Below are 72089 nucleotides of genomic sequence, written 5' to 3' on the forward strand. Positions count from 1 at the left end.
TATATGTTCTATATTCTTTTTTAAATGATAAAAAAAAATATTTTCTTCCTCTATAAAATGATTTGGTTTTGGGGATAGAGTTAAGGAATCTAAAATGTATCAATATAATGGTAAAAGGTTAATTATACAAACATTGATATAAAAGATTTGTAAAAAAAAATATATATATATATATATATTTTGCTGTAAATGCGTAATAATGTTTACGTTTAAATGTTGTCAGTGCATCCATATTGTTCGTTTCAGCATCTATACAAAAACTGTTTCTACGTTTTGCACCTGAAAATGTTATGTATTGATACCTGCATATATTAACAAACATTATCATTTTCATTTTACGGACTAGGTGGAAAAACACTTACAAGATGGAAACCTTAAAAGGAACACAAGAAGTGGTTCCTGTCCCTATTGTTGTGTTGGACTAATGAAATTCCTCTTCCTGTCATTCCAATGCAAATTTGTGTTTCGAAAATGAACTAAAGACTTATATGTTTGAAACTATATGAGGGTGAGTAAATGATGAGAGAATTTTCATTTTGTGGCTGAACTAACCCTTTAGGAATTAGGAACCCTTTAGTGTCTGTGTGGCATTTTACCAGCATGACAACTGAGATATTAAACCACACTCCAACCTTTACTGAGTCAAGCTCAAACCCTTTTTCTGCATAATTTCCTGCTAAGCAGACTGTGGTCAAGTCAAGTACTTTTTTCTTACTTAATATAAACAGTTCCATAAAAAGTTGAGCAACTATTTGGCTGACTCCAACCGGTCATTACCAGATGAGCTGCTTTAACAGGGTCAAGGCCGTCACAACCATAGACATAGACAGACAGAGGCAGACAAATCCCCCCAATAATCAGATACTATATGGTTGATATTTGATATTCTTGAAGCTGCTTTGCTGCACTCCTATACTCATCCTTCTGTTAGTTGTTAGGATGACAAAAAAATAAAAAAAAGTACAAATTTTGGCCTGGTCTGCTTCAGTGGTCTACCAGCACTTGTCAATGTCAAAATTAATGAGATGGCCAATCAAATTGAGCTTCAGTTTTAACAATTAAGGAGTCTGATGTAGCTAAACACTAAGGGCCAGATTTACTAAGCAGGGCAAATTCAATTCCATTAAAAAGGCAGATGGGAGTGTGTTGTGCACGGGATCTACTGATGACGTCCAAATTAGAGAACAGAGACACAGCCGGATCATTTCCATAATGACCAACACAATCTACCAAGATCAGCACAAACTAGCATCTGGTTTAGGATGTGCTTTTTTGGGGCCAGTAAATAATGGTGCAAATACCAGTAAATTGACTAGCGCAAACCTTAGTAGCCTAAATCACCTTGCATGATTCATTTAAATACTCTCCTCTCATAAAGTTTGCATCTTAAAGGGAAACTCCTACAAATGCATGTGTAATATATCAGCTGCAAAAATAACGCTGTCCATGACTTTTCAGCGCTATTTTTTCACTGCGTATCTTTAGTAAATCCTGACAGAAGTTTTTTTAATGCCAAGAGGGTTTTCGCTGGAGCTGTTAGTAAAACTAATGATAGATTTTTTTATTTTTTTTATTTTTTACATTAAATAAGCCGCCATATTAGACAAAATTAATGATTAAGAGTGAATGTGTGCATGTTTAAAAAAAAATTATATATATATATATATATATATATATATATATATATATATATATTGCATTTGAACTATTTGAACTACTAATAATGCATTTGAACTATTTTCTAATAGTAATAATAATAATAATATATATATATATATATATATATATATATATATATATATTAGAAAATAGTTCAAATGCATTATTTATAAATTTTTCTTTTTTTTATGAGGTCTATGTATGTGCATCAATCAATGTTTTAATATGAATAAAAGCCTAAGTTAAATATGTTCAAAATGTGAAGTAATCATGAGTTTACAAATTCTTTTTTACAATGTCTTTTTGATGCATGAAAGTTGGTTGCATGGGCTTTTAATGCCAAGAATTATGAGAAAATAATAAAAATATCGTAATTTGTGGTTCAAACAAGAAAGGATTTAATGGTTTGGAATGACATGAGGGTGTGTAAAGGATGACAGAATTTTCATTTTTGGGTGAATTATCCCTTTAAAGCGCCTGCGACTCTCATCCTGGGAACTGCCAAGCCATAATTTATGGCACTAGAGACAGTAAATTACTGATTGTATTTCTGTACCATTTATTTACAGTAGTGGTTCTCAACTGGTAAGCTGCAACCCAAAATTGGATTGCAGGTCTGTTTGGACAGCAGGGAAAATGGTACAATGGTAAATGCAAATAATAAAACACAACAAAACTTAATCATGATTTCCGCATATGATAGGAAAATATGTAAAATAAATAAGGCTTATAAACTTTTGAGGAGAAATCACTTCTGATTCACTTGGTAGAAGCTTCCTAAATTAGACCGATGCCAGAATGGACAAGTTGTATAACTTCCCTTCATTCTCAAAAACCATGAACAACAATACACAAGGTAAAATAATATGCAACCCAGACTAGCATTTTATTTACTTTAGCACGATAAAGATTTTACCACTTTAATTTAAATACTGTATCAGTATCAATATCAAGTCCTGAAGCATAAGTTGAGATTCAGGCTATGCTGTACAGTGAGGAATAGTCTTCTGAATATGTTATCCAGTTGTGTCTATGCTGCTCTTTCTGATGTGCTGTTGTTTTGTCTTCTGTTTGCTGTATTGTAGTTAAATAAATCATATTTTGAGATAGTATCCATGGCCTGAATTGACTGATGAACTCACATTGTAACAGTATGTTCTATGTGTTCTACAATTGTGTGGTCTATTCTTATCAGGGAGAAGTTCTATGACGGTATATCATCAGGACCTTGCTAAACTCGTGCTAATGAAAGTTTCCATGTCTCATGGCTTTACATGAACATCAAATACTACAAGTCAGTTTTGATGTATACAGCACTCTATTGCTGCATCCCAATTCACAAACCATCTGTCCTAAATAGTAATCAAAATTAGAACTAGTGTTTCCCAAATTGTAGTATGTTAAAATGAGTATTCCAAAGAGACCTGCATGGTCTTCTATTTCCGCTTAGAATTCGAAGTGCAGATCCATCAGAGATGGTCTTATTATTGGGAGATACAAGAGTCCATGGGCCCTATTTCAACGATCTGAAACACAAGTATCAAACTCGAAACGCAAGTAACTTTGTGGGCGGATCTCGGGGGCTGTTGTTATTATACCGGTGGGATAAATGACTCTTGCGCCCGACGCAGATATATAATGGGTTGGTCTGAAGTAGCTACATTACTCATAGGTGTGGTTTGGGCGTAACGTGAAATAAACCAATCAGAGCGTCATCTCACATTCCCTTTAAGAGCAGGCGCTCTTGTTCCATGGCGGATTGCAATTATAAAGACGGATTTGCCAGGCGCACGCCAGGAGCGGTTCACAGCCGAGGAGACTGACGTTCTCGTCAGGGCCGTAAAACACAGAGAAGTGACATTGTATGGGGATGGAGAAACACACACAAATTAGCTTCGGTTAAACAGGCGTGTAATAATTTGGGTAAATGTGTAAGCTAGATTTATGCCTATTTTTTTCACTTCTTCATGGACACCACAATGATTTCCCTCATGTGGAATATTTTTCCTTGTAATTATGTATGGTTTGCAAAAATGGCAACTGCTGCGTCTGTGTGTAGATGAGAGAAACAAAGTGTATGCGTGTTGTGCACACGCTACATTATGGCCAAGCATGTGCCCTTAAAATAGCATCTGAACGCGCCACTGACTTTAGACTAGGTTTTTCCTGGTCTGTGGCGGAATTGTTTTCTGGAACTGCAAAATAGCACCAGGGAACGTTTGCGCCGGAACACGCCTCCTCTTTTCGCTGAACCGCCCCCGGGAGCGCGAGTTCATTCCCTAATTTACCGACGTGCGTCTGCCGAGGGAAAAGTCCGCTGTGCATTGGGTGCAAAACAGGAATGATACATGTGTCAGTGTACAAAGTCAATTGTGCTGGGTGCAAGATAGGGCCCCATGGCTCTACCATTGGAAAAAGTGTAACAGCTCATTTTAATCATGTGTGCCTTGATAACCAATCACATTACAGCTTTGACGTCATTGAATTTCTTTCAGAGTTGTGCGACAGCCAATCACTGTTTGCAGACGCCTTATAAATGAATGAGAAGTGTCATAAACTGAATCATACCTGTCACGCAATTGTCAGTGACACCATTTTTTCCGGTGTAAATTCTAAAAATTGATCAAACCAAAATAAATGTTTAAGAGCAAACATGTTGAAGATGGGCTGTTGATTCATTAAATGATAAGCCGTTTTCCCACAAAAGCAGTTTATTCAGCGTAGTGAAGCCTGTCCTCCATTGACATCCATTCATGGCCTCTGGTCTCCTTCCCTGCGTACCGCAGTGTTAGCAGGCGTCACACTTTTTTTTGTTTGCTATCTTTGCAGGCTTGCCTTCAAGTGGCTTTGGATCCATGGCTGATATTGCCCACAATCCATTGTGCATTGGACAAAGATTTGATTATTACTACAAACACTACTAAAAAAGTGTTTATAAAAATAAAAACTACAAACATGGCAGATGTGCTAGACCGATGATTAAGTATATGGTTAAGTAAGTTTACCTAGTTCATCAATCAATATTGGGATCAGTATCTGACCTGACGAAAAAATATTTATTCAATGTTATCCACATTATATTTCATCTACAACAGCATTGTAAACTTTTATAAAGATACGTTTGGTCATTAACTTTTAAATGCATCATTATGCAAACACAATGAGACATTTTTATTTATTTTTTTTACACACGAGAGTCTCAGCATTAAGGCCCATAACTGGCAGATCAATGTGCTGCTTCATTTCTCGCCGATAAGGTAGGAAATTAAATGAAATTGAATGTGGATCATTTTAATTGTGACAAGATTATTGACAGGGGATTTTAAACTGTGACAGAATGCACATAACAAAATGAAAGAGCTGTCCGTTAAAGACGCAATTATGACGAAGTACATGTATGTCTCAAACTCTTCTGCTACACTCTCAAAAGTATGTACTTTTCTTCACAAAAACAGTGCAGGTTTAGGGCATAGTATAAGTAGGCGAATTGGGACACAGCATATGTGCAAAAATAATATTAATCATCAGTTTTTAATAAAAATAAATAAATTAAAAAAACTCAAATTAAGCCTAACACACTAAAAATGAAAGATCAGCACTTGATATGAAGATGCCAGGTCAGATTTCCTTCATTCACAAAAATGTGCTACCTTCTAGACTCAATTTTTGCGAAGAAATAAATCAGTAGGGCATGTCTGAGTACCATTGTGCACTTGGTATACTGTGAAACCATCTGTGGTCTTGGCTCAGAGTGCTGGGAACTTGGCCTGATCTGGCTTACAATATTGAATTTATGATGGTTATTAGACCTTAGAGGGGGGGTCAACAGGACTTTTTAGTTTTATGAAACAAATTCCTGTGGATTCTATGCCATATGTTTGCTATGAACCTAAGTATATGAATCTGACAGCATGTTAGCTCTTTCTAAGCTTAATCAAACCGGCATTTATTAAACATCTATACTCTGAGAGCAATCTTGCAATATATGTATCTTTTATTTTCATAATTGTCTTTAATCTGCAGTCACCGTTAAACGTTTCAGGCCAAATGAAGAGTGAACATTTGCTCTCAAATATTCTGTGCTGTTTTATGTGGCCATTAAGGAAACATACTGCAGAACTGTACACCAGGGAACATGTGATATGTGAATGTAACACTAATAAGTAACACACATAAGTAATAGTGCAGCTGTTAGGTGTCTTCATTACATTTGGTGTGTTTAGATCTCCACTTTATAGTATATACAGACACAGTGTTTGTATACATATAACTTGGTATTAGTTTAAAGTCTTAGAGGGCGCATGGTGAACTCAGATGACGGTAAATTCAACATTTTAAATGGAGTCCAAATGACGGTTTGGGAGGTGCATGATTATAATTCCCCAAATTACAATGGAAAGATATATTACCTCACTCTTTTAAAATTACCTCACTCCTTCACCACCAATTTAGCATTTATTTTGTTTCAATATAATTCCAACATCGCCTCTTTGCCCTCCACTAAATAAGTCTCTTTTCAGTTTGTCTCCTCAACAACTGCCAGACGGTTTGACTGCTTCTCTCTTTCACTCCGAATATTGAATGATTCCTCTTATTGTTGTACCATCAAACTTCATTATTTATGGACCAAATCTACATGTTTATCCAAGACAAAGTAATTTAATTTTCCATTGGCACCAGCCTCAACTAAATCTCCACTTTGTAAAACAAGTAAGTTAATTTGAACAATCTTACTTCTGAATGTGTCTATTTGAATTTGTTGACATCAGTCAATTAGTTTGTTAGACAAATCACACTTACAAAGATGTTTACTGTACTGTTAAAATTGGTAATCTGCAATTGTTACCTTCAAGAGCAATTTCTACCAGATTTAACCTATAAAAATGAGTTTTGTTGTTATAAATTAATGTATTTGGGCTGATTTAGCAAATCACATTTTTAACATAACCAGTCAAAAATAAAAGCAGACAATTAAAATCTTACCATTTTAGGCTACCATTTGTGTGTGTGTGTGTGTGTGTGTGTGTGTGTGTGTGTGTGTGTGTGTGTGTGTGTGTGTGTGTGTGTGTGTGTGTGTGTGTGTGTGTGTGTGTGTGTGTGTGTGTGTGTGTGTGTGTGTGTGTGTGTGTGTGTGTGTGTGTGTGTGTACTTGCAGCAGAATCTGAAATAATAACAATCCCATCATTTTGCTAATCCAGACCTGATTTTATTACTGTCCATTACTTGCCTCACTTCTAACTCGGCCATTTTCCAAAGCTGCTCAACTTGAGCTATGAAGTGCTCTTTACAGCATGAACTTGCGTCAAACCCTTACCACTCTACAAATCTCTCAGCTGGCCACAGTATCCAAGAATCAAATATTTGTTTTATAGCATTTCTAAGCAGTTTTCTCAAATCCTACACCTAAACAATTCACACACTAGCAAATAATAACTGACTTTATAAAACTGACTACCTGCTAAATGCAGCTTCAGTTATCTCACAAAAAAACAAAAGCTCTCTGCAACTTGCTCTCCCTCAGTACACTGGCATTGTTTCCAGAACTTTCTATCTCACTTATTTTCACATTTGCAATTCAGCACTTGTTGCATTTCCTTCGCGTGTGGCAGTTAGGCAAAAGGACATTGATGGCCATAGGAAAATGACTGACATCAGCCAAATACACCTCAGTGTTAAAACTGTAGCTTGTCAAGCTACAAGCTACTCAAGTCATGGTAACGAGCAGCAGAATTTAATAAAATATTACACTAAGTGCTAATAGCCCATCTTGTTGGCAAAGACCATTTACACTAACTCTACCTATTGTTGTCTGGTTGAGCCAGACAAAATTACAGAAGCAAATTACACATTTTTTTTTTTTTTTTTTTTTTACAGAACCGAGACAGTTACTGGGACAGTGGTGTGAGTGTCCTAACCAGACCGACGTGAAGGTGGAACCCCATAACTATGCCAGAAGGTTTATGTTGGTTAGGTGTTTGAGATATTGAACATTATTTTTTTAGTTGTGTGACGTCACTCTCCACTCCATGTCGCTCAAATCACTCAAAACTGGTGCCATTCGTTTGTGCTCAGTTTGTAATAACATACAAATTATAACAATGATAGCCTCAGGTATACTGATTATGTGCTTTAAATACTGTTAAAATAATTTAATGTTTAAGTTTAAATTTTTATTTAAAGTTTGAATATCATTTTGTGTGACCTTTCTTTAGCCATACTGAAACCGACAATGGATTTGTCACCTCAGAATTCACCTCAGATTTAGAAAATAAATGAAATGAAACAAGAATGTTTAAGCTGTGAACTAAATGTGAACATACAAGTGTATTCTATGACAAAGATAATTTCAGTCACTCAGCAGGTGTAATATTCATAAATTTGGTTATGTATCCATTTTGTTGAAAGTTCAGAGAGACTCTGTCTACAAGCTTTTCTGACTGGTTGTGATTTTGATTGAATTTGTTGTTTCTCCTTGTCGTGTCACGTCTGGTTTGGACAGACAAATTGCTTGTCACTGAAATATTATCACATTACATCTGGTTAGGACACAGTGGATTTAACTTTTGACGCAAGCAACCAACCCGAGTTGGTTCTTCTTCCTTTTCCCATCGCACATCAGCTTGATGAGGAGTTTATTTTAAATAAAAAATGAACAAAATATTTGTAAACTGTAAATAAGGTGCCCAACCGTACACTGATGTGCATATAATATCTGCCACTATTTGCACACAAAGCACTTGGTGCAAATAGCCTTAAATGAAGCTATTTTAAGTGTCTGCAATTTAGCCATTCTTTCTCTCAAATCTTTCAGTCCAAAGAGTGTTGTTTTGGACCTATTGGCTTACATTGTATGGACATTCTTCCAGATATCTTAGAGAAGAAAGAGGATGAGTATTATGACATAACTGTTTTCATTTTTGAGTGAACTATAACTTTTACTATATTAGGGGCATGTTAGCTACTTTAGCTACAACAACTACGGTTTCTTGTTGTATGCTACATTTTTAGAGCTTGAATCAAGTATTTTTATGAAAACATCCACACAAAAAAAAAAAACTAGTTAATCTCTCTTACTGATTATACAAACATGTGAATGCATTAATCTTTTTTTATTATTATTTTGAACCATGAGCCCAGTTGAAGACAGAAAAAAGTCTGTGTGACATGATTATCATCGGTGAAAGAGTCAAGCTTGTGTATTTATGCAGCAGCTGCAGTTCAACAAACTACTCCAGCAGGCCTGTGTGTGTTTAGTGTGGGTGTTGATGCTGACAGGGCTCATTAAGTTTCTCTGCCATACGTTAACATGCTCCTGACATCAGCAAAACCTAGGGAGGCTTTTACGCTGCAGATGAACCTGCATGTTTTTCTTCAATTAAATCCCGGTAAGGAATGCCGTACCAGGAGTTCACCATGTCTCCCCGCTCACGTCATTTCAATGCTGAAGGAACTTCCCCAATTTAGCATCTCTTTCTTTCGCTCTCTTCAGTTCCTCGCTGACCCTGTCTTCCTCGGTGTAACTCTCTCCATTATTATGCAATGTGTTTGCAAGCTCTGTCTTGATCTGCAGCAGCTCATGTTATCGTTGTGACTCCCTTGGAAATGGGGCCCAGACAAAATATTTTCACAGAAACCATGTGAGACATCTTAAAGAACTGCAACTGGCTTTTAGGATTAAGGAGGAGAGTTTGTGAGAGTGGGTCAGTAGTTAAAACACTGGGTAGGGTCAGTCCTGCAAGATCAAGAGACAGCTATGTAGATGTATCCAGTCCCGAGCAAACAGGTTTGGATATCTGCCTTGATATGCTTTTTATTTGGAGTGCAGCTGTGAGCAGTACGCTTGCGGATACTCATAGTGAGAATTATCTAAGTGTGTCCTCCAATCTGTGTCAGAAACTATCAGGCCCAATGCAGAGACATAATACTCTCAGACTTAGACTATTGGACAAGGTGACAGATAAACCTGGGGGACAGACCTTGGCTGAAGTGAGGCTCTCAAAGATCACTTTTTTAAAAATAGAGCAGGAGACTCTGACACAGATACAGACACACATCCTTAGGGGTCTACAAAAAAAGATTTAATCAAAATATATTATAAAAATCACATCTATTCCAGAGTGTGTATCCGTATAGAAGAACAATACAAATTAATTTCTTGCATATTCTGGGGGCAGGGTTGGCTGATTTCAGAGGATCAACAAAATCATCTCAACAAAACGGTAAAGGGCTCTGGTTATGGTCAGATTCTGTTCTGTCAGATAGTTTTCTCAGACACATGAAAAAGCAGTCCCTTCACAGTTGACACATCAAAGTAGTTGACTCTTAAAGTTATTATAACTTGACTGTGACCAGCTGTGATGATTTGAAGAAGAAATGTTCAGAATAAAATTCTGAGTATTAAATTTTTTTGCCAGTAGATAATAAATAAACTACTTTTTAGAGAAACCATGCTTTCAAAACTACTTGTGGAAAGGCACAAATCAGGAGTATTAAATATCGAAACGGCATAAAATGAGATTGAACACACATTTACAGAACATATGGATTCACATTTCCCCAATGAAAGAAGGGAAATGATCAGAGAGATTTTAAAGGGATAGTTCACCCAAAAATGTCAATTCTGTCATAATTTACTCACCATCATGTCGTTCCAAACCCGTAAGACTTACGCTCATCTTCAGAACACAAATTAAGTTATTTTTGAGGAAATCTGAGAGATTTCTGTTTATCCATTGACAGTCTATGCAACAACCACTTTGACGCTTCAAAAAGTTCATAAAGAGATCGTAAAACTAATCTATATGAATTGAGCGTTTAAGTCCAAATTTTCTGAAGAGACTCGATCACTTTACATGATGATCAGATTTAATTTAGGCTTTTATTTAAACACTGATCAGAGAACAGAAACAGAAACTCATCCGAACCTGCTTGAAACAAACATCATTGGTTCTTGCAGAAGCTCAAACGTGCTGCGTAACACGAGAATGAACCTCATTGGTTGCGTAACACGAGAATGAACCTCATTGGTTCTTGCTCTAGCTCAAACGTGCTGCGTAACACGAGAATGAACCTCATTGGTTCTCGCACGTCAAGCGAACATGAGCTTCCATTTACCACAACTGATGTGTGAGTTGATGAATGTTTATATGTGAATAAAAGCCTACATTTAATCTGTTCATCACATAAAGTGATTGCATCAGTTCAGAAAATTGGGACTAAATTGCTCAATTCATACGGATTAGTTTTACAATCTCTTTATTAACTTTTTAAAGCATAAAGTGCGTAGACTGTAAATCGTGGGACAGAAATCTCTCAATTTCATCCAAAAGATATTTATTTGTGTTACGAATATGAACGAAAGTCTAACGGGTTACGACATGAGTTTAAGTAATCAATGACAGAATCTTCATTTTCATTCATCCTTTTAAATGCAACAGGACTTGTAGTGCAAAAATCTTGTCATATGTGACATCAATATGAAATGCATTCTAAAGATCCAGACGGTGACATTTCTGTAAAAAACAAAAAAAGAACATTCAAAGCAACTCAAATGTCAAGTCAAAAGGTGTTCAGCTGGAACAGAAAGAAAAAGGCTTTTTAAAAATCACACCACCAAAGTAAACTGTGGTTTAAGGACAGGAAGATTATTGTCCTTGAATTACCCAGTCAAAGACGCAACCTTAATCCAAACTTATCTGGTGTAACTTTAAAAGGATTCTGTACACTTTCGTTCTCATTCCGACTGAGTTTAAATAACGATTAACATATGTCTAGCCCTTACTGTGCAAATTAAATAAAGATGCAACCAAATGACTTTAATACAACCAAAAGATGCTACCATCTGCTTTGACTCTGCATGTTCTCCTATTCAACCCATTTGTATTACAAATAAAATAAATATCCAAACCAGTGTGTCTTTTGGGTTATATTTTTTGTACAGTGGGTTTTATATCATTCATCTGAATACATAATGATGTGATTTCAAATACATTATGTCACTGATGCTCTTGAATACATATTGATATTTGTGTCGATTGGGGCGTGTGATTTGCTGAATCGCATGGGTATGGATTCTATTGATGTTACTTACACAGATACACTATACAGAGCCATTAAGCATACTGTTACACTTTTTTTAAGATGTCTGCGTTAGTGTTATTATACATTTAAGTACTGAGTAATAATAATTAACTACATGTACTTACTAGGGTTAGGGTTTGGTTTAGGGTTAGTTGCATGCAATTATGCATAATTTATAGTAATTACTACAATAACTACATGTAACGTGTGTAACAAGGACACTCAAATAAAGTGTTACCAAACATAAGCAAAATAAATATTTAGACAGAACATTTCATAGTAACTTTTAATATGCTAACACTTTATTTCTTTAGATTATCAGCATGTTAAGCAGTGTCTACACAGTGCCCTCTATGGGTAAAACCAGAACAAGTACCTGTTCTGCTCAAATAAATGAATGAATTTAATTACTTTATATAAACACAAGCTCTTTTTATTCTCTACTAGAAAAATATCATTTTTCACTGGACTTCAACAAAAGACCTCACTGGAAGCATTCGGAAACATGATTTTGCCTCAAAGGCTGCGGCCAAAGGCTGCGGCTGTATTTGTCTGTTGGATCACTTTTTAGATACTCAGTTGAAGTCCCCAAACAAGCCTATTAAAGTTTTACTAAAAGCTAATTCATTAAATGAAATCTGTTTTTCTCCAGGATGACATTTATCAATGAATACCTACTGTTATTGTGCCAAAGCACGAGTGTTTACCATTTTAACAGACTTTGCAGCCCCAAAAAGTTACACAGCGAGAAACATTTTACCCGATTACACTTATCACTTGAGGGTCAAGTTAGCGAGGATAAGGGCAGAACATAAAGAGAAGGAGACTTTAAGTGGCTGGCAACCATAGTAACAGAGTAAAGTGCCTGACTTGGAGCGCCGTGGGAGAGAAGGCCGTGACCCATCTCTGTGTCGGGGAACATGGGGAATGAGTATTTTTTTTGTGTGAGAAAGAGGTCAGGGTGATTTCGAAGGGAAATGAAACTACGTCTAAATCTCCCATCTTTCTACTGGGGCGCCATCCTTGAGTCTTCCAGTTGTCTGAATTAGATTTTCTCAGCAGCTTGTACTCATGGGAACTTGGAAGCCCTAGTATTACCCCCTGCCACTTCCTACTGCCCGCCACAAGGGAGTAAACATCAGCTCAAATTTTCATTCATCCATGTACTCCAGGATAGTTTTTTTTTTTTTCTTCCTGCAGGTTTCGAAATATGACAGGACTGCCAAGGACAGGTATCTGTGACCGCTGAAGACATGAGTGACTGGCACACCTGTGAAAACAAAACATATTTTCATGTTTACACACGTATTTATAAGATCGAACATAAAGTAGACATCATTCACAATGCATGTGAACCTGTAATATTAGAAGACTGTAAATATTATTGTGGTATAGTTTAAATGTTTATCACAGAGATGCCAGTGTAATGCCTTAACAGTTAACTAACGGTTTGTGTAACCTCTGCAATTACATTCATAAACCAGTTGGATTCTACATAAGCAGAATATTCCTTTAAAAGAAGTTTTGAAACTAATTTTGAAACTAAAGTTCTTGGAACAATGTTCATTGTTAGTTAATGCATTAACTAACTTTAAAGGGACAGTTCAACCAAAAAAAAAAAAAAAAAAGAAAAAATATATTTTGAAGAACGTCGGTAACCAAACAGTTTATGGGCCCTGTTTCCATAGTTTCCATAGTACCTTGCAACCTTTAATGGTTGTAGTGGTTTGTTCAGTGGGGCCCATCAACTGTTTGGTTACCGACGTTCTTCAAAATATGATATTTTGTGTTTAACAGAAGAAATAAATTCATACAGGTTTGGAACAGCTTGAGGGTGAGTCATTGGTTTACAGAAGTTTTTTTTTGTCCTTTAACTAATGGGACCTTATTGTTACGTGTTATGACTTAATTTCCACAATGCCTGAAGTTGCTACCTAAAGAAAGACTAGCTATGGTTAACATGCATCAACATCATGAAGAGTCACAGCCTTCCTTTTAGTGATTCAACCCTGAACAAAACGAACTGGAAGACGTATGATGAAATATAGGAAATTCTGAGAATTTAATACAACTGAAATGCTTTCGTATTAAGTCAAACCTATTTTTGCACTATATGAAGATGAATAACCCACACAAGGGCATTATACATATATTTCCCATTACCACCTTCAAAAAAGTGAGTCAAGCCCTTCGTGGAGCATCATAATGTACGTAGCCTATGCTGGCCAATCAGCACTCCCTCTTCCCTGTGAGCCGACTCTCTCAAGATCTGCAGCAGAAGCGCTGAAAGACAGAGCGAGCGCAAAGTGAGTGACAAGACCTCTCCGTACTAACATTCACACCGATATGAAACAAGAAAAGCCAAAACAATTGCGGAAATAAGACGAGGAAAGACGGAAACGTGTGCTGCACTTGAACCAGGGATTGCCATTATTGGATCACTTTATACCGGCACATGTAATGTCTTGCTGTTGATGATAATCATACGCGCAGAAGCCGTTCTCTGGTCCTAGTCGCGCGTACAGAGTGGAGGTTGCGCTTGGAAGTATAAAAGTTTTTTTTTGCTTTGTTCTGCATCTGACGTTTTGGATTTAGATTCATTAAAAGTCGACTTCACGTGATACTGTGGATTTTAAAAGCGAAATACGCGGAGGACCAATATAGTGTGGATTTCGCCCAATTTCTTTTGTTATTCTCTTATTTTACTCTTATTATTTATATTATTATAATTTCTGAAGGAGCGGGGACGTTCAATAAATTAAGTTTAGCGGATTCGACGCAGGTGCTTCGGTCCTGAAGGACAGAATGGAATTGTTATTTTGACCCACAATATCACACGGTTCATTCATATTCCACAGCTTCGCTTTTAATATTTTTGAGAGCCAAAGACTGTTCTGTGACGCTCATCGCAACACACCACTGGAATTACAATCATGAACTTTGTTGTTTATTCGATACAATTATTTTTTGCAGCTCTCCTTCATCTGTCTGCTGTAAAGGTAAGGGCTATGCAATTTGGTGGGTTTGAAATGAGAGATAATATAGAGGAATTAAACCATTCATTTTTTATTAATGTGTGGTCAGTCTACACGCACGAGGACTGAATGAATCTGCCCAGTGCCATTACACCATTTTTACACTAGGTTAGGCTACCCGAAGTTTCACGTGGAATGTCCTGATTAAAAGTTAGTTTCTCCAAACGAATATCTGTCATGTCAGGAATAGCCTATTTATCAACAATGTGGCAGCCCGTCTTCTTCCTGTCCTCAGAGGTACAGGGATTTCATCTCAGTTAAGGCAAATACTTTGCTTAATAAATGCAAATTTCAGTTAGGCTATGTGAGACATTAGATAGGCCTATATTACGTGCTGTAACGCGTCACACGGGAGGTTAAATGGTTATCATTTTCTGTTCTTGTTTAATCATTATGAATGTAATTTCTTATTGGTAATACTATGAATTCAGTCAAAACATTGGCTTTATGCATTGTATTAGTGCTCGCGATACCTTAAGACTTTAAATAATGTAACCAACTGCTCTCTTGTCGAAAGGACAATATATTACCTGAGCTCCTTCGTTTCTTTGTCTCCCGCCTTATTAATTCATTTATTTGAATAGTGATTCGGCAGAGCACGTAGCCTATATTTGGTGTCGTGGAACATTTGTATGAGATAAATTACCGTTGTTAGTTTGTTTATTTGTTGGTTAATTGTCTAAATGTTTGGTGCAGAGTATGAAAAATGTATGCTTAGATATGAAGCAGATGGTCTGTGAGGCAAACCGGAGAGATTCTCACGCAACACCGAGAGCTGTTGCGCCAGTCCACCACCTGCAGTCACGCGACCAACCAGCAACCGATCGCGAGCGAGCGAGACGAATCTGTAGGCGGGAAAATAGAACAGTCTGACTCTGAATTGTAGTAAGAGAATCACTGGCTCTCTGAAGCCTCTGAATGACAAGCTGACTTCACACTTACGAAGATGAAAGAAGATGATATTAGCTTTAAAAAGATTCTAAAAGACTATATAACAAATCTAAAACATTCTAAAAGTAGAAAGCATTCAAACTCCCTTACTAGATTTTGAAAGCACTGGTGGTTCTCAAGGGTCCAGGACCCACTAGGGGGGCTCAGCAAATTTCCAATGGGACCTCAATGACTTAAACATTATTTGAAATAAGTTTAACTTAATCCAGCTTTATTAAAATTCTGAAAAAAAGGGTCTGTTGTGGGTATGTTTGTGCATTACATTGGTGGTAAACCTGAAGGTACTAATATGTGCTCTATAAGGCTCGATAATGCATAAAATACCAATACCTTTGAAGGCACTGACCCACTGACAAGATGTTTTAGCCTACCCCAAAAAGTTAAATTTTTACAGATTTGTTTCTGACATTGCACATAAACTGACATCATATTTCTTGCTGTTAATTTGTCCCCTCAGCAGAGATTAATGTTACTGTAAAACACATAGTAGGCTATATAAACGAATGGAATTGGAAATTAACTGCTGTTTATTATCTATTGAGACTGCAAGTTTGTGTTAATTAAAAGCTGGAAAACAAGCAGCTTTGCCATCATTGCAGCAGTTCCAGAGGAAATATCTTAGTCTAAATGGCGGTGCCTTTGATTATTTTCTTGGCCAATGGGAGGCCAAAAGGTTGAGAACCACTGCAAACTGCTTATTAATATAATAAGCAACTAATTTGTCTAGATTCCGACCATGTATAGCATAATTAAAGTGCTTTTGGTTACGCAAAACTCAAGGAAATGTTCCCTTTTGAGAGTTTCCCAAGCATTATTATTGGTTTGTTTCAGTGGCGTACAAAAATAGGTCAGATTATAACTTGTTCTGTGCGATCTGTCACTTATAACTGTCACTTCTCTGTCCTGATAGGCTGCCCACATACCCAAAGAAGGGGGAAAGAGCAAAAATGAAGGTAAGTCCCTTTATATGTGCAGTGTACATAAATGTTGACGTGAAGCATGTATGATATGAAAAATGTATTTGAAATCGGGCTAAGGGTGTAGCACCACCTGGAGGACGTATATGTAATGACAATTACAATGCAAAATTTAAACCACAAATGGTTTTATCCCAGTTCTGAGGCTTGAGAGGCAGATAATAGGCCTTCAAATACTGTATGTTTGTGGTTCTCCTCTGTTACGCAACACTCTTTCTCCTCTAACAATTTAATATCACACTCTGACTGAACTTACATAAATATTTGCTTGGACACAGGATTAGGACATATTTCCCACCCTCATTAGGTTGTGCTGAGGATCGTCAAAGTGAATAATTATTCTACCCGCAAGCAACCTTGTGTGGAGTCATTGACCATGGCTGTGTTTGTTTATTAACAAAAACGCTGCATGATTTACCCTTGATTTGTCCTCAAGGTCACAATTATTTGTTAGCAGTGGACCTGGTTGTTTGTATAGTGTCCCTGTTACGTTTCTGAGGGAACGTGTATTGCTATTTTTACATCATACCCCATCTGCTTCCATTCATAATCACTTTCCCACAACTTAGATCTCCTAAGACTTTGCTTAGCATTAAATGAACATATTAAAATATTAAATCAGTTTGTAAACAACAGAGACATTACCTCAATCTAACTGGTCAAGAGATACCAAATCAAAACTGACCACATGCGACTTTGCACTTTGCTAAATAGAGATATGTGATACAAACATCATAGCCATAAATGAAGAAGTGTCATGATAGGGGCATTAGGTGAAATGTGGCTTGTACAGTACCACCAACAAATTTCTAGCAATTATTAACTTAATCAGCATCATAAATACAGTTGTGTTTGGTCTCTTGCATTCATGGGTGGCATGGAGCGCTCATGCAGGGTGGGCTTCTATTAGAGGTCAGGTGTCTGCAGTAAAGCCTGGCGCCACACTGCCTGAGGTCATAATTTTCCCTAGCAGTTTGCAGGTCATGAGACGCTGGGGTCAGAATGAATGATGGGAAGCCAGCTCAGAGAGGTGCACAGATTGGGCTGGAGAAGGGTGGACGTGCAAGTGGGGCACATGTGCTGGTGTGTGTGGGCCTCAACATGTGTGACATGTCTTTTTTTGCCCACTTGGGAAAGTAAAGTCCCCAATGAGCAGAACAGGCCTGTGTGAAGGTGTGGGGCAATGCATCTGACTTTAATGGTTGTAGTGGTTTCATATTTCATTCCAAACCTGTATTCTGTTATTTTGAAGGTGGAACATAAAAGGGGAAGAATCTTCAGGCTGCTCTTTTCATATTTACCATGACTGTTGACTATAAAAAGGACAGAAAAAACATGAATAAAATGACTTATGTACTATATTTCCCCTTGTGAAAAAGAAGTGCATTTTAGCATGCTTTTTAAAAAGGGGACTTTTTTACGGATAAAATCTACTTAAAAGAATATACTCAAGTGCAAACTGAATGTAATGTTACAATTAAATGTATTGCATTATATTAAATGCAATTAGCTGAACTTTAGAGTGCTTTTTTTTTTTACCCACATAAATGGTACATATTTATATGTAATTTCATAACTATTCATAACTATTGTCTTTGAAATATGGTAAAAGTGTGATGCCGAATATACTGACAAGAATTTATGGTAAACGAAAATAAACTTGATGTAATTTTTACTTGTATTTTTACTTTTTAAATGTATTTGTAATTACACATTTGTACTAATGAAGAGGCAAATTAGTACGTTTAAAATAAATTAACTTTAATTGTAATAATGAATAACACGCTAAAATTAGAACTATTATCCAGAAACTTTACTTGTGCTTTATTATGTTAGTCAACACATCAAATTAAGTGTACTTATTCAAAGCATGACAAAAGATCATTAAAACATGATGAATTAATTTAAAAACGGTTAAAAGTGTACTTAATTAAACAGTCATTAAAGTACACTTAAGTATCCTTTTATTTCAATAATATTATTATACTTTTAAGATTTGAAGAACACCATATCCAGTACAATTAAGGGCACTTATTTTTCACAAGGGTCAAGTCTTCTGAAGATGTAGAATAGGTTTGTGTGAGGAACAGACTCGTTATGGTCGTTATGGACTTAAAATAACGTCATTAAATGGAAAAGAGCCTCAAGATTCTTCAAAAATCCTCTTTTTGTGTTTCACAGACAAAATAACAGCATACAGGTTTCAGAATGATATAAAGGTAAGTAAATAATGAGAGAATTTTCCTTTTTTTGTGAACTATCCCTTTAATTTGACACACAAAAAGAGTGAATAGTGTGAGAATGGTATGATACTGACTTAACATTTTCGCTTTGCTTGCTCTGTAGTGATTCCCTTCTTGGAGGTGTATAAGAAGAGTGCGTGCAAGACACGAGAGCTGCTGGTAGACATAATTCAGGAGTATCCCGACGAGATCGAGCACACGTACATCCCGTCCTGTGTGGTTCTCATGCGCTGTGCCGGCTGCTGCAACGACGAAGCGCTCGAGTGTGTCCCTACAGAGACCCGCAACGTCACCATGGAGGTGAGACTGGTTCAATCCAGTGTGTGCAATCCTTCACCCTGCTTCCTATGAAATCATACTTGCCCAACATGGGACAGTGAGGCGGTGTTAACTGGCATGTCAGCTATGTTGTTTACCACTACACACTGTGTTTACGCCCCGTTTATGTGGTTGAAGTTGCTCTTGGCCACGGTCGAGGCCTGGCCTTGCCATTTATTCAACAGTGTGTAAGAGTAAGGAAATAAAAAATTCCTGTTAACTTGAATATTTCAATCTGTGATTCTAAATCATGAGCCCTGAGTTTTCTCATTGAAACATAATACATTACAGTCACATAATCACATTGTAATGCACGAATGTTCACACACTAAGTGCTTAATGCGCTTTTTTTGTATATTCGTCTAGGTACTGCGAATCAGACAACGTGTATCGGAGCATAAATTTCAAATGAGTTTTACAGAACACACCAAGTGTGATTGCAGGTATGTAAAGGAACAGTTCTTTCCAAAATAGAAATTATTGTCAAAGTTTACTGACTTATTGTTTGCTGTGCTGTTTTTTTTTTTTTCTGTGGGAACATGAAATCATGACCAAAAAATGACTAAAAGCTCCATAAAAATTGACTGGAGCACTATATTCTAAGTCCCTATGCCGGAGTTTTATAATTAAAGGTGCCTATGGTGCATATTGGGCATGAATTACATCAAAGTTCTCAAGTATCGAAATGTAATTGGCATCAAACCTGTTGCGACATATAATGGGACTTTTTATTTATTTGGAAATAGATTGTAATCAAAGATTCTTCTAAAATTTGTGTTCCACAGAAAACATAACAGCACAGATCAAGGATGTGTAAATAGTGACTGAATATACATTTTTAGCAAACTATTCCTTTAAAACATAAAATGTGAATTAAACCTCTGTTGCATCTGTCTTTTTTTTTAGGCCAAAGGCAGAAGTCAAAGCAAAGAAAGAAAAGTAAGTTTGTTTATTATCATTATTATATTTTTTCTATGTCACAGTTATGGGAGATTTCAAGATCACAGACGTTTCTGAAACAGTTAAGATTAATTTGTTGACCGTGTGGATGGTTCTACATGTAGATGGTGCAGGGCATTTCTAAATACACAGATAAAAACTGCAATGACTTTGTTGATTGACTGGCGATGAGAAGCAGCCAGCTGGACACTGTGCTAGTGGCTAACACTTAGCAGCCAGGCTAATCTCAGCCATCTCTAGCTGTTCGCCTGGGTTGACCAATAAAATTGAGAGCATAAGATACTTTTAGCAATGTATTCCAGTAGGAACTAGTCGTTCAGAAAAATGTGACTAGTCAGTGGATCGGAGTTTATATTATGTGAATGACTCAGAGTAAGTGCAGCTTTAGCAGTCTTTGCTGTCTGTATGTGAGTGAAGAGACTGATCTGGACAGCTGAGATGATGTGGGTGTGCATATATCCATCATTGCCAGATTCATGCTGCTTGCATTGTCATAAATGCTGCATCCCATTTGCTTATTTTTCTATCAGTAATTTTAGGGTGGTTCACAGGAACTTTGCCTTGTATGTTAACACTCTAAATTAACTCAGATGTCCACAGCGCCAGTGCAGTTCACTTTGTAAACACACAGCACTCAGAGTTTAATTTATTTTCACTTATATGTAATTCCTAATATAAAGTTCCAGGAATTCCAGCTCACAACGTTTCAAAGTCATCTTGCCACTGTTTTTAAACAAAACGTGTTCATACGTGGCCACTTCTGCAGTGCCATCAATCCTCTGAAGCTCACCCAGAATATCCTTAAAACTTTACATGCAGACCAAAGGTTATCATTGTTAACTAAAACTAAACCTTAAACCATAAAACAAATATGTATAAAAAAAACAAATATATATATATATATATATATATATATATATATATATACTGTATATACTGTGTAAATCAAGCTTATTTTATTTCAGCTAATTATCAATTAAGGCAATATTTATTTTTCGTTTAGTTTAAATTGAAGCACTAAAATAACTCAAAATAAATAAACCAAAACTTAAAAGTATAAATAAATAAACAAATAAAACAAAAAAATTTAATTTAAAGATTTAAAAGCATGGTATTATCAAAGAATTTAGATATGCAAAGACTGTGCACTCATATTACTTATGTATAAGAGAAAGTGCAATGTGCAATATGGAATAAGTCCCGCCTTCTAAATAAAAAAGCCAATCGCCAAGTCGTTTTGAGACGTGCGCTTATGACTGCCCATGCGTATTGGCTCGTCCAGTCAAGGCATAAGAAACAGCATTTATGGCACAGTTCATGACAGATTTTGTTGCTGATTTGAAATATGTTATTTAAATTTGAGTTCGGCATGCAGTTTTTGAGATTCCCCCATTCATTTAGATAGGGCTTGGTCTTGGATGCCCGACAGCTGCCCGGAGGCGATTCAAATATGCTAAATGACTAAATGTAAATGTAAATGTAAATATGGCCGCCGAGTGAGCAGACTTGCAAGGGACTTTGGTATTTTTTCATAACGATGCTTAATTGCTTACTACTTTCGTATATTGTGAACATTCAATATATTGACTTATATTCAGTGCGTAAAAATCCCTACAACCACAGCTCGTCATGACTCCCACAGCACGCCTTGACACACCCTCAACCCTGTTTCCCCACAACAAAACTAATAAAGTGAATCTCTTGATTCTCACACCCAAACAGTGAAATCAACTTCCACTGAATGCTACAACAGCCGAATCCCTCCTAATCCTCAGGACAAACTCGAGACTCGCTGATTTCAACAAGAAATTCGTCATGACACAACACCCTACCCTTACGAAAAAGAAGTTTATTCAAGTGTTCTATTAGTATACCTCTTTTAAACTAAAAATAAGAAAGTATACTTTCAGTCTACATTTTATATACTTCTCAAAAATATACTTTATGTACTTCTCAGAAATATACTTAAAATTACACTTAAGTGTACTTGACTTTTACTGAGTGAAAAGTCCAAGTATATTTGGACTGTACTTGTACTCAATCTTTTATATAAATAGTAAACTATAAGTATAAGGTTATGTTCACTTAAAGAAACGTATAAGTATACTTGTTGTATAAACTACTAAACTAGTAGTTTACTGAGAGTACACTTCAGTGTGTACTTTCATAAACAAAACAAAAATACTACTTGTATAAAAAATTGTAAACTACTAGTATACTTATAAGTTTACTTGTAGTACAGATAAGTATAAGAGTAGTAAACTTTTAAGTTCACAACTTTAAACCTAGTTGTGAACTTAAAGTTTACTACTCTTATACTTATAGTACACTTAAACATATACATTTATAAACTAAAAGTGGGCTAATTTAGTCCCAAGCAGTATTGAAATAGTACACTTACAAGTTTACTACAAGTACACATTGATGTACTTACTACATAAAGTATACTTAAAAATATACTTGAACATTACTTAAGTATACTTCTTTTTCGTAAGGGTAAACCAAACCTGCTTTTCCTTTCATTTGTGTTAGACATCTTTTTATAGCAAATATATCTCTATTTCTGGCAGATAATTATTTATAATTTAATGATTGCCATCTGCTGAACATGGCAGCCTGTCTCACAAAGAAAAAAAGAAAAAAAAAAGTAATTGCATTAGCATACCCACGCTGAATCTGTCCCATCAGAAAGCTATGCAGATCCTCATGGAATAGCAGTGCCCACCATTCACAAATTTCCTCAAAATCTCCTGCCCTTTGCATGTTTGTTTCTGAAATATGTTTTGGTAATATGTATTCAGCTACAAATAAGAGTGCCGAGAAAAAAAGAAAAGAAAAAAAAATCGGATTTAAATGCTTAAGAGTCTATGATCGGATCATTATTATGTACTTAAATAACATCAATACATTTATTTTCATCAAGAGGTGCATCAATGTTTGGTCAAGATCTTGTATTGACAAATGCAAGAGTCCAGCACTCTGTAAAGTCTCCTCCAGCACATCCCAAATACTTTCAGTGAATGTAAGGTCTGGACTCAGAGGAGACGATTCATGTGTGAAAATGATTCTTCATGCTCCTCACAACCATTCTTTCACAATTGCAGCCTGATGAATCTTGACTTTGTCATCCTAGAATATGGCTATGATGTATCTTCCTACATGGTGGTTTAAGAAATGAAAAGCTACACACTCCATCAGCTAGGGTTAGAAGAACTGTTGCCAAACATATAACATGCTAGAAACATAATAATCACTGCAATAATGATCCAATCATAGACTCTCCAGTATTTGCCTATTTAAATCCAAGTTTCAAAGCAGCTTCACAGTAATACACAGGAGAGTAACATAATTAATGATGCAAACTTCAAATATGAGACAAATTCATATTCTGCTGTAAAGCAGTGCTAAAAAGACAATAGTATCATTATTCAGCTCAAGTCAGTTAAACAACAGTGTCAAAAAATGTATTCAGTTACAAAACAGAAGAGAACAGTGTCGTTATTCATCTAAATTCAGTTCAAGTTTTGTTCTCATCTGATAGTGTCAGTGCATTAAATCAGTAATATTGCTGAATATCAATGGGCATTTCACAATGCCGGCTGCGCTGCTTTCTCCTCCTTTCTGGCACCGAAAATAATAGCCGCTTGACAAATCGTACAGCTCTGGGTATCCCTGTAAAGCTATGATCAGCTGTTCCTCCATCATGTTGTTACAGAAAGGGTGAAGCTGATTGGTTGGTTCTTGTCACATGACGTGCAGTGCGGCATTCGGAAAAGTTGGGATTTTTTCATCACTCTGCGGCTTAGACGTGCCTGGATAAAACGAGCACGCCGCTCTCTATTGTAAACGTGAAATAATGTAAAATAACGGACTTAAAAGACGCGATATGTGGAATAAGTGTTGTAAAATAAAGCCACGATTGGTTGATTGATTTTGGGAACAGGAATGTGACCACAATAGACAGTTCATTATTCCCCAAGTAATATGCTTTAAAACGTGGCTGGTGCAATCTAATTTTAGAGCAAGAACAATCCGTTTTGAGTGTGGAGCTTGTCGTGTGTCCTCCAGGCCGCTCTGATGGTTTTACAGCCCATAGTAAAAACCTAATTTGCTCCGTATATCTCTAAAGACCTCTGACCTGAGACCTGATAACAGACTCTTTTATATGATGGTTTCAGTTTTTCTTTTGGGGTGAGGTTTTGCTCTTTATGGCAGCTGTAAGATGGTGGCTGTGAAGACCACCCGCTTACTCTCACACCACAGTTGCTCAAGGCTGACCCTTGCCTGCTTCCACATACTAATCATAGTAGCAAGTGTCTGTCGTTAACCCACTTTTATTTTTAGCCTTTTAAATAGTAGGTGATCCTGAGACAGAGGCTATTGTTGGTTACTGTGAGCTGTTTCACAAACCTCATTTAGTACTATTGTGTCTTAACCTGTGTGTTTGAGTATACATAGACCCCAAAAGTATCTGAAGCCACAAAAGCCAATCCATTGTGTTACATAACAGACATATTAAATCAAATGGCAGTCATTTTAGGGAAAAATAGCAAAAGAAGGCTTTTTACCCAAGCAACACATTTACATGTATGCATTTAGCAGATGCTTTGATCCAAGAAACTTACAAAATAAGAACAAAAGCAATTTGTCAATGAGCCAACAATATTCACAATATACAATGTCAGATTTATTAAGTAAAGTTACCTTCACAATAGAAATGGTTTCAAAGCAGCTTCATAATAATGAACAGGAAAGTAGCAGAATTAATGATGCAGCACTATAAAAAGTGATCAGTTGACTAAACTTAGTTCAGCTATAAAGCAGAAGACATTTTTGTTTAAAATGCCAAGTGTCATTTAAAAATGGCTCAGAAAGTAAAGGTAGTGTTGATAAAAACTCTTGCAGCATTTGATTTTGCACTTAATTACGCTTTAAGTGTCCAACTGCGGTAGGTTCAGGTCAAGGAACGCGCCCCGTTTAATTGGATGTGCGGCGGCTTTGTGTATTTCTGCACCTTGCTAGGTTAATGTGAGCGTACAGAGATGGATCAGGTTAGCTGAGAAGGCTAAATGAAATCCGTTGAATGGGGCTAAATGCTGACGCTGTCTCTCAGCACGTAGGCAAGCGGGGGGCGGGGAGTCCAGCGACTTTGGGTTCTGATTCACAAGCTCAAGTTCAGCTCCTTGTACTTCGATCCTTACCTCTAAGCTCCTCAAACACACACACACACACACACACACACACACACACACACACACACACGTGATACGGCTCAAACTATTCAGCTGCTTATATGGACTATAGCGTCTGTCGTTGATTCCTCATGAGGGCTGTCCTTGACACGCTGCTTCTCGCTTTTATTGGTAGTGATTAGGGTTGTCACAATAGCAATATTTCAGTAGTCAATACTAACACCAGTCCAGTTTCACGATTGATAGTATCAATTCTGAAACCACAGCAAAAATGAATAATGAATATGTACACTACTTTATTTAAAATGTTAATATAAATATACAAATTAGGTTCAAAACAGTGGCATATAGCCTTTACACTACCGTTCAAAAGTTTGGGGACTGTAAGATTTCATGTTTTTGCAAGAAGACTTTTCTGTTCACCAAGTTTATATTAACTTGATTACAAATACAGAAAAAAGTAATATTGTGCAATACTATTACAATTTAAAAGAACTGTTTTCTATTGTAATATATTTTAAAATGTAATTTACAATCAAAAGCAGAATTTTCCGCATCTTCGGTGTCACATGATCCTTCAGAAATCATTCTAATATCCGGATTTGCTGCTCAAGAAACATGTCTGATTATTATCAGTGTTGACAGTTTGTAACATTATAATTGTCTCTTTACTGTCACTTTTTATCAATGTAATGCATCCGTGCTGACTAAAATGATTAATTTCTTAAACCCAAAAAAAACCCTAAAACCAAAAATAAACCCTAAAACCAAAAAAACAAACAAATTTTGAACGTTAGTGTGAGTAAACATAAAAAGATCTATTGAACAGAAATAAAATAAAAACATAAGACTTTTTTTAGTATCAACTTGTTACTGGAGTAACTGTACTTTTGACATCTCTAGTGCTGATATATCTTTCTCAGCATGACTGTTCGGAAACTTCATTTAGATGTCCTATTCTTGCGTTATTTTCCTTTTTTGCAGAAAACCCAGAGTGGGGAGGGTTAAAAGCCGAAAGAGAGCGAGAGAGGGAGATATGGGCGATCTCAACGCCTCGGCTCACCTGCGCTCAAGCAGTATTTTGCTCTCAGTCATTGGCTTTATTTCAGGGCAGTTTGTTTGCACTTTGTAATCTCACTCAGTCTGCATTTAATTTGTACTCATATTCACACTGTTGGCCCAAGGCCCGCAAAGAGGAAAGCAGCCAAAGGTAAATAAACAGTGGTCGCATGGCTGTCTCTGTCATTATCATACTAATGTGCTGCCACAGCTGGGATGACGCCACGCTCATGTGATCACTCACCTGTATTCCAGTCCCCTTGATGTTTCTGACAACAGAAGCTTGAATCTCTTGGAGATGGGCTCTTGGCTGCACTGCACTAAAACAAGTTAGAGAGTTAGTTCACCCAAATGCAAATTCTGTCATTAATTACTCACGGTCATATTGTTCAAAATCCAAAATCTTTTGTTGATGATGAATGAAGATCTTTTTAATGAAATCTGAGAGCTTTCTGTCCCTCCATTGACAGTCTTTGCAACTACCACAAATAGAGATCGTAAAATGAATTACTGTAATATGAATTTAATTGAATTTAGGCGTTTATTCACAAATAAACATTGATCAGCAATCCTGCTTGAAGCACGAGAACAAACCTCATTGGTTCTTGCCGAAGCTCAAACGTGCTGCGTAACACAAGAATAAACCTCATTGGTTCTTGCTGAAGCTCAAACGTGCTGCGTAACACGAGAATGAACCTCATTGGTTCTTGCTGAAGCTCAAACGTGCTGCGTAACACGAGAATGAACCTCATTGGTTCTTGCTGAAGCTCAAACGTGCTGCGTAACTCGAGAATGAACCTCATTGGTTCTTGCTGAAGCTCAAACGTGCTGCGTAACTCGAGAATGAACCTCATTTGTTCTTGCGGAAGCTCAAACGTGCTGCGTAACACGAGAATGAACCTCATTGGTTCTTGCGGAAGCTCAAACGTGCTGCGTAACACAAGAATAAACCTCATTGGTTCTTGCTGAAGCTCAAACGTGCTGCGTAACTCGAGAATGAACCTCATTGGTTCTTGCGGAAGCTCAAACGTGCTGCGTAACTCGAGAATGAACCTCATTGGTTCTTGCTGAAGCTCAAACGTGCTGCGTAACTCGAGAATGAACCTCATTGGTTCTTGCTGAAGCTCAAACGTGCTGCGTAACACGAGAATGAACCTCATTGGTTCTTGCTGAAGCTCAAACGTGCTGCGTAACACGAGAATGAACCTCATTGGTTCTTGCTGAAGCTCAAACGTGCTGCGTAACTCGAGAATGAACCTCATTGGTTCTTGCTGAAGCTCAAACGTGCTGCGTAACTCGAGAATGAACCTCATTAGCCGCGTTTCCACTGTCGGGCCAGGGCCGGGCCGTGCTAGTGCGTGCCAGGGCCAGTCGCGTTTCCACTGTCACTTCCGGGGCTTGATCGGGGCTTACTCAGGGCCAACGGCCAGGATTTCTGGCCCGTCGAATACCTTGGGCCAGAGCGGGCTAGAGGAGTGGTTACGAACAGAGGCGGAGTATACCTGAGTCGAGAGACGGCAGCGCCGGATGATTCTGTCAGCATTAAAGACTTTTAAAATAATTTAACTCGCGTTCATGTTTGAATGCCTTGTGTTTGTGATGCAAAAGACTATGCGCGCTAACCGTTACCATAGTAAACATAGTAAACGCTTGAAGATACGCATAGTAAAAAAACATACGCTTGAAGAAATCCGACCAATCATAAAGGCTATCACAGTCATGTTTTTATTTTATCTGTCAGTAGCCCACGTCTCGTCTCTTTATACCGGACTATCATAAAATAAAGCAACTTTTTTTTCGGGAGCTTCCTCTGTGCAGAAACGAGGACGTTATAAAATACATCGTTGCTGAACTTGCTAAGCTAAGCATTCAGTGAACAACGCTTCAAGTTCGGGAAAAAATTAAAAAGTTGTGGGCGCAGTACAAGGCGATTAAAACGCACAATGGACAAAGCGGTGCCCAGAGAAGGAACTTTCCATGGTTCGACTTGATGGACGGTGTGCTGGGTCACCGTCCATCTGTTAGTGGAGAGACAAGTGTGGAGAGAAACTATGGCAGCCGCGGACGGTGAGTTAATACATGCTATCTTCTTAAAATCTAAGTTTTCTAACTTCCTGCCTGAATGAACATCATAATTCCCGCTGAAATGGGTGGGGTTGTATGACGTTTGATCCAGGAAGGCGTGTTAAGGGCGGGGTTTAGGGCAGCGCTGCAGGGCTAATGGCCCGGCAGTGGAAACGCAAGCCCGGTGCTTGAGGCCCGAGGCCACTGGCCCGGCTCGGCTCGCTGTTAGCCCTAGCCCGGCCCTGGCCCGACAGTGGAAACGCGGCTATTGGTTCTTGCTAAAGTTCAAACGTGCTGCGTAACATGAGAATGAACCTCATTGGTTCTTGCTGAAGCTCAAAAGTGTTGCGTAAAACGAGAATGAACCTCATTGGTTCTTGCTAAAGCTCAAACGTGCTGCGTATCTCGAGAATGAGCCTCATTGGTTCTTGCTGAAGCTCAAACGTGCTGCGTATCTCGAGAATGAACCTCATTGGTTCTTGCTAAAGCTCAAACGTGCTGCGTAACACGAGAATGAACCTCATTGGTTCTTGCTGAAGCTCAAACGTGCTGCGTATCTCGAGAATGAACCTCATTGGTTCTTGCTAAAGCTCAAACGTGCTGCGTAACACGAGAATGAACCTCATTGGTTCTTGCTGAAGCTCAAACGTGCTGCGTATCTCGAGAATGAACCTCATTGGTTCTTGCTAAAGCTCAAACGTGCTGCGTAACACAAGAATGCGCACATCAAGCAAGCATGTTTTAGCTTCCATTCACCAGATCTTATGTGTGCACTGATGATATATATATATATATATTAGGGCTGGGGGAATTAACGCGTTAATCTTTGCGATTAATTTGAAATGTTTAACGCGTTAAAAAAAATAACGCAATTGACGCAGCACTTTTTTTTTTTGCCTCGTTTTAATGATTTCCTCTTGCGTCTGCTATTAAAAAGGCCGAAATATGCCGTCCCGCCCCTCCATGTTCGGCGGTCAGGTTTCATTCTCGGGCAACTTTCATGAGCGGGTCTTTTCCGCTCGGTATGTGCGTCGCGCTCTGTGCTCCGCGCGCACGCCCGCGTGAGTGTGTGTGTGTGTGTGTGTGTCGCTCGGTCGGCGCGCTCTGTGCTCCGCGCGCGCGCGCGCGCGTGTGTGTGTGTGTGTGTGTGTGTGTGTGTGTGTGTGTGTGTGTGTGTGTGTGTGTGTGTGTGTGTGTGTGTGTGTGTGTGTGTGTGTGTGTGTGTGTGTGTGTGTGTGTGTGTGTGTGTGTGTGTGTGTGTGTGTGTGTGTGTGTGTGTGTGTCGGCTCGCTCTGTCGTTAATGGCCCAGCAGCGGCGAGCTCTCCGTTCCGTGTGTGTGTGTGTGTGTGTGTGTGTGTGTCGGCGGCTCTGTCGTTAACGGCCCAAAGGCTTCAATCATGTACTAAGCACTGGAAAAGTAAAGTCCACTCAAGTAACGTGAAATTTCTCTGTTGACTTCTGTTTGCTGAGCTGGTATAGCCATGCTGGGCAACAATGGTAAAATGACCTGCTCTGATCACATGCTCTGGTAATAATAGCTTTGTAGGACTATATTTTGTTTTAATAATTAATAAAATAATAATAATAATAATAATCTGTTAAATTATGTTGATTGATTATTGAAAAAGAATAATATATTGATATATTGATGTTTAATATTTTAATATAGGGCTATTTTCTGTTCCCTTTTTTTCCTGTGTTGTTTAATTACGTGATTCTAAGTTTAAATATTGATGATTACAAGCTTGGGGGAAGCGCAATTAATTGCAATTAATTACAGAAATTGTGCAATTAATTAGTTAATTTTTTTTAATCGATTCCCAGCCCTAATATATATATATATATATATATATATATATATATATGTGTGTGAATAAAAGCCTAAATCAAATATTTTCATCATATAAAGCGTCCCGAGTTTAATTCCTAGCTCGAAGTCCTTTGCAGTTCCCGTTCCCCTCTCTCTCCACCTCACGCTTTCCAGTAAAAATCTCTACTGTCCCTATCCAAAAAAGGCCAAAAACATAACTTTAAGAGAAAATTTGGACTAAACCACTCAATTCATATTGATTAGTTTTATGATCTCTTTATCTCTTTTTGAAGCATCAAAGTGGTAGTTGTGTAGACTGTCAATGGAGGAACATAAATCTCTCCGATTCCATCAAAAAGATCTTCATTTGTGTTCTGAAGATGAACGAAAGTCAAGCCAGGGTTTGGAAGGACATGAGGAGAGTAATTAATGACAGAACTTTAATGTTTGGGTGAACTAAAACCTGTTTTGTTCAGTTTAATCAAGGAATTTGTTTTTAAGCAAGTACTCCTCATAGAAAAAAAAAATAAATAAATAAATAATTTTGTTTACATAGTATTTTCACTTGACACCAGAGTGTTGATGTGCTTTACTGACTGCAGACATTATTGTGGCTTTTATTGGAGTTTTTTAATAACAGAAAATATGATGCACAGTATGAAAAGACATCACAATAAATATAAATGATTTTACAGTTGTTTTTATTTATAGTAAGTAAGCTAAATAAAACACTGACAAACAGTTTAGTTTTATCTTAATTGAAAAATATGCTGTCATATAGCTAATTTGACTTTTGTTTATGGTGAAATTAAGTTGCGAAAAGCTTGAAAATTATTATATTGACCTACATTTTAGCTTATGTTTGAAGAAAATATATTAAGTATGGTATGGTCTTTATCATGAAATTTACTTTGTATGGATGTTTTTTGGAAAATAAATATTTTGATTAATATTACAACAAAATGTATGGTTTGAACCAAACCAAAATATAATTTTAGAAAAGTTGTTACTTTTTTTTTTTTTTTACAGTATAGGTGCACTGTTATGCAATTAAATTTTAGATACTGTGTTTGTGCATGAAACCATTTTAGAAATGATTCAACATCATACTGCTATACTGTGGCACTTGACCAAGCCATTTTTGCAAACATTGCTTTTGCGTCATACTGCTTTCAGTTGTGTATGTGAAAGTGTGTGTGTGAATGCAGCTGTCTGTGTCAGTCCAATAACTGTTCCTAGCTGAATTCAATGTTGCCACTAATCACCATGTCCATGTGTGATGGATGGATGAATGAATGGATGAATTCACACACAATCTCAGCTTTCCTTCTACCATTAATGCTAACCATCTTAACTGAGCAAAAATCAAACAAACAAACAAAAAACAAATTTTTCAAAGTTCATGCAGTCTGATCCGGTGGAGGTTGTGTGTGATGGCGAGGTGCATGAGTGTGTGTGCGTCACTCCAGCGCTGTGCCCAGTTCACTAGTGCTTAGATGTCTCTCTGTCTCTCCTTTCTGCTTCCCTTGCAGCCACTGTGAGCCTTGCTCAGAGAGAAGAAAGCGCTTGTATGTGCAGGACCCCCTCACCTGTAAATGCTCCTGCAAATTCACACAATTGCAATGCAAGTCCAGACAACTTGAGTTAAACGAAAGAACTTGCAGGTTTGTTTATGAACTGTCACGACGTGCAACATGCATCTTCTCATCCAGTCCCATCTGAAGCTCTTTCTCTTTGCATGCTTATAGCGCTTGTTGCATTTTCCCTCTTATATGTGCATGTTTAGGGTGACGTATCGTGTGTGTGTGTGTGTGTGTGTGTGTTTGTGGTTTATTGCTGTGAGATTCAACCTTTGATGTCAGAATCTAGTGCATTACTGCCTCGCACTAATAACGACATCATGTTTTCTGGTGTCAACACTTGGCGTTGAGCATAGAAATGATTAATGGACTGAATTAGCTGACATTAACAAGATATTCTGTCAACAAGCAATATGACTTTGTGTTTTTGAGTAAACAGGCAGGGATGGTGCATATGTGTGTGTGTTTGTAAAGTGCACTTCACACATCCTGCTCTCATTGATTCATTCTATCATGTCAGTTATTGCCATTTTTTGTTCATAATGAGTCAGAAGTTAATTTGGCGAGAGCACGTGCTATTAGCTCTTCAAGTTTCAGATGCATAATATGAGATCATGTTAAATTGTACAGTATATGTGAATATAAACGTGTCCATGCTGTTTGCTTCTCATCAACTGCCCCACTAATTTGAACTGTGTGATCTTCTGAGGCCTTTCCTGGCATTCTGTATATGTTGTACACATTTTATTGTTATATTTAGTGGAGATCACAGCATACTTTGATCCTGTGGTTGTTCCACCCAAACCAAATCTTAACCCCATCCAAAAGTCTAACTTCTGTACATTTTTACATAACGACATAATCCCATACTACTATACGTAGTCACGTTATGCAACAGAGCACACTGCACGAAATACAGTGTCACACAATACAATGATCAGACTCCCAGCGATGCAAAATAACTGTATCTAGCTTAAAGATGATAACATGACACACTCTCTGAATAAAACAAGATAGACTACAAATCTTAAAAGTATGTTTACTTGCAGATAATATAATATAAATTAAATAAAAGGCCACTTTGGTGCACTTAAAGAGAGTACACTATCAAATTAAAAGTATTCAAGATTATTGTTTTGATAATCTTTTGTTGTGCTTTAAATAAGTACACTTAGTTTGATGTGTTGATTAAGTGTCCGAAAACATGACATTTCACACTTAAGTATTTTCTTTTAAAGTATATTATTTCATAAGGCTCATGCAGTATTCATTCTATTGTGAACAAAGTATAGTAGGTGAACAGGCTTAGCTCTGACTGGTTGTTGGGTTTTGGGTTGGTCAAGTGACACGCTTTCCTTGACATATATTGGTATAGCTTCCCCTGTGCAGATCTCTAACCAATCCACTGTTCTTTTTCAGATGTGAAAAACCAAGATGATGAGCGGCACGCTAGGCAGAACATTGAATGAAGGAATTTTTTTTACAGCACAGCACTTTTTAAACCTGAGGATGCATTCCCTGGACGAACTGCAAACACTACCCTGAACGAAAGACTAAGAATGAAATGAGGGCAGGAGATATCATCCTAATGTATATTTTTAAGATATTAATATATGAATATATAGAATATATATTAAATGACAACGTGTGTCGCTGCTATCACCTGAATTACTACAAACAAGTAAACGAAGACGCTGTTTGGCGTGTGAATGGGATAAATTGCAGTGTCACTGCACCTGGGCCTGTGATTGGACATAACACAGTGAGGTAATGCTGTGTATTCACATCTAAAGACTCAGATCGAATGTCCAAGACTTCACTGAGAGGTGCAAACGATAACCTCCACCCCTTTATAAGAACAGTTACAGACTGTCAATCAAAGGAGAGGAAGTGACATAGTAAAGACTCTTTCCAGACTGTTCGGAACAGTGGGTCCAGGCACGGGATATGAATGCGGAACTATCCATTTCTGTGATGTCACTCTTACTAGGGTGAAGTCTTAGTCAAAAAGACACTTGTACTGACTAACATCCGATAGGACTTGGTGTGATAATACTAAAGGGATATTACATGTATGTATATATGAAAATAAAATAAAAAAAAGGATAAATGTGACAAAACTTTTACCAAGGAATGGAATCAATCAGTTCACAGCAGTAGTAAAAGATAACTTAAATATTTAAGATTCATAACGTTTTCCAAAGAGAATATTGCACACAACTTTAGGAACTGTTATATACACAATATCTGTATATACATATCTAATATCCCTTTATGTAGTTCACTTCATCTAATTTATAATGTTAGAATATTTTCAGTATTCTGTGTATTTAATTTGATCTATTTATATGCAGTGTTATTGTTGATATTGTTTTGCTTTGTTTCCTATCGACATTGTCATCAATCTGAAAAACTGTGGACAGCTTTTATAGAACGAAAGACAAATGAAAAGAGAGACAAACACTTCAACATTCCTGAAAGCGCCTTTTTTGTTTATTTCAACATTTTTGTATCAGCGATCAGTTTGGTGGAGATACAAGACCTACAAGATACAAGGACGAGAACACTAAACATTCTCTTTGTGTGAAAGTGCCAGAAATGTTTTTTTTTTTTTTTACAGCCACATTTTCATTATATTTTCACAGTAATATATTTATTGGTGCTGTTAAATATTAACATCCTTTTGTGTTTTTAGTATAACTATTAAACATATTTATTTTCAAATTATATTGTTTTTTATTAAAGCAAAAATGGATTTCTGTTTGGTGAGTGTTTTTGTCAGTCCACAATTTGCTGTTGCACGCACTGCCATTATGTCAAAAATGTTGATACATTTTCAAAAGGAGAAAAAAAAACTCCTGAATTATCCATTAACTGTAGGACAAGGCATTTGCACAAAAATGCACAAATGACACATGAAGACTAGTTGCTGTAAAGCAATAAAGAATGCCTACTATCAGATATTCCAAAAAAGCTATTATAAAACAACTTCTCTAAAAATTTGCTTCTCTTTTCCATTCAAAAATAGTGAACGGTTATTTATGCTGCCAACCTCCAAAAAGGACCAAAAGAAAAAAGCACAAAATCGTATGACCACTATTCTAGGTCTTCTGAACCCATATAGCTTTCTATGAGAATTTTTTTGTCTCCATTTTTTTATCAGGGTATTTCATCATAACAACTTAAATACATAAATAAATGGACATGAAATATTGATTTGCTTTGAAATGATTTTATTAACTTGCCTCACCTGACAACTGAAGTGAGTATTGTGTAAACAACATGGAGTACACAGGAGAATAAACCACACATTAAATCATGTATGAGAACCGACAACTGAACTGAACACAACAGGGAGTATAAATACCAGGCGGACATAATGACAGACAGGTGAAAACCATATGTAACCATAGGAACAAGCGAATATACAATCAGTAACCAAGGAAACCAAAACTAAACAGAGTGGGGAAACAGGAACTAAAGAAAACAGGAAGTCCATTCAGGAGTCCAACCGTGACAGTAGTCTCCCGCTACCGGCAGAGAAGTCCTCGTGCCATAACAAAATGTCCAACTGAGGAGGGAGGGTGCCTAAGAGGGGGACAAGGGGCTGGCGGAGAATATGACACAGGAGGAGATGATAACGGGAGGGACCAGGGCGTCGATGACGGTGGGAGGAGACGAGCGGAGAAGGAGACAGGTTGGAACCCAGATTATTGCCAAGACAAAGTCCCACGGCAGAGTCGAGGGAGGGAGGAGCCATGTTCGAGACCCAGAAGGGCGACAGACTGAGATGTAGGTGATGGAAGTGGAGATCCAGGCGAAGCCGAAGAGCCAATGAGACCATGAGACAACGGTGGATGAGCGTCTGAGGTGGAGACCGAGCGGAGCTGGAGGGATGGCAGAGCCCGATGGAGCTAAAGGGGTGGAGGGACGAGCCAGGTGATCCTCTTGCCAAGGCGGAGCAGGATACTGGCCTTCAGCTCCGCCTTGGCAAGGGGATCCCCTGGACTCCTGACCTGAGGCAGAACCATACAACAGAGTGGAGTCAATAGAGGGGGAGCCGAGGGACTGAAGGGAAACACCGGAGGCGGGGCCAAAAGACTGTCTGTCTTTAGAAGAGAAAGTGGGATAGGGAGGCTGGGTGGGATCTTCAGAGTCACCGGAGACTTAGAGCTGGACGGGACAAATGGAGACGCAGGAGACTTTGAGTTCTGCGGTGATCAGCGGAGATGAAGGAGACTTGGAGCTGGGAGGGACCAGCGGGAAATTCAGACTAGGGGAAATATCCTCTTCCACTTCCATATAATAATAATTCCCAGAGGCCAGGTATAGCTCACCCTTAGTGGCGGGAGTGTGGGCGGGGCTAACTTCCATCACCTCATTCTCCTCGAGGGCACCCAGTAGCACAGATTATGTTGCGGGTTCACGCAGCTGGTCAGACTCTGTATTGGGCTCATACACCAAGGTGATGAATGGCTCAGGTGTGGTCTCTGGCACTGGCATCGCGGCAGGCTCGGTTTCCATCATATCATCTGTAAGCGGTGTGAGAGGTGTGAGAGGTGGCTAGCTGGGCTCTGGGTCCGGAGAGGGGCTGGTGATGTCTTCCCCCAAGGGGCAGGTAGTGTTGGGAGATACACATCTCACCAGCACCCCCTCTGCAAAGATCCCTCGAGGACCATCCAAGGACAAGCGTGCCTTGGACCACTCATTGAGGCTGGTCCAAGGTAATGTGTGAAGCACGCCAGATTGAGAAAATTCCTTGTGTGGTCCTCCAGGGAACGGTCCTTCTGCTCGAGGCAGGGAAGCTGGAGAAGTCAGTTCTTCTGTAACATGTAGTGTGGTATAAATACCACATTTATATATATAAATACTCCTTGTATCTATTCTTCTTTATCAAAAAAAAAAGTTCCCAAAAGTTTGAGTTAGAATAGTTTGCAAAAGTGTGATTATAAACTGTAAGAGCGACTAGTAAAGTAGATGAGTTTACTTGTTCAGTGTGATGACATTTTCCTTTTTCAAGAAAAATATTTCAAAGGTGTATTATGTCCCAATAGTTTAGATTCATTATGCTTTGTCATTACCTGCCTACATCACTCATTTGTTGTCACGGACACTAATCACGTTCAGCTGTGCACTCATCAGTCACCATCATTAACACATGTATATTCATGGGTTTCATCAGGTCCCTTTCCACAGGTGTATTAATCAAGCACAATGCAGTCTGCATTCATAATCTAGGTGCTTGATTTTATACACCTGTGGAAAGGGACCTGATGAAACCCATGAATATGTTCAGTTCTGTTTCAGTCCAGGGTCCGGTTGTCTATGTTCAATGTGTGTGTTGTAATCCATTTGCCTTCCTGTTGGAACTTAAGAGAATAAACCTTTTGAATTGAATCGTATATGTCTTCCTCATCTGTCTGCCAGCAACCTTCCGTGACATATTACTGATGTATTTTATGTAAAATAATAAAATGTGAAAATATCTTGAGCTTGTATTCATCACATAACTTATTTCAGGCAACATCATTTATTTCAGGCAAATCAAAACCCATTGACTTCAAGACCATGGAAACAGAAATAAAAAAATGCACTTAAACTTAAATTGTTTTTTAAATTTATTTTTTAATAAAATCTTTAATGCTCATTAATGTGACTAGTTATGCATCAGTTATACTCATCTTGGACTGGGCTATTAAATATTTATACAATAATACGAAGACACTTCAATAATGTAGACAAAAAGAAAACGGAATCTATAGAAACAGAGTTTCTGTATTGTCCTGTATTGAGCACCAAATTACTGGTTCAAACATTGTTTTATAACAGCCCTAAAATGAAACTGAGAGTAAACTGACCCCATGGGTTAGTTGCACTTCCTTATAAGATCATAAGAGTTACAGGAACAATTTACTTATGAAACACCCTTATTAAGGTTACTGATATAGATTACAGCACTTTTTACAGTACTTCTTACAGTACAATTACTTTTTGATCTGAAATCCTGACAGGGATTATAAGCAGTGCTTTATTTTCCTATGCCTTTGGTTGTGTCAAATGAATGTGAGAACCTTCAGAAGGAGATATAAATAAACATACACCTCTCAGATCTTCTTATGTTTGACTTGTAAATGAACAGTTTACTGTAAAGTATTTTTTGTACTAATTTAATCTCCTTAGAGTTGTTCCAAACATCTCAGGGTTATGTACGTAACTCCGGTTCCCAGAGAAGGTAACGAGATGCTGCGTCAATTGCTGACGCAATGGGGACTCGGAACCCGGTGTGTAACTTCATGCCAAAACCTTTGGCCGACGCAGTGGATGACGTCCCACTGAGCGCCCGAGCATATAAATAGGGCGCCTGCAAGACGTCATCAGATTCAAATTTTCTGAAGGAAGACGCACAGGCATGCCCGAAGCATGGTAATGTAACACAGCATCTGGTTCCCTTCTTAGGGAACCGAGGTTACATACGTAACCCTAAGACGTTCCATTTTCTAGGGAACTCGATCCTGCATCAGTTGCTGATGCTCTCAACTAGCTCAGTACTACTGGTGTTAGAACAGAGTCTTAAGCTTCATGCTCAACAGTTTCTGAAATGGGGACTCCTATTTTAGACCAGTCTGAGCCACAGCTTCAGGACAGCTGAAGAGCAGAGCTAACAGGGGTGACTATAGACATAGCCTCAGATAAGTCTATAGCACCACATCCATCAGCCAACCAGCTGAAGATGAAATACAGAGTTACTTGCAGCATCCTTACATACGATCCTAGACCTGAACACAAGCCTAGGAGAGCAGCATAGCGAAGGGAGCTTGCAAAGGCAGAATTCCCAACTTTCAGACTAAAGATTTCTTCTGGAGAGGCAACAGAGAATGAGTCATCAATTGCGATACAAACCCTTCCTACTGTCAAGCCCTGCTCCCACCTTCGAGTAGTCTGTTAGGATGAGGACCAATCCATACACAAGTAGCACAATCTTACTTCATTCCTCAAAATTGACAGATAGGGAGGATGGCAAGGGAGAGAGTGGAGGTCCCACTCAATTTCAACTACCAATAGGGCTGTGCGATTAATCATAATTGATATTTTGATTTCTATTCTGGCTTCCAACGATTATGAAAACAAGATAATCGAGGTAAAACGATTATTGTGACGCTGCTGCATTCCGTCCAGCACACCTTCCTTTTGTTCACAGCGGTGCACTTTCGTTCCTCCCTAAAAGCCCACACTTAACATCCAAATCAGTGAGTGTTTTAAAATGCAGTCTACTGTTGCTAAACTGCAGGACGTGCTTGATATTAAACAGTGTTATTAAAAGCATATTAAGTAAATGGCCAAAAAGCCTACTCAAAATTATGAGTATATAAAAATGCCGTTTTGGTAAGTATCCTCATAGTTTTAATAAGGATCAGTCTTTATTTAATGTATACAGCAGTGTTATTTTACATTTGATTACTTTATTCAACTTCATTTGTAGGCTATTACTTAACTGAATTAGCCTGGTTAAAACCAGACCATTCTCAGTAGTAACTGAGTTATGGTCTGGCAAAGCTTCATTAATAACTCATTTCCAAAGGGGCGTCACCAACGGACGTCGCTCAAATGCCTCTGGGCACAATTGGATAGACCTAAAACCAGTCAGAGCGATCGTCATCGTGTAAAGCCATATGCTGCGTCCCAATTCGCCTAAGTTACACTACGCCATAAAAGTATGTACTCTTTTTGTGAAGAAAAGGTATTTACTTTTGAATGTGTAGCAAAAAAGTAGGCAAGCTTTGGGACATACTACTTCCTCATCTTTATCAGACGGATCTGTCGCGTGCATCCTGTCACGTAAACTGCCCTGTCAATCATCTTGTCACAGTTAAAATCCTCTATTAAATCTAATTTCATTTCCTACCGTTTCGGAGAGAAATGAAGCAGCACGTTCATCTGCCAGTGGGTCTTTCATGGAGACTGTCCTCATGTGTTTGCAATTTTAATATGCATTTAAAAGTTGCTGTGCTTCACCAACGGACGTCGCTCAAATGCCTCTGGGCGCAATTGGATAGATCGTCATCGTGTAAAGCCCGCCCCAACGTTTCTGATTGGTACCGCGATTTCGAGGGATTAGAAATGGGCTTGAATGAGCTCTTTGCCAGACTATTTGCCGGAAGTTGTCTGGGTTTTCCCAGGCTATAGCTGAATACCACTATTAGTAGTCTTCCTGAAGAACCTAAAGCACTGTTTATTTCATTTGTATATATATTTTTTTTTTTGTTGTTGTTCTGTCGGTTTTGTTTGTAATTTAGTTTATTTGTTCTTATTGTATTGCTGACTATTAACTTGTCTTCTATAACTGTTTTGGGGACTTTTACTTGCATTAATTAACCTAGTATTAGTTTTTGCTGAAGTATAGATCATTTAGAAATGTCACTGACATTTAAAAGGCAGACATTAAGCCTCGGAGCCACACCTACCATTTATGTAATCAGCTTGGACCACCGATTGTTCGAAGGCGTTTACCAGCAGGAGTGAACTTTTCTGCTTTGGCAAGCTGTTTCAAACTCCTGAAACAAGCTCCAAAAGAACTTATTTTATATATACTTTGAGTATATCAAGGCCTTTATTGTCTTTTTTATGTTCTTTTTGTAGTTTGGCATTCTAATTAATACAAATTTGTATTGCATTGAAAAGAGCAGTTTGGGCATTCTAGGCACGGTAGGTGATTTGTTCCAGAAGCATTTTTTTGTTATGCTGGTTGAAAGTCTCTTCACACCCTGATAGCAATCACTAAGTTAAGTGGTCTAGATGTATTTATATGTATATATCTCGTCTGTGGAAGGCATATGACCATAATATGTTTGTCCAAACATTGCATTCGGTCCATGTTTCCATGCATATGCTGACAGGCTAGACAGACGTCAGTCACAGAGCACCGCAACCGAAAGAGCAGCCATTAACCAAAACAATAAGCTTATGCTGCGTTCACGCCATAACTACCGTAATTAGGAAGAGATGGAAACCTGTGACGTTCTACTGGGAGAGGTTCGTGACTTGATTTTATGCATTGTCAAAATGAATCTGCAGCAGTCAGATGGTACAGGTCAGTGCTTTTTAAGTTATTTATGTTCATTATCATTGTAATGTTATGTGCTTTCAGACACAAGGTAGTTTAACACCGTCTCTCGTGACGTTTTTTGTTTGCTCCCTGCTGTACGAGGCATGGCTTTGTAGAGCACTCTGAAGGGAGGGTTGAATCTTATGCTTTCAGAGCTAGCTCGCTATTGCTAGCCTCTCCGGAAATTACCAACCCTACCTTTAACATCTCATTCTGTGTTCCACTGAAAAAAAAAGAAAAGGGGGTCATAATGACATGATGGTAAGTACATTTTCATTTATTCCATAGTGGTTTTGCAATCAAACATGATTTAGAAATGTTTTCTTTGCCCGTTGACCTGTGATCCAGAGGCATCGCTGCTGTTGTTACCTCTTTCTTTGAACATCTCTGCCCAGGTACATTAAGTGTGGCCACTGACTCAGCAAATAACACACTAAAACCCAGTGGAACCGCACTGTACTTTGTACAGACAGACAAAGGTTTGCTCTTTAGTAAGCACTGCATAGTTGCAACGTTTAGTTGTAACAGTCAGGTCTCTGGAGGCAGCGAGCTCCTGATGGGTAAGAGATTAAATGCTCCCTAAACGGCCCTTGTGTAAACCTGTCTGTTGTAACCATGAACCTTACACCCCATGCAATATCTAAAACAGAAGCCAGCAATATTAAATCTGTTTTGTAACCAATTATTTTTCAACTAGATGTTGAATGTGTACCGAGTGAGTTAAAAGGTGTCGCTTTAAGAGTCCCTCCGAGCTTTTTCCAGTTTGCACATTGTCACCAGAGCAACGTGCCTGCGATCAGGTATTCTGCTGTGGAAACTGGCCTCACAAGGATCCAGTGTACGTCATCCAGTCACCTGCTCTTCAACTGACTGCAAGTGTAACTCAGCAGTCCTCTAGAGTCACCGTGAGTGTGTGTGTGTGTGTGTGTGTGTGTGTGTGTGTGTGTGTGTGTGAGAGAGAGAGAGAGAGAGAGAGAGAGAGAGAGAGAGAGAGAGAGAGAGAGAGAGAGAGAGAGAGAGTGAAACTGTTCTCTCATGTTGCTAGACAAGGACTGACCTATATTTAGCTACCCAGGAAATATAACAAGTCATCTGATCTAAAGCAGAACACAGACACAGAAAGGGAGAGGTGTATCTTCGTGTATATCTCGCTCATTCACACTGTCTTTTTTTTTATTATTAGAGAGGAAAATGTACTTCAGCATAATTCATACATAATTAATCACATTAGCAATTTTACAAAACGGCTGCCATTTCTGTCTCCGTTACCGTTACCATCATATTTTTACAGTAAAATGACATATTGCATTGATAAAAAACTTTTTTTGCTTTAATATTTTTCTTAGATTTTTGCTTTAATGTTTTCTGTTTGCCAGTGATTTTAAAACATCAACCCTCTTACTATTAGTTTGAATACAGTTAAGTTAGTAGTTACAGTTAGTAGTTACAACTACTAAAGTAAAAAAAAAAAGTCTCTTATACTCACCAAGGCTGCATTTATTTGATCAAAATACAGTAAAACTGTAATATTGGTAAATATTATAAAAATTTAAAGTAACTGTTTCGTATTGTAATGTATTTTAAAATAAAATGTATTCCTGTGATCAAAGCTGAATTTTATTTAATTAGATGTTTGGAATCTTACTACATAAAAAAAATTCCTTGATCAACCTGTTCAGGAAAAAGTGTTCAAGCGAGTTTAAATTTCCTTGACAAAGATATGTAAGGAAAAAAAAAACATACAAAAAAAGCATTACAAAAAAATCATAATTCACAGACTGATTCAATGAATGAAGAACTAACACAGAGTGGTAATATTACAAAGCATTATTTCCCTCCTTCACCTTTTGTCAGACTTTGGAGTGGATTGAGTAACTGTAGCTTGTGATACTGTAAATGCTTGAGTAATTGTTGGAGCGTAAAGTCAGTGGTTAAGCAAACAATGCTGGTGTCACATTTTCCTGTCTGGAGGGCAGTTCAAACCAGCACTGACTGGAGATGATGGACTGAATCCAGATCATATATCAGCGGCTGACAATACACTAAAACTTAACAGTGACTTCACTCTTCCCTCTACATATCTGACAAGCCTTGTGAGAACTTATGATCTCCACATCTTTATAATAATAATAATTATAATAATACTGCTTTATTTATTCCTTCATTTATTTAATCATTTATTTTAATAAAAAAATGAAATCATGAACTTTTTAAATATAGTTTAAATTTATATTCAGACCCAGGGGCATTTCCTTCGGGGAGGCATGGGAGGCAGTGCCCTCTCAAACAATTTGATGAGAAAATAATCCATATTACAAAAATGTATGCAAATATTACAAAATTTAACATTAAAAAGTATGTAAATCACTCGTTTTTCGAAATTAACACTGTTCACGACGACACTCGTAGGTAAAGTTACAGCAGGAGTCCGTGTCTCTCTTGCCTCCCCTGAGCCCATTGACAGACCCCCTAAAGAGTACAGTGAGTTTGGTGGGGGGTAATTGAATATGAATGGGGGAAAAGATAAGGACACATATTTTCTGTTGGACGCCCCGCTACTCATGGTCTCTTCGGTGAAGCAGTCAACACCGTTGTAGACAGGTTTCAGGAGGCGAAAAAGCAAGCGGAGGCGTTCAAATGGTATCTCCCTCACCGTCAACAGGCCTCTGGAGCTGCTGGGCGTGAGCAGCCCCAGCCGTTAAGCTCCTCATACAGAGCACAACAGAAGGAGAGTGTCGCCCCTCCCAAAAACCATGGGGTGCGGGGTGACACTCTCAACCGAAGTCTTCTAAGCAGCAGACTGATCTGAGGAACGTTCTGCTGGCGAAGAAGGCTTCGGCAAAGAAGAGGACCTGACGCTCATGGCGTGCACCTGGCTGGTCTTCACCGCTTACATTTTGTCAGATTTTATGACTTAGACATGGATACCCCTGGGTCTAGAGTTCTCATGTCGTGACAGTTTTCACGACAGGTTCTTGGCCGTATGGCGTTCGGGCATTCTCGTTCCCAAAGCGTCATTGACTCATCACAAGTTCCATCGAAAGGGAACGCCTCAGGTTACGACTGTAACCCTAGTTCCCTGAGTAGGGAACGAGATGATGTGTCACTTTGCCATACTTCCTACATCCCTGTGATTGACTTGCTTCTGCCTTTTTCGAAGCTAGCGCGGTTCTAACCGGATGTGCTTTTATCCTTTCCTGGTCATGACATCACCCGCCCGTGACGTTCATTCTCGCCATTGGACTAGTTGACATATGTGCTTCAGACGCAATCACGCAGGGGCATTCCCAAAGCGTCATTGACGCATCGTCTCGTTCCCTACTCTGAACTAGGGTTACAGTTGTATTCTATTTCTATGCATTCTATTTTTATTCTGTACGTGATTTTCTTTATTTTGATTGGTTGGGCAGCACATGAGAGGAATCAAACTGATTGATCTGCTGACACACACACACACACACACACACACACACACACACACACACACACACACACACACACACACACAAAAAGAGAGAGTGTGTTTTGTGGATAAGGGAATCAACATGAATGAACTAATGTGGGGGTTGTGCAGTTAATAGGATCGTGTTGTAGACCCGTCTGTTTCTCTGCTGATAAGACAGATGTATGGAACGCTTTTCAAGACAACTCCCCCTTTCCACTATCATTTGTTATTTTCTAATCTGTCAATTATATTTGCAGGATTGGGCAAAACATTACACATCGTTTATTTACATAAATTCATAAGAATAGACAGAATTTGACCCTAATGGTTATAAAATGAGGACTATCGATAAACATCAGAAAATTCCATAATCGATTGCATAATTTCATAAATTGATTCACATTTACATTTACATTTAGTCATTTAGCAGACGCCTTTATCCAAAGCGACTTACAAATTAGGACAAAAATTCAGCGAGTCATCATAAAGAGGCAAAAACAACAACAACGCAAGAAGTGCTCAAAATACGAAGTTCAGGTATTATTCAGAGTAGCATAAGCCTGATAAGTGATGTTTCAAAGGGAAAGGATTTTTTTTTTTTTTGTGTGTTTTTTTAATTTTTTTATAAGGTTAAGTGCTCACGGAAGAGATGGGTTTTCAGCTGTCTTTTGAATGTTGTCAGGGATTCTGCATTCCGGATGAGGGTGGGGAGAGCGTTCCACCAGCATGGAACTGTGAATGAGAATGTTCTGGAAAGTGATTTTGTGGCTTTCTGTGATGGAACCACGAGACGTCGCTCGTTGACCGATCGTAGGTGTCTGGTAGGGATGTAGACTCGTAGGAGTGAGTGAAAGTAGGAGGGAGCTGAGCCTGTGGTTCATGATTCATATAGGCTATATTTACTCTACCATTCAAAAGTTTGGTTTTGGTAAGTTTATTCATGTTTATTGTAATATTTAATGCATTTTGTAAAAAAATAAATTTAAAAAAGCAGTGAAATATGATTACAATTTAAAATAACTGTTTCCTATTTGAATATATTATAAAATTGAATCATTACTCCAGTCTTTAGTGTCACATGATCCTTCAGAAATCATTATAATATAATGATTTGCTGCTCAAGAAATATTTCTGATTATTATCAGTGTTGAAAACGTCTCAGGTTACGACTGTAACCTAACACTGCATCAGAGCGCTATAAGGGAACGCCTCAGCATGACTGATGACTGAAACACTGTATAATCACAACAATCATACTGGCCGGCGTCAGCCATGACGTCATACTCTAGCGCGACCAGGAAGTATAAAAGGGGCGCCTAGAGAACATGTCATCCACTTCTTCGTCTGAAGGGACTGTGTAAGCAGGCCGGAGGCATGGCGACGAGACGCAGTGTTTCGTTCCCTGTTCTCAGGGAACATAGGTTACAGTCGTAACCTGAGACGTTCCTTTTCGAAAGGGAACTCGCACTGCGTCAGAGCGCTAGGGGAACGATCTACCCACGCTGCCATGCTGAGGGGATGCTTTGCCAATTATGGCTGTTACAAGCACAAACACATTTAACTCAAAGTTAAAACACCTTACTGCTTAAACGTCGGGCTGTCAGTAGCACTACACCCTACGGCCACTGCCCGAGCTTCATGCTAAGCGAGGAAGTAACTTTGTGCTTCACACGAAGGACTTGACCCAGAGCAAGCTCAAGGGCATGGATCCCACAGCCCGACTTTAGAGGGGGGTTCCTTTAAGGGAGTACGGCCCAGAGCCTATGGGCCCTAGCCTGCTACTTTCGGGGGGACCGGTGTCAATCCCCCATACCAGGGAGGCTATCATGCTTAATGCTGAAGCCAACAACCTGTTTAGGCTTTTCATTACTCAACCACAGTCTTTAGCCAGAGACGATACCTCCTTCGCAGTGCTATGGGAAGCGGAGGCCTCAGCAGGATGACTCTAAGAGCAGAGGAGGCCTGCCACACTTACACCAATGTGGTCTCTAGAGCTTATTCTCATAGTGTGAAAAGTTCATAGTGCAGTGCTCAGACAAAGAAGGGCCTAAGAACAACCCTCCGTTGTTGAGAGAGCCCTTTTTCTATACTACTACCTGCAAAGCTGCTTGCATGGAGGCCTCTGCAGGATGACTCTCGATGGAGAGGAGGCCTGACACATGCTAGAGTACAGCTACAGTACTCTGGGAGTGAGGGGGCCTAACTGCTAACTCGCCTGGAGGCCTCAGCAAGATGACTCAAAAGGAAAAGGGGCCTGCCAGACTCACACTAGAGATCTATTGGACACCGAAGTTCACCAACACAGAGCTCAGGGAGCGACGGGTCTAAGAGCTACTCATGATATGAGGAAGAATCCTTTCCACGCTCTACCAAGCTGTATATATGGAGGCCTCAGCAGGATGACTCTCGAAGGAGAGGAGGCCTGACACGTGTAGTTAGGACAACTAACTTGACTACCACTAGAGCTCAGGGAGCGAGGGGCCTGAAAACCCTTCCTCAGAGAGGGAGGGACCACTTCTCAAGCTCTACCTGGAAGGCTGTTTGTGTGGAGGCCTCAGCAGGATGACTCTCCTAAGGGAGAGGAGGCCTACCATACCTTTTAAGAACCAGCTAAGCTATTGCTATGCACAACACAGAGCTGAGAAAGCGAAGGGCCTAAACACAACTCTCTGAATTAAGAGAGAGGCCTCTTCTCGATGCAGAGAACAGATCTATCTGCTCGGAACTCTGGAGGATGGAGGCCTCAGCATGACAACTCTCAAAATGAGAGGAAGCCTACGACATCCTTATGCTTTTATGATCCTTGTGCTTTTTCCAAAATATGACCGCTGGAGACGTACTCAGCATAACTCACCTATACTAAGGGGAGTATTGTTTTTGTTTTTTTGGTCTGCATTTGGGGCGGCCTGGCCGTATAAAGGAGGCTAACACTGGAAGCCTGTCACCTTAACACACCTGCCTACTGGGAGTATAGAGGCCCAAACTTTGTGAGGGCCTGCTAGAAACTCAACCAGAGGTGAAGTACTCTGCATAATGACCCAGGGGAACCAGGGAAGTACTAAGCTTACTCAGTGGCTATCAATGAGATGGAGCACTCTATAAAAATACTCTGCTAACTAAGGGAGTACTACGTCATCCTAAGAGAGGTGATTTGACCACTGTCTCAAATTTAGAGACGTATACCGCCTCCACAGGGCTATTTCTATTTGTGAGAAAACAACTACGTTAGATAAATCCAGCTCAGAGCCCGAGAGGCGAAGGACCAAAAAACTCTCTGCCATTTAAGAGAGTGACCCCTTATCTACCTCTACCTTCAGCAGGGCCGGGCTGCCTGCATGGGGCTCTACGGCCGGAGGCCTCAGTATGATGACTCTCGCATGAGAGGAGACCTGAAAAAATCACTAAGGGAATTATAATTGATATACACTCTGTCGAGCTCTAGAGAGCGGAGGCCTCAACAAATAACTCTCTGGAGTGAACCCTAACCACGCTTCTAACCCCACAGGGAAGCATACCTGCTTCCTGTGCTTATCACTACTCCAATATTAGCCGACTTCAGATCTGGGCTACCAGAGACTCAGTGAACAAATAGCGACAGAGTCCCTGTAGCAATTTCACCACATCGTAAGGGAAACAAATCCTTTCCAGGAGGGGAACGGAGGCCAAATAACCCAGTATATAAAACATATATTTTATTATTTTTTGGTAACACCCTGTCTACATTCGTTTTATCTGGAGGAGGCACCTAGTGCCAACTACTCTGCTAATGGCGCTGTGAGGCTACAGGGGATAATTCTCAGTATGATCGGTTGGTCTTTGGTTGGTCACACAAAAAAGACCTGAGCCAGACCGTCAGAATAGATAATCTATTCTGACGGTCTGGCTCAGGCCTTTTTTGTGTATATATCGGTATAGCTCGTTGGGCCTGATGTTATGGGTGAAGGGGGAAAGAGAAAGAGGAGGGTGTGCACAGGGAAGGAGGCGATTACCTGCCTCTACTTGTGCCAGGACGCTCATGTCTAGCCTGAGCTACTTCCCTGATACCCTGCCTCTTTCTCCTGGACTCGCGCCACCTCGTTGACCTACTCCTGCCAGGAGGAGGGGCACGAGCGGCAACTGATGGGGTGTGGCCAAAGAGAAAGCGCTCATCAAGCCTTCCACGAGCGGCTTCCCCTCTGACGTGCTGCCATGGCAATTCAAGCCTGGAGGTGGCGAGCTCCATCACCTCCACCAACTCCGCATATGTGGGGCAGGGGGGCTGGGCATCTTCCCCCGCTTCAGCCCCTCCTGCTCATCCGGGCTCGAAGCCAATAGTGCACTGGCTGTTGGACCAGAGGATGCATCAGAGAGCACAGATTCACTCCACTCTCAAACTCGTCGGTGAGCTCCCTCTGAGATCCCCACGATCTGAGTCTCCTCTCGGCCTCGGCACGAGTGGGACCCGAAACGCGGGGCAGAGATGACTGTCCCTCCTCCCTTGAGAAGAGAGACAGACGAGAACGGAGCGTTCTCATTGAGAAACGCTCACAGTTTGCGCACTCCGTCCCCTCAAGGACCGAGCGCGCGTGCTCTTCACCCAGATAAAGCACACATAGGTTGTGAGTGTCACCAGGTGTGAGAAACCTCTCACACGGGTTGGCACACTTCCTAAAGCGCTTGTTTCCAGCCGTAATCGCTTACAGTGTCAGTGAAACAGTCCCTGAAGACGAAAAGAGGATGACATGTTCTCTGGGCGCCCCTTTTATACTTCCTGGCTGCGCTAGAGTATGACTTCATGGCTGACGCCGGCCAATACGATTGTTGTGATTATACAGTGTTTCAGTCATCAGTCACGCTGAGGCGTTCCCCTAGCGCTCTGTGAGTTCCCTTTCGAAAGGGAACAGTTGTTGCTGATTAATAGTTTTGTGGAAACTGATGATTTTAAATACAAACCTTTTGTAACATAATATGTCATTTTTTTATCAATTTAATGTGATGTTGCTAAATAAAACTTTTAATTTACAAATTATATTAAATACAAATTTCTTAATTTGCCTAAATGTAAACATAATTGATATCATGACATCATCTAATGTTGGTAGAAATAACATTTTGTACAATGCAATATGTTTGTTTTTTTATGATAACATATTTGCACATAAGTATCATACAACATGGTACTTTTTAATACTTTCAGGTATTCTCTAATGAACTATCTCATTCTCAGTTCTCTCAATGGAGCCCAACCCTGGGGCCTCATTCATAAAACGTGTGTAAGCACAGATTTGATCTTAGCAAATGCTAAAATCCACGCCAACGTTCATATTTATAAAAGTGGTCTTTGACATGGAAAAGTGTTTAGTGGCACATCGGGATCTGAGCAGATGTTTGCACTTTTCCTTGTGGCAGAGAGTCGGAGAACTGCAGGTATTTGGATATCCAAACAAATCTTGCCGCTCGCTGTTCTCACGTAAAGGATTCAGATGTTGACTGGTGCTCTTTTATATGTTAATGACATTAATTAGGTGGCATTTACAAGGCGGAGATCTGAAACTATTCAGCTGGGCACAATTTCAAGATCATTTGCAATCTATAAATTTCACATCTGGGCGTACGTTCATTCAACACATTTGCACATTTTAGAAATGATCGTAAGATCAAATGTAAGATGGTTTCTATGCAACATTTTATCAGAATCCTCCTGCCAAATGTCCTTTTCACCGAAGAGTAAATCAAATACACAACACCATACGAGAAACATACACCGTTCACAAGTTTCTATCCAGGATCTTTATCTTCTCTCCATGTCTACCTCATCTCCATCTTTCTCTCTGTGAAGTTGAAAGTGGTTTCCATGCTGAGTTGGAGACCGTAGAGTTATGAAACTCTCAGCCACTTCATCTCTTACCCACCATGCCTCTGAGACTGAGAAAAAGGTCTAGTAGCACAAGCAATAAAAGTGCTGTGCCACAGTGGAGTGACTTCATCTCGCAGTAAAGCTCTCAGTGATATATAACACAGAGGATGAGATCCCAGCGTGAGTGTGGGGCACCATGGACCTTATCACCCCTGTGTGCCCCTCTGTAATTTAACGGAGAGCAGCTGTTACTCTGTATAGAATCTCTATGTAAACTGCGGCAGTGTTTAGCTCCATAAATTTGCTAAAATCTACTGGGATCCTAATTTTACTACAGGAAGGTATTTTTTAGTGCACTTCACATGAGGGCTCAACACTCAGCCAGCTCTTCAGAGGGCTCTCGACATGATTGACCTTTGCCACTAGAGGTTAGGAGCGCATTCCCATGCCCAGAAGTTAAGAGTGTGAATACTTAATTATCGGGTTGATAAGATAACCAAGTGCCAACATCACGCCCATCTGTCAGGTATACTGTACAATCCTTATTAGACCTCAATGCATGTCAGTCGCCTTTGGGATTACAGACAAATGTATACTTCTTTTTAATTCATCTTTAATTGGAGCATATGGACAATGTGCAATGTGAAGCTGTGGCTACGTCTTCATTAATCCAGATACATTTGAAAATGCCGTTTTCTGTTTAAAATGTTCTCCGTCCACACTAGCGTTTTCCAAAAGTTTCTCATCCACACTGAAACATCGAAAAATGCTATTTCACTTTACTGAGCATGCCGAAACCTTCAGAAAAGCTCACTGAAATTATACAGACAGAACAAAACATAATAAAGTTGTCACGCAATTCTTCTGGCAGGATAATTTATTGTCAAAAAAAATTAAAATAATTGACTTTAGCATACTTTTAAAAGGAATACTTAATTAAAACTTAATGTAATGTTTTCGGACACTTAATTGCATGTTAATTGGAATGAAAAGAAAGTTATTATAAAATAATTTATATGAAATGCAGTTAGTTTAACTTACAGAGTTTTTTTTCTGTTGTCTTTGAAATATTTAAGTGTACTGTAATTACTGATAAGTATTTATGGTAAACTAAAATATTCTTTATGTAATTTCTATTGAAACTTGTATGTCATGTATTTAGATATATTTGTCATTGCACATAATAAATTAAAGCACAAAAATATTAAAGTGAGCATAATTATTTAAAATGTCCTTTAAAGTAAAACTTGTCATTTGACATTATAAGTGCACATTTTAAAAATGTACTCATGTGTTGGGAACATGACAGTGTACTCTATTTAAGTACAATTAAATAGCCTTTTATTTCATTAATAATGCATTATCTGCAAGTACAGTTTTTATTTTATTTTATTAAATATACTTTTAAGATTAAGTATATTTAAGATTAAGCAATTAAGTATACTTCTTTTGAAAAAAGAATAAATTGAATATACTCATTGAATTAGAGTAAATAAAACTACTAAGTATTTAAACATAGTTTGTTTAAATAGTTTCAAATTAAGTAATTGAACCACTGTTTTGGTTTCTTTTTTACTGTTCCGATTGCCTTGTTTGTTACTATGGTTTCTGATTAGTTTCACACCTTTTCCTTGTATTGTTAATTATCATTCAATGTGTGTATAAGATATGAGAAGATTTTTAGCTCCCATCTCGCTTTGCATGAAACTGGGTGAGAAGACAAAAAACTGTAACTATTTTGTATGTGTTTCTGGGAAAGTGACATAGCGTCAGTAACATACAGTAACTGTTAAGTTGGATTTAGCAAGGGGTTATTTTGAGGGTTACTGTTATGGTGATGAGTGGAGACTGTGGTTGGGACAGAAACAAGCAGTTATTAGACAAAATTGGTCTGTAAGTTGTTTCAATGAGCAAGCATATTCCTTATACACTGTTTGCTATTGTGTTATTAAAATATGACCCGAACTTGTTATTAAAAGAACAAAATCTGTACAAAGCATTTGCAACTGCATTAGAAAATTAATTTGAAATTATCAAGATTCACCAATCACAACATGTACACTTATTAAATGTTAACAGCGGAACTGGTCAGATTGCATCATTATTTGCTCTTAGCTCTGATAAGTTTGACAATTAACTAGTAAGAAGCACAGGAAACCGTAAATAGTTTTTTTGAAGTTGTAAAAAAAGAAAATGATTGTAGTATATGAAAATATAGCAATTTCTACTTAAAACTGTTATGCTTAATTCAGGGTGTTACTTATTATTTATTTGCAATTATCTGTAAAATGTATTAGTAAATCCTACTCCAATATTTCTTCTGTGTTGTCTAAAACTTACCTTGCTGAGTTTGTTTAAAAATTAATTCACAAATTATAAAAACATATTTTTTAAATTCACATAATATACAATATTTGTGTGATCTGTTTGTGTTTGTGTGTGTGTGTGTGTGTGTGTGTGTGTGAGAGTGGGTGTTTTAGTAAATATAACAACACATAGGGGCTTACAGTGTGTTCAGTGCAGACTTTCCACTAATATTAATAATAATAATAATAATAATAAATATTCCAGTAGGAAAAATAAAATAAAGAACCAAAAGAATCCCAAGAATCTGATCATTGCATGACTGAGGCGTATTACATATGATAATCATTTTAAAGAATGTGAGTTTTGTATGTGTGCGTGCTTGTGTGTGTTTAGCTGTGGACAGACCTATTGCCAGAAATATTGGAAAAAAAGATGACAGTTGGGCAAGTCTAGACCTGCCAAATGCATTCCAGAGCAAAGCATCAGGAAACAACATCTCAGGAAACACAGGGGATTTCCACTGCAACAACTCAATTGCTTGGAAATAATAGAAATGAGTTCAGGTGAACATATCAAACACACAGCAATCAAATCATTCAGTTGACCTCTCTTATTATGTGGAGATTGAAGTCTAGTTTTATTGCATATTCTAAGAATGGCCCTGTTGAGGCTTCCTGGAAGACATTATGGAGTATCTGACAGCAAATGCTCCACCTTTACGAGAACACACATTCCAGAGCCCATTCATGCAATAAAACAGTGCCAAAGATAACACCTACACACCAGACCAATCATTTTACAAAGACAACGCTGATCGCATGGACTATGTAAGCAATGCTCAGGCTGGCGGTGGGCCTGTCCGAACACACCTCTCTTACACATACGCTGATAGAATGTAAACAAACTAGAGGTCCTGATTTTACTGGCTGTCTTTTTGTAAAGTGCCGCCTCTACCTGCTCAGGTGATTTCTGACTTCCTGTTGCACAGAATGGTATGAGCCACATGGTTGAGAATGAGTCACACCCTTTACAAATATCTAAAGAAGTCAATGACCTGAGAGGTACTTCATAACAAACCCTGGTGCCACTGTCACTTCAGGGTTCGTGTCATGTGAAAGTTCAATGGTTCAGCAACATGGCCACATATGCCAAATTACAGATGATGATCTAATGGTTATGATTAATAGTAATGACATCAACATTGGCAGTTTACAGCAGTCTGTTCCTATCCTGCATCTTAAAAAATATATTATTAATGAATAAATATATAAATGAATATATTATATATATTAATATATTATTACAGAGCCCATTCCCCACTCTTCTTCCCATAAATTTGAATCGCTCTCTTCTCATAAAATATATGTTAGCAAGGTTCAGACAGACAGATGAAGAAGGCATGAAGATGTGGATAAAGTTTAAATGCAGAGCTGATAGACTTGAGCGACACCGCTGGCACTGGAGACCTAGGCGGAGTCGCGGTGATGAGGGTCTGAGGTGGAGCCGGTGTGACAGAGGACAGAGGACAGAGGACAGAGGACAGAGGACAGAGGCAGAGCCGGAGGGAAGGTGGAACATGCTGTAGCCGTAGCGGTGGAAAGACTGAGCACAGCAGAAGGCTCGCAAGTCTGTGGCGTAGGCAGAGTGATGACTAAACAAGGTGGAGCCGGTGGGACGAGGGAACCCGGTGGAGCCGCAAGGTTGAGGGTTTCTGGTGGAGCAGAGGGTGGGAGGAGCCAAGGCGGAGCCGACAGCATAATGGACGGAGGTGGACCGAAAGGATCAGAGGCCGGAGGCGGAGGCGGTTGCACGACCTGCTGCTTCACGTCACAGCACGGCATTCCCGGGGAAGACGAAGGGCTGCAGGCTTCCAGAGGCAGGGCTGGAGGACTGACTAAGCTTTGTGGTGGAGGTGACAGAGGTAAACATGACATGATCAATAACAGTAATTCCAATTCCCAACAGGTCGATGATACAGTCCATACAAGTTTCATTGCTGTCTTGAAACAGGGATGATTCAGAACAGACAGATCTTTCACAGTCCATACAAGATTCAGTCCTGTCTTGAAACAATGATGATTCAGAGCAGAAAGATGAAACCAGGTGGGAGACACCTGTGTCCAAATCCACCAGTATTCCCTCTGTTGCTGCTGTCACTGGCTCACACGCACTCTGAGGTACAGACTCCTGGGCGATGATCGGCGCTGTCTTTTCCTCTTTGGGCTCTGGCTCGTGCATTGTGGCGGTCTCTCTCTGTCTGCGGGGGCTCACGTGAAGTCTCTGAAGTCGAGGGTGGTGGTGGTGGGCTCTGGGTCTGGATCAGGGCCGGACACTCTCCAGACACCTGATGATGGCTTCCCTCCAGTCAAGTCCTGATGTGTGTGGGAGGTCTACAGGGTGGTGTAGCTGGCCTCGATCTAGAACAGTGATTTGAGGGTCTCGTCGTCGTTGGGACAGGTGACAGCAAGACAACAGAATTGTTCCGTGTAAACATAAAAATCCACACCCTTTTGGGCAATGACACTGTACATATGACACTGTAGCTTCAAAGCTTGTATCGAGTACGCAGTGCAATATCTCATGAAGCTCCGTGCCAGAGCACGTACTGAGAACATGTGATCAATGAAAAACTAACCTCACTTTCTTTCCAGTCACGTGAATTCTTCACTTTGCGTGTTGGACTGTTTGAAAACAGACATCTACTCTAGGGGTTTATAGAAGTTCAAGTCCATTTACAATTTTTTTTTAATATATAAGCCTATAGCCTATATTACATTATCATATATTCGGCCATATAAACAGTATAAAAACCATAAAATAATTAGAGCGCCATTAACTTGCATCAAACAACTCTGTTGGTATTATTATTATTAGTAGTATTGTTACATTTAATTTGTTGCGACAATTTGATATGTGAATTATATTATCAGAAAAACTGAACATTTAGCATTGTCAGGATTTTATTTGTGCTTAATGGATAAAACAACAGCACTGTGCTCTCAGGTTTATGGCTGCTATAAATTTGACCTTCCACAAATTGGTACTGTTTTCGACACTCCTGATGCTTCAAATCTTTTTCCTGAAACAATCAGATATAATGCTGACATTTCTACAAATATCCACTGTTTTATTATCAATTCCTTAAAATACAAATCTTAGTAACAGGGTTGACCTTTTAAGACTGACCTACTGATAAACAGAACAACACATTAGATAAAGTGAAGTTGTCATTGTAACAAAGTTTTCTGCTATTTTATGGAATAATTATCAGAGAAACAGAGTTGACGCACAACATTTTAGGACGCACATATATTATCAAATAAAATCGAACCCTGTGTGATACAAAAGATTGTGAAACAACTAAATGCTTGAAAAAAAATAATATATACATTTTTACAAATATCCACTATTTTATCATTATACAAAATGTTAGTAACAGGCTTGACCAGAAAAAAACACATAAGAACAACACATAAGATAAAGTGAGGTTGTTCTAGAAGAGTTCACTTCATGAAACGATGTCATTGCAACCAATTATTTTGTATTTGTTCATTTATGGAATTATTACCAAAGTTCATACAAAACATTTGAAGTACGTAAAGGTGCTCTAAGCGATGTCACACGTTTTTTAGGCCAACATTTTTTTTTGTCACATACAGCAAACATCTCCTCACTATCCGCTTGCTGCCTGTCCCCTGAACACACTGTAAAAAACGCGGTCTCTGTAGACAGACCAGGCTCCACAAACGACAACAAAAACAAACTGGCACAGCCTGGACCACAAAACATAACAAACAGTGTTCCAGCCAATAACCGACAAGAATGATTTGGGGGTGGGGGTTGGGGGGTTAGTGTGCGTGCACATGAAGGGGGGTGTGGTGAGTGGGGGAGAGAGAAGCATGAAGAGGGAAGTTAGCTTGAGGAGAGATGTCCTAGACAGCGACTAACGTTAAAATTATATATTCTTGAGAATTTTGATATGGCCGACACACGACCAAAGAGATGACGTTCCAATGAACAAATAACAAAGAAAAGGGAAAAGGAGAAGGAACGTGCGAAGTCCCGAATTTACATCCGAAAAGCGTTCAAAAGGTGGCGAGAACTCCGCTGGCAGAAGGGTTCCAATCCGAAATTCAGGTGGCTCTGTTTTCGCTAGACAGGTGGGTAAATGCAGTTAGTTTTTTCTAAATGGTTCATGAATGTTTCAGGAAGCACGGAAGGGAGGGGGGAGGGAGGGGGGAGGGGGGACGGGATGAGGAGGAGGGAGGGTCGAGCTAGCCTCCGTTTTGTTTGACAATACTTTGAACGTCAACAAGAAGTGACGTCACCCAACATCGCTTAGAGCAACTTTAATTTGTTTTGTAATATACAGTGTGATCAAATAAAATCTAACCCTTTGTTCAAACATGCACATTTTCTTATATTGTTATCACAAAAAAACAAGGAACTCCCGCACACTATCAGTACGTGCAAATGAGTATCAAAATTGTATTAGCAACGTTTCGGTCTCACAACCTTTTTTTGTAGATTCTTTGACCTACTTATTTGGTCTTTTTTTTCCCACGCACCTATCACCTGCAGGTGTGCGATGGTGTTTGCTAACCTATATCGTAATCAAAAATCATTCATGAAATATTCATATTCCTATTCAAAATATTCATGACACAGTAGGTGAACAACACCCAAGTGATCTACTGAAACCGCTGAGTGGTTTTCAAGTGCAAGTGTTATAGGTGGTTATACGTGTGGTTTAAGTTACTTGTTTATCATTCCTGTTTGTTGCTAGTACATCATAGGTCAAAGAACGTATGGGTCAAAGGACAATTCCAGCATGTCAGGTGTCTTATGTCTATGAATGTATTAAACATATAAACATTTAGCTTTAACTATTCACTGTTAAGGAGCTGCAGTCACTGGTGAAATTTCTGCAAAATTCTGCAGGCAAAAAAAGGTGCCTTATATCAATGGTCTAGCAATGTCACTTTCACACTAAACTGTTTTCTATTGGTTGGTGCAGTCTGACCAACTTGAGACCGTTGCAAAATCTGTGTAGGGGAAATATTTCCCTCTCGTGAAATTCCCAATCGAATGTAATCCCTATTGAAAGACTAGATTTTGACTGCCTGTTTTGTTAAATTACTTCTATAATTAATTAAAAGATGCATGATGTCCTTTCTTCTTTTTAGAAGCATATTTTAGGGTGTAGCTGCTGACTCATGGAGCAAAGGAGGGGGTAAACTCTTATGTCGTCTCTACCCGCCTGCACTTGTACTTTCAGACTTTCAGACAGCTATGTCCAACTACGGCGCCAGTCTTTTTGGAGCTACTCATTTTCTCTCTGTGCACCATTTCAGCTGGATCAGCACATCCTCGGCATTTCTGTCATAAAGTTTTGTGTGTCCCATGGAGAAATCCCCCCAAAAAATCCAAAAGTTGCTCAAATTAACAATTAGATTAACTGTGTGAAATATATTTAAAAACCTACTGCACGGCTGCATTTTAAGTTTAGGGTCAGTTCTGGAAGGATTGTGAGGGAAATCTACAACACCCACTGATTTCTGTATATGTGGGGAATTTTTACAAACATAGTGTTAATAAGGACATTTATCAAATGATCAATTAGTAACACAATAAAATAATCAATCATTTTGGTAGTAGGGCACTTAGGCCTTGTTCCGACTGTCAGTCCAAATCTCATTATTTTTTATCCGATTGGAATCTGATCTAAAATGATTTATGTCCACAATCTGTATCGCAACTGTTAAGATCTGATTTGTGTGTCCATTCAGTTCTTCCATTTTCCGGAATATCTGCATTGGTTTCTATGGCAATGACAGAGAGGTTTGCAATATAAATGTTGTCTTATTTAAATTTTACTATGCCGTCGCGCTGGACTATAGGCCTACGTCTTTGAGGCAGCGGCAGAACCGTATAGGAGGCTGGGATGTAGCCTACAGCTTTTTTCCTCGCTGTCGTCTCCCTTCGGTTTCAAAACATGTTTCCGTTATATTGTCGTTTTCTGCTCGTCCGGCACTTTGCAACAAAACAGCATTGTTTCGGCAGCGACTTTCAACATGTTTCCTATAACAACGTCTGACGTGCTGTGAGAAAGTCACATAAACTACGTGAAATCCGATCAGATCATTCAGACTGAGACGGATTTCCAGAAATGCTATTTAAATAGGATTTCAAACCACATATGAATATAGCTTGAAACGGATTAATAAAGATCGGATTTCATATGATTTTTAACCGTTCACACTATCTAAATTTGATCGGATTTACATACAATTCGGATTTGGACTGACAGTCTGAAGGAGCTGCCATAGGCTACGTTCACACTTTCAGTCCAAATCCGATTATTTGTTTATCCAATTGGAATCTGATCTAAAAAAATTATTGACATCCACACTGTGTATCAAAACTGTTCAAATCCGATTTGTGTGTCCATGCAGCTCTTTCGTTTTTTGGAATATCTGCATTGGCTTCTATGGCAATGACATTGCTTGGTAGGCAGGCATACACCAAAAACAACAACCACAACATGGAGGTGTTTGCAATAAAGATGCTGTCTTATTTACAACATGACAATGTGGACTACTGCGTCTTATGAGGCATCAGCAGAGACGTAAGAGGCTGGTATGAATGGCTTTATTCTGTGCCGTCGTCTCCGCCGGTTTGAAAATATGACTCCTTTATATTGTCATTTTCTGCTCGTCTGGCACTTTGCAACAACACAGCATTGTTTCTGCAACGACTTTCAGCATGTTTCCTATAACATGGATGTAGCTTGAAACGGATTTGTAAAAAAAAAGAATTGCATTTCATGGGATTTTTTTTGCCGTTCACACTAGCTGAAATCTGATCAGATTTCAACCGGATATGCACAAAAATCGGATTTGGACTGACTGAACGTAGCCTTAATATGTGAAGTCAACTATGCTATCTTCATTTCTGAAGTCTTAAAGGTGCAATGTGTAATATTTCTGAGGATCAGAATACTCAGGTTGTCCCTGACTCTGCAAATGTGGAGAAAAACATGCTGTCTGAACAACGCCTCGGACATCGTAACGTTAGCTATTTCGATTTGATTTGAGCAGGCGAAAGTGTAAACAAGACTTCACCGTCTCCAAACTAAGCGCTGTATGCTCTCTCTCCCTCGCACATATTAATCAAAATAAATCGACACGGTGGTAAAAGGTCGGAAGACCAAAGTTTCATGTGGAGCATTCGGAGATTTTTTTTTCTTTTTCTCTGAATTACCGCTGGGTGTGAATTGTGCTAAATAAGTTGCCTTATCTTCTCTGAAAAGCGTTCCGGACATTCAGCTGACATAAAACAACACTTAAATTAAACGAAAAAAACTATCCAGTGATGAAATGTTTTCTGTGTTGACACAAATCTTGGGTTTCCATGTCCACAACGCACATTGCACGTCCAATTCGCGAACTAATGACTCCTTTCAACCGATTAATTTAAATGAATGGTTAAAACAACTGATCTTTCCAACAGTGAACTCAGTAGACGTCTGAATTGGTGTATAACTAATCAGTAACACTTTACAATAAGGTTCTATTTATTACATAAATTACATAAAAAGTACAGTTTGCTTACTCAAGCTTTAAAAATAAATAAAAACATTGGTTTTATGGGAATTACATGCGTTTAGTAGGTTTAGGGGTGGGTTTAAGGATCAGGGGGTGGAGATGGGTGGGTTTAGGTATATGTAAGGTGGGTCTGGATCCAACTCCTCCCCCTGGATTTCGTGTTCTGCAGTGAGGACCATCTCATTATTTGTTCTAGAGCAATTTGTTTTGGTGGAGGGCAGTGCTAGCAAAAAAAAAAAAAAAAAAAAAAACCTGCTGCTGAAGCACTCAAGCCCCTGAAGTCTTTAGCTGAGCACCTGACATCTTTCAGTGGCTGAAAAACACTTTGGTGAACACACGGCCTAAAACGTCAATTTAGTGTGTGTATACATAGAAAAACAATGGAATGGAAAACGTGTTCTGTGTGAAAGGCCTCTAATCGTTACAGTTTGCATGTTACTGAAAAAATTAAACTTCAGTTGCAATTATGGGTTTAAAGCAATGAGCAAGAGATTGTGCTTCCTTGTACTTTGTCAGTACTATGTGTGTTTTTGCGCAGTAGTATTTTATAATATGTAGAGTGTTTTTTCCTATTGGTAAAGTTCACAATATAGCATTGGATTTCTGAATCTTTTTAGTTAAGTTAACAATGGGGATCCTGTAATTATGTACCTGAAATTATGATCCTGTGATTAAGAAAAAACTGAGACAAATTAAATCCAGAAGAACTGCGGGAACGTCTCCGAGATGCTTGAAGAAACCTTCCTGCAAAGCTACAGTACTGTGAAAAGTACTGGCACTTGTGTTAAAATGCTGTAAAGTGAGAATGCTTTTAAAAAATAAAATCACAAATTGAATTTAACTTCTATTAACTAATTCAAATCAATATATGGTGTAACGACCCTTTGCGTTTAAAACGGCTTTTGTCCAGGTACACTTGCGCATAGTTCTCTTACGAGAGGTCTCTCGTACTGCGTAAGATATCTTACGCTAGGGGAAAATCCTTTTTCCGCGAGATATTGAAGCCAAAAATTATCCTTAATTTTGTAATAATGCAAAACGCGTTGCGGCAGCATACAGACATAGGCGAGGCAGCTCGCGCACCTATTGGCTGTTCTGCGGCAACTGCAGCAGCCTATCGAGCGAGGCCTGGCGTGACGCCAGACCCAATGAGGGTGCTTCGCGCCCGCTGCGTCACATCCCGCCGAAACGGCCGTGGTCTAGGCCTATAAATACCGCTCGCAGGCAGCTATTATCTGATTTTTCATCCTTCAAGCGAAGCACACGCATCGCTGGAGCTGGAGAGAAGCCGCGCCGTCTGAGAGAGAGCACCTTCAGCGGGACGAGTCACTGAAGTCGCTGGCCGCGCCGCCTTCCTTGCCTTCCTGCTGTGCTATCCGGCGTTATATCCTTTCTCTGCTACTGTGTTTATGTATGTGTGTGTGCTCGCCGCCGCGACACACACTCTCATTGCACTAAAAGAGCTGGGCGTCTTTTTTTTTTCTTGGGGGACGATACCTGTTCTCCCTCTGTTCGAGCCGCGCAAACCGCGCCGCTCACAGGGGATGTCAGGAGCGGACGGTCACGGGGCTAGCTTTCTCTCTCCCTCTGTTCAAGCCGCGCAAACTGCGCCGTTCACAGGGGAGGCTGGAAGCGGACGGTCGGGGTTAGTTTTTCTTTACGTTATAAGAAAGCTACCCTGCCTCTGCGCCCCATTCATGCGTCACTCACCGGCGAAAGGAGAAAGGAGTGTTTTTTAGTCCCGCCGAGGATGGACTGACCTCAATTTCTCATACATTTCTCAGTTCCCTGATCAGGCGACTGGAAATATCAATATTGCAGCAAACGAGCTTGTTTTAATACAAGCGCGCCTGCAAGCAAACGCCGAAGAAAACATGTTGACGCTCTCTTTTATGCTCGTGCATCTGAAAGCCTTTGTGTTCCCCCCCTGTGGCTCAGTGGCGGAATCTTAGGTTTTCCGCACGAGAGACCGGTGTTCGAATCCGAATCTAGTGGCAGATAAATTATGCCGCCAATGCTTCGCTCTGTCAGTTCCCTGAAAGGCGACTGCAGATGTGCATTTTGCAGCCAACGAGCGCGTTGTACAACCCGCTCGCCTGCACCCAAACACCGTTTCTATGGTTTCCGTGCGTCACTGGCGTAAGGAGAAAAGAGAGTGTTTCTGGTCCCGCTGCGGACGGACCGACCTCCTTTTTCTCATACATTTCTCATTCCCCTCTGAAGTTCGGGCGACTGGAAATGTCAGTATTGCAGTGAGCAAGCCTGTTGTAATACACGCATGCCTGCAAACAAACGGCAGGACGTTGACGCTCTCTGATAATACACGCGCTAACTGAGTTACAATGTGTCTCCCCCTGTGGCCCAGTGGCAGACTCTCAGGTTTTTGCGCGCGAGAGACCCGTGTTCGATCCCGGGTCTACCGGCAGATAAAATTATGCCGTCAAATGCTCGCTCTGTCAGTTCCCTGAAAAGGCGACTGCAGATGTGTATTTTGCAGCCAACGAGCGTGTTGTACAACCCGCTCGCCTGCACCCAAACACCGTTTCTATGGCTTTCCGTGCGTCACTGGCGTAAGGAGAAAAGAGAGTGTTTCTGGTCCCGCTGCGGACGGACCGACCTCCATTCCTCATACATTTCTCATTCCCCTCTGAAATTCAGGCGACTGGAAATGTCAATATTGCAGTGAACGAGCCTGTTGTAATGCACGCAGGCCTGCAATAAACGCCAGCATGTTGACGCTCTCTGTTTCTATGGCAACTTCTCGCTCGTTCAGTTCCAGTAAATGTGACTGTTCCAGTGTATTCTGCAGTAAACAAGTCGGCGACGCAGCACGCTTGCCTGCACACAAACACCGCTTTTACGGCTACACAGATAAATCACATAAGAGTGAATTTTCTGGTGTCCCGGCCACGGCCGATGGTGTTTTATGTGTAGAAAGAATGCCCACTGCCCAGTGCCCATCTCTACACACAAGCACAGCCCGTCACACAGGGCTCGCGCACTTAAATCGACTCAGATCGATTGCGCATCAAACGTGGTAAATGTGCCCACTACCCAGTGCCCACAAACACTACGTTATGCATGTCTCACGGTTTCTGTAAAAACGAAACCAACGTGCATTCGCTTCTCTCAAGCGAACAATGCTTTCGGTGTGGTAAATGTGCCCGCTATCCCGCGCCCACATCCACGCACAGACATGACAGTACCTACGGGACTCGCCCAGCCCTCCCCCTCTCGGTTGACCGCCGCAGAGGAGTCGAGCGCGGGCAATCTGCCCGCTGTTATCAGCGCGCCCCTGCCTCAAATGTCACGAGCGCGACGCTTGTGTTACAGCACACCGAAGCCTCTCCATCGCTGAGCGAACGGAGCACGCTTCGTATTCAACCCCTAGCTATTCATGCAGATGCATGGGCAAAGCTGCCTGGGGTTTCGAAGTGGGTGCTAAACATTATAAAAAGAGGCTATTCGCTGCAGTTTCGCCGACGCCCTCGCCGTATACGGCGCGCGTCGAGACCACGGTAAAACAGAAGTTGCACATTTACTTCGAGCCGAAGTGGCGAAACTATTGAGCAAAGGGGCCATAGAGCCTCTCTCTCAAGTTCAGAGCGAAGGAGGGCTATACAGCAGATACTTCCTGGTACCGAAAAAAGACGGGGGTCTCAGACCCATACTAGATCTAAGGCAACTGAACAGAGTGCTTGTGAAGCGACAGTTCAGGATGCTCACGACCAGAAAAATCCTCGCGCAGATTCGCCGAGGAGATTGGTTCGTGTCAATAGATCTGAAAGACGCGTATTTTCAAATACAGATAGCGTCACGTCACAGGCGATTTTTGAGATTCGCCTTCGAGGGCCAGGCATATCAGTACATAGTCATGCCGTTCGGTTTATCCCTGGCACCCCGTACATTTATGAAGTGCATGGATGCGGCGCTCGCACCCCTCAGAATGAGGGGCGTGCGAGTACTGAACTATTTGGATGATTGGCTGATTCTAGCGCAATCTCGCTCAGTGCTCATAGAGCACACGACCATTTTACTCGATCACCTCGAGAATTTGGGTCTCAGAGTCAATTGGGCGAAGAGCTCTCTGTCCCCCGGTCAGACGATATCTTTCCTGGGTACAGAGCTGGACTCGCTGTCCATGATAGCGCGACTATCACCACAGCACGCGGTAGACATTCAGCGTGCAGCGAACTCTTTCCGCTGCGGCGCATCTGTCCCGCTCAAGAAATTTCAGAAGATGCTGGGTCTCATGGCCTCAGCATCATCAGTGCTCCAGCTGGGCCTGCTCCGCATGCGCCCACTGCAGTTCTGGCTGAAAGCGCGAGTCCCACGCCGAGCGTGGACATCCGGTCTGCTTCGTCTCAAGGTCAATCAGAAGTGCGTCACAGCTCTGAAACCTTGGAAAGCGGACGACTGGTACCAATCAGGTGTAAGCCTGGGGACTTCCTCGAGGGTGAGGGTGGTGTCTATGGACGCATCCACCTCGGGATGGTGAGCGCTGCTCGAGGGCAGACCGTTCTTCGGCCAGTGGTCAGAACGGGTGAAGCTTCTGCACATAAACTGCCTCGAAATGTTGGCAGTAGACAACGCGCTGACACGTTTTTGTCCCCAAATAAAAGGACGCCACATCCTGGTCCGCTCGGACAACATGTCTGTGGTGTCCTACATAAATCGCCAGGGCGGCCTCAGGTCCAGGAACCTGCACAGGCTAGCAGAACGCCTCCTGGTATGGGCTCAGCGCAACCTGCGCTCGCTGAGAGCAGCGCACGTGCCAGGGCTCCTAAACATAGGACCAGACAGACTGTCCAGGAACAATGTTCCGGCAGGTGAATGGTCTCTACACCCACAGACAGTCCAACTGCTGTGGAAGAAATTCGGCAGAGCGGAAGTAGACCTGTTCGCGTCTAAAGAAAACGCTCACTGTCCGGAATTTTTCTCCAAGAGCAGGGACTCGCTGGCTCATGTATGGCCCCGCTGCCCGCTCTATGCTTTTCCCCCCATCTCTCTCCTGCCTCAGGTGATAGAGCGGATCAGGGAAGAAGGATGCTCAGTACTGCTTGTAGCACCGTTCTGGGAAAACCAACCTTGGTTCCCAGTTGTGATGCAGCTAGCGAGCACTGCCCCGTGGCCAGTGCCAGTGAGGAGAGACCTCCTCTCTCAGGCCCACGGCTCGATCTGGCATCCTCACCCGGAATTGTGGTCCCTTCATGTCTGGGCCATCAACGGGTACATGTTGAACTCCCTAAAGGAGTGTTAAACACGATCACGCAGGCTAGAGCTCCGTCTACGAGACGTCTCTACTCCTCGAAATGGTCAGTGTTTTCGGGCTGGTGCACAGCCCGTGGCGTGTCACCCACAGACTGTGGAGTGACGGAGGTGCTTTTCCTTCCTACAAGAGCTGTTGGATAAGGGCAGGACCCCTTCCACGCTCAAAGTTTATGTGGCGGCTATAGCAGCGTTCTCGAGAACAACGCTTGGTCAGTCAATAGGAAGGAACGATATAGTCATCCGCTTCCTTAGAGGGGCTAAGAGACTGAATCCTCCCAGACCTCCATCAGTCCCCGTATGGGACCTTTCTACAGTGCTGGAAGCCATGAAAGGTGGACCATTCGAGCCTTTACAGACAATTGATCTGAAACATCTGTCTTTCAAGACTGTGTTTCTGCTGGCTCTCGCTTCAGTGAAGCGCATAGGGGACTTACACGCGCTCTCTGTGAGTGCGACGTGCATGGAATTTGGGCCTAACGACTCAAAGGTTATACTCAAACCTAAGCACGGTTATGTTCCAAAATCCCTCAACACACCGTTTAGGGCGCAGGTCATCTCCCTGTCAGCCCTACCGGTCCCTGATGAGGAAAGAGACGCGGGCCTCCTTTGCCCAGTCAGGGCATTACGAGCTTATGTGTCTCGCTCGTCTGTTTTCAGGCAGACAGAGCAGCTCTTTGTTTCGTTCAGCGGGCGTTCTAAGGGACTAGCCGCGTCGAAACAGAGCCTATCCAGATTGATAGTTGATGCTATAGCGCTAGCATACGCCTCCGAGGGCATGCAGTGCCCGTTGGGTGTCAGAGCGCACTCCACGAGAGGCATGGCCTCTTCGTGGGCCTGGTCGAGTGGGATTGCCTTGCAAGATATTATCTGACCTGATGCTATCAGCTCAGAATGCTGCATCTACTGAGCACAGCTCGATGATCGACAGTGAAAAGCAGTAGCACAAAGATGTGCCTGGGCAAACTGTGTAAGACCCACATTTCCCCATCAGTTCAGGCCGTACCCTGCCCTGTCTGTATGATGAAATCCGCGTCTAAGCGACGCTGCCATATGTGGAAGAGTGCGGCTTCGCCCCTCCCTCTTCCCGGACTCCCTGTGAGTTCCCTGGGTGATTGTGCACTATATGGGGGTTATTAACATGCCTAAGACTTTTGCACAGTACCGTATATATATATATATATATATATATATATATATATATATATATATATATATATATATATATATATATAAATTAAAAAAATGGCTCTTGATGTGTCAACTTTCCTTCTTGGGCATCAGTTAATGTTTGCACCCTTTTTAATAGTTGTGTATGAGTCCATCAGTTGTCTGTTGTGTAAAAAGTTTATATAAAAATACCGTTGATTGTATAGATTTGACAAACAGTTATGAATCAAAAAATAATGTCTAATAACAGTTTCTTTTTATTTAAATATAGGACAGTCAAAGAGATGACTTCTTGACTTACCTGACAAACATCACCATGGGCAAAAAAGGAAGGAGTTCTTGGAGACTATGATGATATTGGAGTTGTTGAGGAGATATCTTGAGGAGATCAAATCTGTTGCACTAGCCTATTTGCTTAATTTGGCATACCCAAAAGAACTAAAATACTACTATGAATTTCTTCAGAAAGTCCTTATGCAGATGGGTTCTGAAAGACTCACCCCTACAATTCTAGGACTGAAAAACAGTGTAAAGGGGGTCGCACACCGGACGAGAAGCGCAGTGCCACGTCTTTAAAATTCAAACACATTATTCTCTATGAGTGTACACACACCGGCGGCGCCATTCGGTGTCTGTCCATGGCGCCCAGCAACGGCTCAGGACCTTGTTCAAAATCCTGCAGCGCCATTTACATAGTTTGATATAAAATTTAAATTTATTTGTCTCAAATTGTTGCCAAAAGGTCCCATTGCATGAAAATGTCACTTTATAATAATAATAATAATAATTTGTTACATTTATATAGCGCTTTTTCTGAGACCTCAAAGCGCTTTACATAGATGGGGGAATCTCCTCAACCACCACCAATGTGCAGCATCCACTTGGATGATGCGACGGCAGCCATATTGTGCCAGAACGCTCACCACACACCGGCTTACTGGTGGAGAGGAGACAGTGATGAAGCCAATCAGTATATGGGGATGATTAGGAGGCCATGATTATGAGTTCCCCTAGCCTGCCGATGGTCCCCCAGTGGCTAGACGTTTTGATGGGTGTAAACCAAGCCCTGGGTATTTTTGAGAAAATGAAAGCTCAGACGGGCGAATCTAGAAATCTTCCCCTTATGTCGTCATAAGGGGAAAGGTTACCTCCCCTTTCTCTTATTTGCCCGCAAAGACAATTAGGTCCGCCCATGAGAAAATGAGCTGCGCGAGCGTGATATTGGTTTTTCCCTATGGTTTTTCCTCGAGAGACATCATGGCTTGCAAACGAGCGAAGCATGGCAGTTGCTCAGTGTTTGGATGTACAAATGAACACAAAAGTATTTTTTAAGTTCCTTCATCCGAGCCTCTAAAGAACCAGTGGGTTATGTGAATTTCTGATGTGTAATTGTTCAAGTTCAGACAGATAATCTTTCTCTCAAAGTCGTTCAATACTGTTTATGCATCAGTAAATCAAGCCAGTGACTAAACGATCAACTTCACAACGTTTCTCTTAGTAGGATGAAAATAATCATATTTTAACTGAGATTAATATATACAGAAAGCGATCAAAGAACAATCCCTTTCCAATCGCCCAAGCTGTCAATCACACAACGCGAGTTTATCTGGACACTTGCCAAAACTCGTTATGAAATCAATGACACTGTTACGCTGCACAACAAAGCTCTTACTGTACTTACCTCATGTTTGCATTGTTGAAATCATTAGTGAGAGAGCAGAAATTGCGTTGCAATGATAAGATCTTCATTCACGCGATCAACAGGCTGTCATCTGCTCAATGCTCATCACTGCAACCTTTTATGTGATGGGAATAGATCTAAATACTTAAAAAACTTCTCACGATTCGTTAATCTCGATAGCTGTAATAGTAATAACGTATAATAGCTGTAATAGTAAAAGTTTTCGAGAGAGTTCCACATGTAAAGTGAGATATTTCATATGCAAGCATGTCAGCCAATCACAGCAGTGGGCGTTTACACTGAAGTCTCACAGCAGACACGCCCCTTCAAACAGAATGTTCAAATCAGAGGCTAAAATCAGGCTAGGAAATATGCCTTTTATTTCTAAATTATAACAACTTTTGATCTAAAAAACATACTAACATTATAAGGGCACCCCAGGAAACATTCTAAAATAATAAAATAATCCATGCAGTGGGACCTTTAATGTATATAGTGACTTCATTCTGTGCTGCAATATACATTTAGTTTTACATTAATTTACAGAAATCAGCTGCTTTAATGAAAATTGCTGATGTTATCAGATTTTCAGGTGATATTCTCAGTTAACGATCGCTCTGAGGTAAAGTGTTCAGACTGCAGACTTAGCAACGATTGTATTTAATTGTACAGCACAATCATAACATAGTACAAACATTATCTTAATTCCATAATGTCCTTAAACATAACAATATTGCTGGCCATAAACTGAGAAAGTGCGCGTCCGGTGTGCGATTCCTCAAGTTGTCCTAGACGCAGCGCTGTGCTTCTCGTCCGGTGTGCGACCCCCTTAATGCTGTAATTTTGCAGCAGGCATAAATGTTCAGGCTTATCATGAAATTTGTTCAGATGTCACGGCCTGTACCTTGCACTTTATTTCCTTTCAAGACCTCTATATTTATAGTTCAAAAGTAACATTCAAAAACTAACAATTGCAATTTGTTGCATGAAAAGTAAACACTTTGTTTTTTTACTTGCAATGTTATTTAAAGCTGCCGTCGGCAAGTCTGGCAGATTGGGTCGATTAGCCAAAATTTTGAATGTTTACAACTCTCATGCCCCTCCCCACTACCAGCGAGCACCCTCCCATCGAGGTCGTGCTCGTCAGTGCGTCACTGTGCGTGTGTACCTGATTTTCTGTGAACGCGTCCGTCTCTTCAGCATCTATCAACACCATGGACTCGGAGGTAGGCAGCCCTGGCTAATCTATCCATAGATAGCAATAACCGAGGAATTGGAAGCTTGTTAGTAGATTTTCTCTCCGCCATCACGCTTCATGCAATCTCCAGGCGAACTTCAGGCGTGGCGTGTGCATGTGATATTAACGTGCGCGAGTGAGGGGGATCTGTGGCGTGTGCACGACCTGTGATTGAAAGTCAGATCTCACACCCCCCTGCGCTGATTGGACCTGATGAAGCGGGAGCGCTGGATTTTTGCAAAACAAATAACACGCTCCAGGTGGAGTTAGAAGCTCGGGTTTTTTTCTAAAACCACCTTATTTATGTTGTTCTGTCGGATTATAGTGTCGATTACACTGAATATGATCAAAAAAATGTTGCCGACGGCAGCTTTAAGTCAGCACTTCTGTTTTTAACATTGTATTAGCACTGTTGTAGTAAGGATTCACAAACAAATGTATTGTGGCCTAATCCCACCTGTGATTTTTTTTTCTTTCTTTTTTTCTTATATCCTTAAGAATTTTTTTTTATGAAATGTTATGAAACTCAGATGGGTGCAATGTTATGAAACTCAGCACTTCTTGTTTTAACATTTGTTGAGTTTTAGCACTTGTTTTAAGGATTCACAAACAAATGTACTGTGGCCTATATTGCCACATAAGGGCAATGTTGATATGCTGGATATTTATGTGGCCAATTGTACAATGTGAGTTTTAACATGTCTACAGAAAGGGTGTTGTACCCACAAAGAAACTGACTGTTATTAAACATGTTCGCTATTTCTTTATGGCAGTCATTAAAGATAAGATTAAAACAAAGTAATTTCTGTGTGTATTTGAAAGACATTTAACAACCTCTCATACTGTCAATTAAATACTGCTGTATATGTTTAACTAGTAGATTAAGCTGGATAATTTTGAACACTCAAAATAAATAAGACATCAATAATTTAAGTAGAAGTAACAATTAAATAGGGGTGGAATAAAATGTTTTATACTAATGAAAATGAAAGCTTTAGCATAAGTTCTGCCGGGAAGACTCAATTGTTTGCGCCACTTATTACATTCTCATTTATCCAATCACGTTCTAATAATAGAAGTATAAAGGACCCGTACTTACACTTGTCTGAGTTCGCAGATGCTGAACGCTTCACTCACCACCATCCACCCCACCACCACCAAGATGGTTTCCTCCACTAATAAGAAGGCTTCTTCTCTCCATCTTTATCACCGCAGGATGTTCCTTCCCCTCCAACCACCCCACCACCACCAGGACGGTCCCTTCCAATACATCACAGGGGGTCGGCTGCGCCCCTGCCTTCATCTTCAGGCAGGAAATGCTGAATCCGTACCCTCGGATTGCGAGTTACGGACGGGGCCTACGCCAAATAGATTATTGCATATATTGCTTGCTGGGTCATTAATAAATGGATGATTGTTGCAATATCTTCTCCCGAGTCTTTCTGGTAGAACTAAATAAAATTTATTAAGTTCAACTAAATGTGTTAAGTAGAAGTAACATAATTAAATAGGGGTGGAATTACACATTTCTTTATACTAACGTAGGCCTAACTAAATAAAATTGATTAAGTCCAACTTAATGCATCTGTGTAAATGTAGTTAAAATAAATTGAGTGCAACCACTTGCAATATTTTTTATTTTTTTATTTCAACGAATCATTTTTTTTCAGTGTTCTGAGAATGTTCCCTGTTAGTGGAATAACAGTAATACTCCTGCTATAATTGGAATTTATTCATGCATTATTTACTGGGCACTCACAAACCATTTACAAATTCAGCAATATTGTTCAGTTTGAAATTCTTTCAGACAACTGTGTTTGACTAGTTGGGAAAACATTTGGCTGATTCTGTTGTTGTAACATGGTATTTGTATTTGTGACTCACACGGTCCTGTGAACTTAAAAATATGTGGTTGCTTTTTTACAGTGTGAGTAACAAAACCTGTTTAATTAAAAGAGACTTAGAATGATGAGGTTTAAGTTGGCGGTATGTCACAACCGAAGGAACTCTCTTTATAAGGGAGCATGGCTGATGACATCGCACCCAAAAGTTGCAAGTCAGAATAACCCTTACGAAAAAGAAGTATACTTCAAGTTCGTTTTATGAAGTATACTTAAGTAATGTTCAAGTATATTTTTAAGTATACATTATTTAGTAAGTATACTAATGTCAATATGTACTAGTAGTAAACTTGTAAGTGTACGTATTTTAATACCGCTTGGGACTAAATTGGCCCACTTTTAGTATATAAAAGTATATGTTTAAGTGTACTATAAGTGTAATAGTAGTAAACTTTAAGTGCACAACTAGTTCATAATTACGTTTCTCATTTGTACTGCAAGTAAACTACTATTTTAGTAGTTTTATACTACAAGTTTTCTTTAAGTGAACTTAACATTATACTTATAGTTTACTATATATATATAATTTTTGCACTTGCAGTAGGCCTATACTACTATGTTCAAATGTTATTTTTTATACTTGAAAAATACCTTTAACTGTACTT

At 39.8% G+C, this 72089-nt stretch overlaps 1 protein-coding gene across 5 annotated transcripts; it reads left to right on the forward strand.

Moving 5' to 3' along the window:
* Positions 1–14004: 14004 nt before the first annotated feature.
* On the forward strand, positions 14005–34684 carry vegfaa (vascular endothelial growth factor Aa). Of its 5 annotated transcripts, none has more exons than XM_082150501.1 (7): positions 14005–14738; positions 16636–16678; positions 19049–19245; positions 19630–19706; positions 20170–20202; positions 26400–26491; positions 31882–32018. In XM_082150501.1, exons 1-7 carry the CDS (start codon positions 14673–14675, stop codon positions 31995–31997), a joined length of 624 nt encoding a protein of 207 aa, XP_082006627.1. In that variant the 5' UTR covers positions 14005–14672; the 3' UTR covers positions 31998–32018. The 5 variants fall into 5 exon arrangements, 4 of the variants coding, with proteins under 4 accessions (XP_082006627.1, XP_082006624.1, XP_082006625.1 ...); XR_014200735.1 differs by having other exon boundaries at positions 14007–14738; positions 26400–26625; XM_082150498.1 differs by lacking the exon at positions 26400–26491 and adding an exon at positions 33349–34684 and having other exon boundaries at positions 14007–14738; positions 31882–32013.
* Positions 34685–72089: the final 37405 nt, after the last annotated feature.

This window comes from Leuciscus leuciscus, assembly GCF_965113295.1.
Source record: "Leuciscus leuciscus genome assembly, chromosome: 20".
Classification (NCBI taxonomy): Eukaryota; Metazoa; Chordata; class Actinopteri; order Cypriniformes; family Leuciscidae; genus Leuciscus; species Leuciscus leuciscus.

Bases quoted from the DNA above. Each gene is read 5' to 3' on its own strand.
- vegfaa (XM_082150501.1), top strand. From the start codon at position 14,673: ATGAACTTTGTTGTTTATTCGATACAATTATTTTTTGCAGCTCTCCTT. The intron at 19,246-19,629 runs GTGAGACTGGTT...ATATTCGTCTAG, and splicing joins CCCGCAACGTCACCATGGAG to GTACTGCGAATCAGACAACG. The intron at 26,492-31,881 runs GTATTTTGCTCT...CTTCCCTTGCAG, and splicing joins GGCTCACCTGCGCTCAAGCA to CCACTGTGAGCCTTGCTCAG.